This window comes from Periplaneta americana, chromosome 11, assembly GCF_040183065.1.
Source record: "Periplaneta americana isolate PAMFEO1 chromosome 11, P.americana_PAMFEO1_priV1, whole genome shotgun sequence".
NCBI lineage: Eukaryota > Metazoa > Arthropoda > Insecta > Blattodea > Blattidae > Periplaneta > Periplaneta americana.
The window spans coordinates 25,351,985-25,424,073 of record NC_091127.1 but is presented as its reverse complement, the minus strand read 5'-3'; positions in this window follow the sequence as shown (position 1 = coordinate 25,424,073).

Below are 72,089 nucleotides of genomic sequence, written 5' to 3'. Positions count from 1 at the left end.
TAGTATCCTGAGAGCTCCAGTTATTCCCGAAAAGTAGTTTTCCAAAATGGTGGTGTCAGAAATCCTGACGAGAATGAGCAGAAGACGAACGCAGTAGCCATCCGGCTAGCAATCAGTGCGACCTAAGTGACGGTCGCACAACATAATAATACATGCAGCAGCTAACATATGCATTCCGCTCATACAATTACATTGTACTCGCAAAATCAGAGCACATTCCCGATTTCATTACTGCTCTGTGTAACGTTAAATAGTCGTTGGTGTAGCTCTCGGACCAGAGCTTCAAACAACACATAACAGAAGCATGTACGCCTAGGACGGACTAAGGAGGAAGGCACTTGCGCGCGCATCATATTCTCGCTATTTCTACGTCTTTCCTGTAGCTCCGAGAAACGAGCAAGCGTTGCGATACTTGCGGTGTGCAACGTGCGGATGGTATTACGCCTATACAGTATTCCAAAAATCAAAATAAATACACATTCTACGAAAATATTGGGCTTGCGCAGCAAGCATAGCATGCCCTGAGAAATCGCCCCTGCTGACTTTATAATTAAATTATTTCACCTTCCAATAGATAATTAATTTGCCTGCTGATCTGGAGCTGCGCACAGGCTTCGGTTGGATTCCCGTTCGGTCTGATTCCCTGGTTGGTTTTTACGAGGTTTTCCCCAGATGTGGGGCGGATGCCGGGCGGTCTATGGCGAGTCCTCAGCCTTACCTCACCTCACTTAATCTCGCCAAAAAATTTATCATCTTGTAAAATTTTGACTTGTTCCACATCTTAAAGCTTCAATGCAAATATAAGATCTATGGAATACAATAAATGAAAAGAAAAAAAAATGAAAAGAAATGTTGATTAATATACACCGTCTTTTATAAGTCCCTGAAACATTAAAAAAATTCACCACAAATAAACTATGCGACAGATAACAAATTTTATGCTCGACCATGCCGAAATGCAGTAATTATACACCTGGTAGCAGTCCTTCAATGCATGTCATTAAAGTACACCTACTCATTAAAGTACAGGTCTTCAGCCAATGATAACTCAGCTTACATGTGTTCAGCCAATGACAAGTCAGCTTTGTACCGTTATAAAACCGCAAGTATCGATTATTCTCGGATATACAATCGAAAGAAAATTAGCGAAAAGTCACGGAGGCTGGAAATCCAATACTGTCGCAGAAGGTTATGTTCTGTTACTATAATAATTAGCGTTAATTGTAAATAATATTCAAATAAATTCAATTTGTCATCTCGTTTTTCAATGTCGAATTCAATAATCAAGGTTATAATATTATAATATTATCATGTTTAACGGGACTACGTCAAGGTCAGTGACATTATTGTTCCTCGGAAAAAATCAATACTTTCGCGTCTGCGCACATCTCACAATTCACGACCTAGAACAAGGTCACTTCCGATCTTGTCAGATACAAATAAAATGTATACATCTGAATACCGGTAATTTCAAGTTAGAAATATGGTCGAGCATAAAAAGTCGTATGAAACTCGCCTATAATGGTAATTAAGAAGCTCGTATGAAAATTATGAAACTCGCTTGCGCTCGTTTCATAAATATCCATACTCTATTCTTAATTACTATCATTATAGGCTCGTTGCATAATGTACTATTATTATACTGAAATAGAGGCAAACTCATCAAGTATTTTTTTACATATTTCATAGATGTTCAATCTTTTCACATCTGCTGATACTTCAGACATCCACGTGATAACTGATAATCCATAATAACCTTCGTGCGTGTCAGTATATCACAGTCGACCAGAGCCATAGCAATGGTGATAGTCTACTGTTCAAGATTAGTGGTGGCAGGGATACAAATACAGTCTTATTCTTCACAAACTCCAAAAAAGTCACGGGGTTAAATCCGGGGACCGAGGTGGCCGCGGAATTAACGCGTCATCTTGGTGCATTCTATCCTTTATGGTATATTTTGATTGAGATACCTTCGCACGAGTTTGTGGTACTGAGCCAAACAACAACCTTGTTGAAAGATGTAATCATTACCCCTATCTTCGTTCACCTGTCCATAAAAAATCCATCAAACAACAGATAATAGAAGGATTGAAGCCAGAGCATGGGGAAATTGTGTTTGCGTTAATTGATAATGATATTTTTTATAAATTTAATATTTGTTCCGAGTTAATTAATTTGAAACACAAGTAATCCTGTAAATGTAAATTCTATTATGAGTTAATTCTTTCGGAGCGGACTGTACAAGCAGCCGCTACAGTAACTAGTCGTTCGTGCACACAGGCATTTTGTAAATACAGAGCTCTACGTACTATGCAGCGTAGCTTATAACCAATACTTTTTTCAGCCCTAATGATGAATCACAAAATTTCAAGATCTCACTACTACGAGTAATGTAGTGACAATCTAAATCCGTCTCAATTACGACCTCTAGTGGCATTTTGTAATTTCTCTGAGGCTCGCAGCCGGACTCGGCGCTGCTGAGTTGTCTCTTACAGTACAAAGTCTGATGACAATCTATTACGAGTGATCGTGTAACATTTGTACAGTCACTGATTCTGTTTCACGCCTCGTCTGTAAGAGCCGGATATTACGATTTCATTGTCTTGCCGGTCGGTTTGTTTTCTGACAGCGAGGCACGCTCTGTCGGCCGTTTCACGAGGCAATATCAGCCCGTGTAAACAGCAGCACCTGTTTGACACAGCTTCCCTTTGTGTGGGTGATGGCATAACAGATCAATTGGATTATTGCAACCCTGGATTTACCAACCCTGGTAAACAATAGGAACGAGGTAACACTTATTAAGCACTACCACTGACATTGCTACTGCTAGTTCAGCTACCGCTATCACTACTATTCTGCTGTTGATAGTCTACTGTTTTAATACTTCTCCTACCAGAGCGCTACTATTGCTTTTACTACTACTACAGAGTGATTTATATAGAATTGACACATTTCTTTCATTAATTGTTTCAAAACGAATTTTGCTAGCGACAACTTATTATACCTAAAATGTAGAGGAATTTTGGGAGATTATTTACCTCTATAGCAAATGTTGAAAATGTCCTCCATCCTGCATAAGGCACAACTCAACACGTCGTTCCATGTTACTGGCCACTCGTTGGAGGACTCTGTTGTCAATAGCTTAAATCTCCTGTGTGATGTTGTGCTTCAGATCGTCCAATGTCTGGGGACGTGTGGCGTAAACCCTATCTTTTAAGTAACCCCATAGAAAGAAGTCCGGCGTTGTCAAATCCGGAGATCTCGGTGGCCGCAGGTTCCTGGAAATTATTCGGTCGTCACATAACCGGATAAATGGAACCATGCTTCATCTGTGAACCATGTGATGGACAATATGACAGGATTTTGCACAATGAACGTCTGAAACCAACGACAATAATTCAATCTTTTATCCTTATCTGGTTCCTGTAGCTGATGAACAACTGTAACCCTATATGGCTTTAGGCTCTCTGACACATTGAGTAGGTGTACCCTGTCTCCTGCGACAAACGTCTTAATGATTTTTTGGGTGACTGCTCCAGTCGTGCTCTTACGTCAACAACAACCGTGGGAAGCCTAGATGAACGATGCTTGCCCTTTTCACTCACCAGAGATCCAGTTGTTTCCAATTTGTTTACCAGTCCCAGTATTGTGTTTCTTTTGGAAGGATTGCGAACACCAAATTCTCTCTGGTATACCCTTTGAGTAGCTGTAATTGAATTCGTAATCCAGTATTCCTTCACAAGGAAGAGTCGTTGATTTAATGTGTACTGCATTTTCACGTTGACACAAAATGTCGAAAACAGCTGCCAACAATAGGAATAAAACATTAACATCTGCGCATCTAGTGCTGCCAACAATAGGAATAAAACATAAACATCTGCGCATCTAGTGACAAGGAATCGAAACTCCAGAACATTCTGCTTAATTTGGTGCTAAAATTGGGTCATTGAATGAATTTCCAACGGAATAATTAAAGAAAGAAATGTGTCAGCTCTATATAAATCACTCTGTAGATCTGCAGAAGCCTATTTCATGAACCTACAATTTTGTACTATACAGTAAAACGTTGGAAAGTAAAAGAGGGACAAGAAACAATGTCATTGAACATTAAACATTAAATTGAATTCAAACGCAAACTTACTAGGCACTTGGTCAGTAATTGAGACTCGTTCAGACATGGTTTCTTGTAAATAGTTCTCTTAATCTATCACAAAATATCTCAATATATGGTAATTTCATCACTATAGAATTTTGTTATTCTAGGTTTAATTTGTAATTCAGTAAATACAAAAATATTCTTTGTTCTTAACCTCTATGATAAATTATCTAGCTTTCATTACTCAGGTAATCTTGTCGTACCGGTACTTTAATTGACTGTCAACTCTGGAATTGAATATCATGTCTTGTCATTGCAGTGTACAAGTTCGTTTCTACAAATACGTATTTCATTATGATATTTATGCTCGACCATGCCGAAATGTAGTAATTATACACCTGGTAGCAGACCTTTAATGCATGTCATTAAAGTACACCTACTCATTAAAGGTCAGGTCTTTCAGCCAATGACGTCTCAGGTTACAACTGTTCAGCCAATGACAGGTCAGCTTTCTACCGTTATAAAACCGCAAGTATAGATTATTCTCGGATATGCAATCGAAAGAGAATTAGCGAAATGTCACGGAGGCTGGAAATCCAATACTGTCGCAGAAGGTTATGTTCTGTTACTATAATAATTAGCGTTAATTGTAAATAATATTCAAATAAATTCAATTTGCCATCTCGTTTTTCAATGTCTAATTTAATTTCAATGTTATCTCTGTAGGTTCTTATGGCCTAGCAAGGTTAATGTGGACATCTGTTCCTCGGAAAAAAATCAATACTTTCGCGTCTGCGCACATCTCACAACATACGGGACATTGGTCAAGGTCATATACAAAGAAAATTAATATCAAGTTAGAAATATGGTAGAGCATAAAAAGTCGTATGAAACTCTCCTATAATGGTAATTAAGAAGCTCGTATGAAAATTATGAAACTCGCTTGCGCTCGTTTCATAAATATCCATACTCGCTTCTTAATTACCTTCATTATAGGCTCGATGCATAATGTACTATTATGCAATTTTCCCTCTAGGTTTTCAACAGAAATTTTTACGTTTTTTTGTTGAAAATTCATAGTAATAACCAGGCTTCGAGGCTTTGGACCCGATACAATAAGTTTACTGTGCATGCACTATAGGTTGTTGACTCGCTGCAGGTAGATATAGATGTGCTGACGTAACAACGTTGCTATTTAGAGTAGAGTAGAGTAGAGTAGAGTAGAGTAGAGTAGAGTACGGTAGTATGGGGAAACACACACACATGTACATTCTGAAAGTAAATATACGTTACACAATGATAATGTCAAAAGAATGTGAAAAGCATTTATTCTAATGCCGCGTACATGTGGAGACCTGGTTTCTCGTTCCTAAGTCTCCACATGTACGCGGCGCCCCCCCTTCATCCGGACATCGGGCACGGTATCAAGGTCACTCTTTCGGACCTTATGAGGGCCAGTATTTAATATGAATACTCCCCTTCATACAGTTCTCAACCGGATTGGACAACGTAGGACCAATCAGATGCCAGAAGGAGAACCTACGACCTATCACCGCAAATACTCCCCCCATCGAGACTACTATATATATATATACGAGCTGGCAGACTTCCTACACCCCCCCCCCCCAGGCCAAGCCTCTCGAGCCCCCCAGCTGTGCGGCTCGTTGTAACAATATTTACGAATATATAATATCGCAGCCCGAAGAGGGCATTTAAGACCCTAAAGCGGGCAGCCCCTGTAGGGGCTAATACAAACTTCGTTCGTTCGTTCGTTCGTTCGTTCGACTATTTCCTTACATCTCTCCCCCCTCTTCGTAATTGAGCCATCATATAGCCAAATGGCTGGTCTCAAAATTGAGACGATTCAACAAGGCTCATGACAACAATCACCTCCTACATAATAGCCAAATTGGCTAGTCTCTTATATATGAGACGACTCATCCTGCCTAAGGTATTCCGTGGTTTTCCTAAGGCGTAAGACAAATGTCGGGATGAGCTCTATAAGAAATGGGCCACAGACCTATATGCCCTTCCCCATATATATTCCCCTTTATTATAAACGACGTATGCCCTAGTTCAGAACCTATAAATTGTCTATTAAATATACGAGGTCACTCAATTAGTCGCAATTTGAAAGGACAGGGAACCTCTCAAATTGCAGATTTAGATTCCACGGCGCTTCTTCCGACGGCCTTCACATGCTTTGTCATCGAACAACAGATGACAGCGTCTCGCCATCCTAACGGCAAACACCAACCATCTCCTCCTCGCCCCGTTCCGTGATCATTTGATCAAATCTCAATCCCCCTTGCGTATGTGGTAGCTAAGAGGTTACCTCCAATTTCGGCTTCCCCTTCAAAATTTTCTAGAGCTCCTTCACTGGAGCAGCGTAACCCGGAGTGAGACTAGTGGCCAACAGGCTTGGAGCTCACATATTTAGTTTTGTACAGCCCCCAACCCCTTGCAAGGACGCATTTTGCGTACCTTTTAAATTTGTCCTCCCAAATCTCTTTCGACTTTTCGATTTTTTCGAGACTATTTCCTTATCCAACAACTGCTCTGAAGATGACCACAACACAATGGTCGAAACGTCAGCCAATAACACCAAGACAACGCGGTAGAAGCCCTGAAGCTTATCCACACACCATGTACACCAGCCGCGGAAGCCTACGCGAACACTTAACCCTTAACCTATGTTCCTCTCTCAAAGTGAGAGTCCAAGATAGCAAACCGTAAAGAACTTAGGTCGGGCTCACATCAAATGCAGCATTTTGTCTCGCAACGATGCTTTGCGAAATAAAACGATGGATTTCAATGAAATTGGTATAGAAAGGGAATTTTTTCGAGACAGTTTGACTCTCACCGCCGTACTTTTTAGATTTTCTACTAGTTATGAGATTCAAAGAGACGAAGACATTGTGTTATTGGTTGTTATGAAGAGTTTTTTTGTGCAGTTAATGAGTTGCGAAAAAGATGGGAAGTGAAGAAGTAAATTTAACTCTTTTTTTGAGGCAATTTACTCAATTATTGGACGAGAAATCAGAAAGAGGTTATTGGGTTCATCCAATCAACAGAAAAAAGAAACATCGATAGTTCCGTTATTTCTAAGTTAGAAAGGACACCGATAAGTTTTACAACTACTACTGCAGATCAAAGTATAACTATGTTCGATTACCTCTTGGGACTTGTTGAAGACAAGATTAGAAAAAAAAGAATACGATGCTCGGAGTCCGGTAACTTCAAACACTATGACAGCTCCACAATCTACAACGCACTATCAGAGACTTTAGGAAATTAAATGACAATATTCTTTCTACCCTCGAGTATGCACATGCGCAGTTTGAAATGTCTCCAAATATATTTGTTGCGAGACATGAGTCATCTCATCATATTCATTTGTTGCAACGCGATGCAAAGAGCTACGAAATACTATAACAACCAGTGAGGGACACTTAATTTGATGTTATGGAAACAAAATGTTTCATTAGTAAGCAGCGGATTCTTATGTAATTAAATATTCTCTTTGCGTGTGATAAAACACAATTAACAAAGTTAAACATTCCGAACATGAAGTTTCAAGTTTAAAACCCGAATTTTATTTCACATAAAAACACATATTTTCACAAAAAAATTATGTAAATACATATTTTCAGGAAATGTATTATAAATACATAAATCTTGGAGAATTTTTAATTAAATAATTTTTTACAAGAACTTGTAAATATTTTAAAACTAAATCAATTATATCACTCAGATGTACGTTATCTTTTTAAGAATTCTTGGTTGCTTCGTGTTTCTAAGCGCTGTGTGGTGTATCCGTGATCCATTTTTGTAACAGTAGCGCCACAAGTTCTGAGAACTGCTAGGCAGCATATCAATGTTATTATATGAGAATAAATTAACATGGACAAGGAGAGATATTGCAACACATAATTAGGAATGTTTATTGTTGCTGAAGATGATTTCATTCCACGCTTTGTTTGTGAAACACAACAGATAAGAGCTCGGGTATGAACATTATTTAATTTAAACAAATCTCTCGCCTCTTTCTCATTTCTATCTTGTTGTGATTCCCCGTTATCGGGTTTCGTCAATCGATATCCTTCAAGATATACTGAAAGATGGTTGTTTAAAAAACGATTTGGCTTTCCTATTAGCAAATCTAAGCTTTTTGTGTAACACCATAAAAAAAAACTCGAAACATCCAAAAATCTGTTGTTTGAAACAGGGAGGTGCGTGCTCTGGAAATTAAACTAGACTCGCTACCAGGTTCAGAAGTACAAGTACTAAGGGACAAATTCCAGAATGTGTTTGGGAAAAACAGTGGATATAAAAAATGTGTAAAGTTGCTCAAGTATTGGACGGTGTGCCTGTAGGTGAAATTGCCGATGTTTGTGTTTGTGACATTCCTCTCTTTAAATATTCTGACGTCCTGTGGTATGGAAAGATCGTTTTCACAGTATAAGTCGTTGTTCAGAGATGATCCACAGGCATTTGGGATGGAGAATTTGGAGATGACCTTTGTTGTTCACTGCAATTCTCGGCCACCTACTAGCTACTCAAGTGTGATTGGTGAGTACCTAGTAACAGTTTTTTTCAAGTTACGTAAGGTATTTTTGTCATATTAAAAAAAAGTTTTTTTATTTTTAGCAAATATTTTCGTACATTTAGCACATAAAAAATAAATATATTTAAATTTTTAGCACATAAAAGTCCGCTCCCTATTCATTAGCAGACAAAATGTTGCATTTGGTGTGCGACCGGCCTTATTGTAGAAGTTTAAAAGGGTACCGAATAAATAGAAAACCATAGTACGTAAACGGTATGGAACAGCTGGCAGCATTGAAAACCGAATCACAAAATAACTTGGTAGTCCGCTGTGATGACGTTGCATTATCACCAGGCACAGGGAACAGCTGTGAACGTTCACCTAAGTTGCGTGTACATCGTTGGATAGTTGATGTCAAAATTATGCGCACTAAAAATGCAGGTACGCAATTACTTATTAATCGCTGAATAAAATTATTATTAATCTTCGCTTTATTCACAGAGAAATCTTAAAAAATAACTTAATATAATGTTCAGTATCAATAGATTCCGGCGAAATAAACATATCATTATTTTTTTCCTACAATAGAGATAAGTTTCCGAGTGCAAATAAGAAATGACGTTTAGTGTGGAAAAAAAAATCATTATTTCATTATCATCAAGGTGACATTAGTGACATTCACTTCTGAAATGATGATTTCAACCAGTCACATGTATTGACAATAACACCTCAACCCGAGACTTCAAAAATCCAAAATCAAATTTATTTATTTATTTAGCTAATAATCGTAACTTAAAATATAATATAAACAGAAAAAACTTTAGCTCACACCTGAAAGAGTAGAACTTGTGCTCAGGGGCGGATTCCTCATTTGAAATTAAGAAGTATATAATACAATTTTTCATTTTTTTATAAAATCCATACATAACTTTTTTAATTTAATACTAGAACTATTAGAATTGACAAGATTAGTATATTTAAATATAAATTTGTTATATATTCTTGGGTCTAAATTACTAATAATAATAATCCGTGGCGCTAGAGCTCGTGAAGGGCCTAGACCGACCAGCCGGCTGCTGGCCTCACGCCCACATGTCGAAGCAGAGGTGGACGATCATCCAACCAGAATGGAGGTATCGTGTGGTTAGCACGATGATCCCCCCAGCCGTTATAGCTGGCATTCGCAACCGGATTTCGCTACATATCGTAGCTCCCCCAGGTGCATCACGATGCTGGGTGAGCACCGGTCCCATACACTGGCCGAAATTTCATGAGAAAATTTCTTCCCCCATGAGGACTCGAACCAGCGCGCATTCCGTAACGCGAGTCCTAGGCGGGATGCCTTAGACCGCGACGCCACGGCGCGGGACGGTCTAAATTACTACTATGATTAAATATTGTAGCAGTGTTGCATTTTGGTTAAAACATCTTTAAAGAATTCATACCTTTTGTTTGATAAATATGAGAATACAATTCAAAATTATTTCGAGTTTTATGTATGAATTTTATTAATACAATATAATAAATTTGTCTTATTTTAAGAACATTGACACAGTTATTTCGATGAAGTTTCTAGGTCATCACAAATAAAAATATCACCCCCCTCCCCAAAAAGTGGTTCTTCATTCATATGAATGCATATTATTTCACAACTACTGAGACAAGCCATAAACCTGGTACAGAAAGTAGGATATTTTAATTAGATAAAATAGTAAGTGTGTAATTAAGAAATAATGAGAATATTCCATGTGAGTTAGGACTAGGAACGTATAGCAATGCAGAAAATGAGGCAGAAGAAAGAAGCACTAGTGACTGTTTTGATGCCGATGTTGACGAGTTCGGAAAGTGGACGAAATGAAGATGCGCGGCTAAATGTCAATGAACAATATTGTGCACTAAATATAGTGTATAGTTGTTATGTTTATTTAATTTTCAATATCATACGCGTGGAAGAAATATTCTTCTTGCACTTTGATTAATAATTTAGGAACTAAGAAAGAACAAAGAAATGGATCGAATTTGCACAAATGACTGAACTTTGAAAATAATTAATGGGAAACTATGGATTTGCGTGAGAAACACAATATGGCATAAATGCAGAAAGAGAACCATGACAAATGAGTCGTTTACTTATAATCTATTTTGCGAACTGAATTAAGCGTCATTAAGATATGATCCAGAAATGCTTTTATAACGGATGAGGCCCACTTTCATTTGTGTGTTTATGTGAAAACACAAAATTTGCTTATATGGAATGATGAAGATCCACATTTCATGAGGTTTCACTGCAAGATATTAATGTCGGAGTTTGGCATGCTGTGAATAAATCGGTATTTGATCATTGATTGTCGATATAAGACATGGCACCGACATATCATTTCAATTCGGAGAAGAAAGATAAACATAAACATCTGTCGGCTAGGGGTGAGAAACATGGATTTCGTGGTTTGTTGAGACATAAATAGCTGACAATGGTATTGAGTTCTAGACGACTTCAAACGGAGTTTCACAATCGCCAGGAATCATCCCAACACAAAAATCACACTGTGACAATATCGCTATTATATCACAGCGATTTTTCAGAGCTGTCACAGTTCGGAGCTATGACGACAAAACGCTGTGACACATCAACTATAATTTTATCAACAATAATCTCACTAGAGGTTTTGATTTTATCGATAAATCTATGAGTGGAACACGACACGATTTATCTACAGAAAATCGAAACTCGAGTGGGATTTAATTGACTATTTCGTTTATATGACGTCATTCCATTTTCGGCGAATGAAGTGTAATTAAATTTTGAATTCCAACCAATCACAGTCATACATCGCGATAATTTCTGCAGCTCGATTTATCACTATCAATTTATCGCATGGTCGTTCTTTTGTTTAGTCAGTGTCGTCAACTGTTTCCACGTAAATCGATGAGCATGAATCCATTGTATTAAATAAAGAGCGAAATTCTACTTCCATATCTACATCTTTATCTTTTAATTCCATGTCCGCTGTATCTAAAAAAATGACACTCCTTCATAACAATTTCTCATTTAATTAATGTATTAATAATGTTATTTGTAATTATACGAGTATTATAAAATGTTTAAATTAAATTATGATTTCAGCAGATAATGAAAGTGTATTTTTGTTATAATAAGAAAAAAGCACAGTACGTGTAATTAACATTGTTAAACCTGTATTTCGCTTTTCTCAATTGGTATTACTGAATAACATTCAATTTATTTATTACAGTAATCGTTATTCATCTGTTTCGACTTCACAATGTCTGAATAGATTAAATATTAATGAATATACAATTATTAACATTTTGTGAGCAAATTTTAGGGCTATATTATTTAAGTTTTTATTTTATTCACGAAATAGTCCTAATAAATGTCACTCGAGGGCTGAGATTACTATAGACTATTACACGATTTGAAGAAAGTATATATAAAGATTGGAAGAAATAAAGTAGCTACTCCAAAAAAATATTAATTGACTTACGAAAATCCTAAACTGTCTTCAAATGTATTTTTGTACCATCTCATCATTACAAATATAACGCTAGATGGCAGTAGTTCGTTACGATTAGCTGTTCTCTTGTTACCAGTTGTGGCAACTATACAATCTTCATTAAACTCTGTAGTCAAGGAGGTTTGTTGATTCAGTTTCATTTTTACTAAAAGTTTCATTCCACTTCAATTATCAATATACAGGATGTTTCCGGGCTAGTGTTACAAACTTTCAGGGATGCTGGGGAAGAGCACATGTATCAATTTGAGATGAGGAACCCTGGCCCGGAAATGACTGAGTCGAAAGTTACAAGCAAAAATAGTTGTGTGGAAATGAAATAATTTTATTCCTCTGTACACCTTATTTATGTGTATTTCTCTGTACATCTTACACATACTGTATTCATCTGACGTTGTTTACATTGTCTACTTACAGTATTCCATTCAGTGCGCTGTCTGACGGATGGAGACAGGAAACTACACTAAAGCAATGCAGATAGAGTAATGTGTAACTAACATGGTCGGTCCTGATATGCACGTCTGTAGACAGCAGTGTATGTGTACAAGTTGCAGTGTCCAGCCGATCAGTCCTAGTGAAATGGAGAAGTACACGAGAGCAGAATAAGCAGACCTGATTTTCGAACACGGATGAGACAATGGGAACAGTAGACAAGCTCACAGATTGTATCGGAGCAAGTACCCACGTAGGAGACATCCGGCCCATACCATCTTTCCACAACTGTTCCAGAGGTTAAGGGAAGGAGGGCGAAATCACAATTCCATTTCCACACAACTATTTTTGCTTATAACTTTCGACTCAGTCATTTCCGGAGCAGGTTCCTTATCTCAAATTGATACATGTGCCCTTCCCTATCATCCCTGAAAGTTAGTAACACCAGCCCGGAAACTCCCTGTATATTATTAGGCTAAATAATCTCTGATGCGTGACTATCCATAATCTCATACAACAGAAGCTATAACTTAACCTAAATAATATAAAAAGGATAAATGATAGAAAAGTTTTAATTAAGGATAATGAAATAAACATTAATCATTTTAAAAGTTACAATTCTTGCAAGTACAATTTGATAAACAAAGAAACAAAATATACTATAGTCGCGACGCTGTTATTCCCGGTGTGACTCCTCCTCTTTGCTTACGTCTTAGGAAGTGAAGGCTCTATAAAGTCTAGTTATGTAGTATCGTTGGCCATTTTTGTTCTTTCGTTGTCGAGCTACCAGACGAGAAATCTATTTGCCACGCCGTTAAAAATTATCATGTCGTAGCTCCTATGACAATAAATCAAACGCACTGTAATTCAGCAAATAATTGAGCGGCAAATAATGTCCTCGTGTGCTTTTTGCGAACGCCAACGAAAGAGCTAACATGGCGGGTCCACACCTGTGGAGTAACGGTCAGCGCGTCTGGCCGCGAAACCAGGTGGCCCGGGTTCGATTCCCGGTCGGGGCAGTTACCTGGTTGATTTTTTTTCAGGGGTTTTCCCTCAACCCAATATGAGCAAATGCTGGGTAATTTTCGGTGCTGGACCCCGGACTCATTTCACCGGCATTATCACCTTCATCTCATTCAGACTCTAAATAACCAAAGATGTTGATAAAGCGTCGTAAAATAACCTGAACAGACGAAAATGGCGGGCAATTATATTAAATATTTAGCGAGCCTTAGGAATTGCATAACGTCATCATCAGCGAATCACAAGACGCACACGTTTAAATGTAGCTGACCTGCAACGTGATTAGCTGCCGGAAATAACAGCGACGGGACTATAGTGAGGTGATGAAAGAAACAAATGCTAAGATGATAAAAACCAAATGCTAGGGAGGTGATAAAATTTGTAGGAAAAGCAGTCATGACTGTTTGAAACACGACGTTCCGTACCGTTTTATTGGTCAAAAATAGTATGACGTAGTAAAAGTGTAATAGTCTCGAATAATTTCAAGGGAAAAATTGTCCCGGGGCCGGGTATCGATCCCGGGACCTCTGGTTCAACGTACCAGCGCTCTGCCAACTGAGCTACCCGGGAACTCCAACCGACACAGTCTCAACTTTTCCCTTTATATCCACACAACTCGCGTGGGCTGACGAAACGCCAGAGACCCGCATCGAGTGCACACACACTCTGTGTGACTTGAAATTGTGATTTTCTGTTAACGTACACAGTGACGTATATATTATGCAAATCTAATCTTTCAGGTAAAGCTTTCTGTAAAGCAGATTTGAATAATTTCAAGGGAAAAATTGTTCCGGGGCCGGGTATCGATCCCGGGACCTCTGAGCTACTTGTGTGGATATAAAGGGAAAAGTTGAGACGATGTCGGGTGGAGTTCCCGGGTAGCTCAGTTGGCAGAGCGCTGGTACGTTCAACCAGAGGTCCCGGGATCGATACCCGGCCCCGGAACAATTTTTCCCTTGAAATTATTCAAATCTGCTTTACAGGAAGCTTTACCTGAAAGATTAGATTTGTAATAGTCTCCTCTAAAAACTCATCGATCTTGGCTAAGTTCGAATACTCCATCCTGGAATAGAATGGAAAATAAGGTAACCACTCAACATCCACGGAGATATTTGTAACTTCTAGCTGTTGGCACCAAAAGAGATTTAAAAGGATAAAAGTGAAATGACTGTACCGTAATGAGGTCGCGACATTCGCCAATCTATTTTTAGCTCTTGCTACAGTTGCAACCACTTGAGGCCGTAATGAACGCAGAGACTATCGCGTATGCCTGCACTTTCCCTCACTCCGGCATGCAGGACTCAACAATTGCCAGATTTAATGAGTTTTCTGAGTTTCTGTTTCCACGCAGCAGTGGCATTCATGAAGTAGCACAGAAAAGAGATGAACTCTGGCGCGCTGCATGTGCATTCCCTAATTAATACATCACATTTATTGTCGACACGTCAAAATATATGGCACTAGACACTTGGAAATGGAACATAAGTCAGATGAAGATAATGCAAGTGTGCCACGTTTCCTTAACGACAGAATATGTTTTATTACGATGTCCTAAATATGCAGTTCCTCGGGTTCAGCATTCATTACTCCCTACGATACGTGCGGGTCTTAGTAATGAATTTAATTGTGTGAGCGCAGCTTTAAAGTCCTTATGAACCACAGGTCTTCACAAGGTGATGTGAATATTAGATAGACTGGACCTTACGTCTTGTCTTTTAGAAATTTAAACTAGATATCACAAACGCGGTGACGTACGTAGAATTTTGTCAAGGGGGGTATTTGTATTTTAAATTTTGTTTAATAATAATAATAATAATAATAATAATAATAATAATAATAATAATAATAATAATTTACTTAATGGCTTTTAAGGAACCCGGAGGTTCATTGCCGCCCTCACATAAGTCCGCCATTGGTCCCTATCCTGAGCAAGATTAATCCATTCTCTATCATCATATCCCACCTCCCTCAAATCCATATTAATATTATCTTCCCATCTACGTCTCGGCCTCCCTAAAGGTCTTTTTCCCTCTGGCCTCCCAACTAACACTCTATATGCATTTCTGGATTCGCCCATATGTGCTACATGCCCTGCCCATCTCAAATGTCTGGATTTAATGTTCCTAATTATGTCAGGTGAAGAATACATTGCGTGCAGTTCTGTGTTGTATAACTTTCTCCATTCTCTTGTAACTTCATCCCTCTTAGCCCCAAATATTTTCCTAAGTACCTTATTCTCAAACACCTTTAACCTATGTTCCTCTCTCAAAGTGAGAGTCCAAGTTTCACAACCATACAGAATAACCGGTAATATAACTGTTTTATAAATTCTAACGTTCAGATTTTTCGACAGCAGACTGGATGATAAAAGTTTCTCAACCGAATAATAACAGGCATTTCCCATATTTATTCTGTGTTTAATGTCCTCCCGAGTATCATTTATATTTGTTACTGTTGCTCCCTGATATTTGAACTTCTCCTCCTCCTCCTCAAAAATATAAATTTCCAATAATAATAATAATAATAATAATAATAATAATAATAATAATAATAATAATAATAATTAATAATGATCATCATCATCATCATCTGAGTTTCCCCAGAGAGATGTGAATCTAGTACCAGGAAGAACGTTCGAAACACCGTACAGGTTGTTTCCGATCTCTGATAACGTATTTGAATGACGTCATGTGCATCAGAAACCACACCGACAGCTGAATTGCGGCGAGAGGTGACAGACCAGTAGTGAGTGATTTCATAATCAGAGTGCACGGTGTATCACAGTAGCAATGCCCAAGAAAATCGAGGCTTTTTTGGGAGGGATACATAACAACTCTTTCCGATGCCAAGTACAGTTACGTGAAAATCATAGGAGCCTGCAAAACACGTGGTTTCGTTATTTCCAAGAAAGAATTTCAGAGTGGAAAAAGCAAGCAAATCCACCCCACGTCACAAGTCGCCGCATCCCACGAGATGATACAAATTAATTCCATTCGAGCTTTACCAATCTTATTAAGTACACAGAAGATGCCTTTCTTGGAAATAACGAAACCTCGTTTATTGCAGGCTTCTTTTATTTTCACTTAACTGTGCTTGGCATTGGAAAGGGTCGTAATATACCTCTCCCAAAAAGGCTAGATTTTTTTTTGGGAATTTCTGCTGTGAGTCGCCGTGCACTCTGAATATGAGATCACTCACTACTGATCTGTCACCTCGCGCCACAGTTCAGCTGTCGTGTGACTCCTGACGCACATGATGTTGTTAAAATTCGTTATCAGAGATCGAAAACAACCCTGTACATGCTGCAGTTGCGAATAAACATTTGCCAATGTGAAATTTTCACTAACCTCACAAGAATCACTATGCAACTTTTTGCAAAAAAATTGTAAAATTGAGTTTTGAGCCGCTTAGACGTATCAAAGAACCCGGAACGATAATGTGAAGTTTACATTAAAAATATGAACTAACAAATGCCCAAAACGTTGAACGAACTCTAACGAACGGGTGTATACAGCTCTTAAAATGAGTTTAAAAACGACAATGCACAACCTTTTTAATTTCGGAATATGTATTATATGACTTTCTTGTGCTAAATTCTATCGTACCTGGTTTACATGTTTCGACCTATTATGGATCATCCTCAGAACTGATCGTTGTTGGTCTTGGTGCCTCTCGTTTTGTTTCCTGTGAGGGTGTGTTTGTGTGGTGTAATGTGGAGTCAAAGAGTGTGTGTGTTCTGAAATAATTGAGTTGTGTGTTGAGAATTTCATTGGGGTGTGTTTTTGTGTGTCTACATATTTCATATTGTTCTAGTGTGTTTAGTTTCTGGCTTTTTGGTTGGATGTGTAGTATTTCCATGTCTGTGTTGATGTCTCTGTAGGTGTGGTTAGCATTTGTGATGTGTTCTGCACATGTGGAGGTGTTTTGTAACCACATCTACAAAGGCATCAACACAGACATGGAAATACTACACATCCAACCAAGAAGCCAGAAACTAAACATACTAGAGAAATATGAAGTATACAGACACACAAAAACACACCCCAATGAAATTCTCAACACACAACTCAATTTCAGAACACACACATTCTTTGACTCCATATTACACCACACAAACACACCCTCACAGGAAACAAAACAAGAGGTGTCAAGACCAACAACGACCAGTTCTGAGGATGACCCGTAATAGGTCGAAATATGTAAACCAGGTACGATAGAATTTTACACAAAAAAGTCATATAATACATATTCCGAAGTGATACAGTATTAAAAGTTGTGTAATCAAGATGTATATAATAAGGTCGGTACTAGGCGATAGGTCTCTCTATAATAAAGATGACATTGTTATAATTCGAACGTGCCGCAGCACCAAGCACAGGGATTATATTGAAGGAGAGATAGAAGGACTATGCCTTATGTCGATATAGATTTTGTTACTCTTACAGAGAAATATTAGAGAAAGAAAAACGATTATGGATAAAAAGTACACAAATCTAAATAAATTGACTTTTTTCAGGAAGTTCAAAGAGAAGAGTGAAACACGGTAACACCTACTCAATATGTCCCTTTTAAAAAATGAAAACGGATAATAAAGTATATTAATATGTAAGCGAATATGCTTCTCTTATTTAGATATATTGGAATTCCAACTAGACGTGACCCCATCTTTCCCGTAGCTTAGTTAGCACTGTTCTATGTGCGTTTGATCTGTAACAAAACACAGCCACGTTTTATTCTTGTAACCTTGTTACAGGAGTTGTGGTCTGAAAAGCACGCCAACTTGTTGATGCAAGGTCCGGTTGATTGCTCGCCCTTTGCTGTTCTATTTCCAGCTTTCCCAGAATAGATTTCAAGTTCGACAACAACGAAACACGTCTTCATTGTGGATTATAATATTCATGAAAGAAACTTGTTCACATCGCTGTTATGATAGCATACTCAAAGTGATGGCGGGAAGATGGGAGATATGGCACTGTAATAAATGCAGTGTTGGAATTACAGTTGTAATTTTTATACTACAGTTCTAATGACGACAGTAAAGTAATTTTGTCAGCACAGTTGCTTTTTGATAGTATACTTGCACCTTTGAATATAGTAGTAATTTTGGTAGCGTAGTTGTTTTTAAATCACAGTGAAGGCAGTAGCCTATACTTGAAGTTTTTATAGTACAATTACAGCGACGGTGAAGTTACAATTTTGTCAACACAGTCCTGTTTTGACAGTATCCTTGCACTTTTGTAGTACAGTAGTAGTGCTGGTAGCACAGTTATTCTTTTACAATCACAGTGAAGACAGTAGTCTATAGTTGAAGTTTTTGCAGTACAATTACAGCGACGGTCAAGTTACAATTTTGTCAGCATAGTCCTGTTTTGACAGTATCCTTGCACTTTTGTAGTACAGTAGTAGTTTCTGGTAGCACAGTTATTCTTTTACAATCACAGTGAAGACAGTAGTCTATAGTTGAAGTTTTTGCAGTACAATTACAGCGACGGTCAAGTTACAATTTTGTCAGCACAGTCCTGTTTTGACAGTATCCTTGCACTTTTGTAGTACAGTAGTAGTTCTGGTAGCACAGTTATTCTTTTACAATCACAGTGAAGACAGTAGTCTATAGTTGAAGTTTTTGCAGTACAATTACAGCGACGGTAAAGTTACAATTTTGTCAGCACAGTTGCTGTTTCGACAGTATCCTTGCATTTTTATAGCACAGTAGTAGTTCTGGTAGCACAGTTATTCTTTTACAATCACAGTGGCGACAGTAACCTATAGTTGAAGTTTTTATAGCACAGTTATAGCGACGACGGTAAAGTTGCAATTTTATCAGCACAGTTGCTGTTTCGACAGTATCCTTGCACTTTTGTAGCACAGAAGTAGTTCTGGTACCACAGTTGTTATTTTACAATCACAGTGATGGCAGTAACCTACAATTGAAGTTTCTGTAGCACAGTTACATTGACGATGGTAAAGTTGCAATTTTAGTCAGCACAGTTCCTGTTTCGACAGTATCCTTGCACTTTTGTAGCATAGTAGTAGTTCTGGTAGCACAGTTGTTCTTTTACAATCACAGTGACAATAGTAACCTATAGTTGACATTTTTATAGCACAGTTACAGCGACGACGGTAAAGTTGCAATTTTTTTAGCACAGTTGCTGTTTCGACAGTATCCTTTCACTTTTGTAGCATAGTAGTAGTTCTGGGAGCACAGTTGTTCTTTTACAATCACAGTGACGACAGTAACCTACAATTGAAGTTTTTGTAGCACAGTTACATTGACGAAAGTAAAGTTGCAATTTTGTCAGCACAGTTGCTATTTCGACAGCATCCTTTCACTTTTGCAGCAGAGTAGTAGTTCTGGCAGCACAGTTGTTCTTTTACAATTACAGTGACGGGAGTACCCTACAGTTGAAGTTTTTTTAGCACAGTTACAGCGACGACGGTAAAGTTGCAATTTTAGTCAGCACAGTTGCTGTTTCGACAATATCCTTGGACTTTTGTAGCACAGTGGTAGTTCTGGGAGCACAGTTGTTCTTTTTAAATCACAGTGACGAGAGTAACCTACAGTTGAAGGTTTTGTAGCCCAGTTACATTGACGACGGGAAAGTTGCAATTTTGTCAGCACAGTTGCTGTTTCGACAGTATCCTCCACTTTTGCAGCACAGTAGTAGTTCTGGCAGCACAGTTGTTCTTTTACAATCACAGTGACAGGAGTAACCTACAGTTGAAATTTCTGTAGCACAGTCACATTGACGACGGTAAAGTTTCAATTTTGTCAGCACAGTTGCTGTTTGGACAGTATCCTTGCACTTTTGTAGTACAGTAATAGTTCTGGTAGCAGAGTTGTTCTTTTACAATCACAGTGACAACAGTAACCTATAGTTGAAGTTTTTATAGCATAGTTATAGCGACGACGGTAAAGTTTCAATTTTTAGCACAGTTGCTGTTTCGACAGTATCCTTACAATTTTGCGATACAGTAGTAGTTCTGGTGGTACAGATCTTTTGCAATGATTGTGACGACAGTAACCTATAGTTGATATTTTTAGCACAGTTGCAGCTTCGGATTCAAAATCACAGAGATGTAAGTATAATTGCAATATTGATAATACAGTAACATCTTTGGTAGTACATTGCTATTGTGAATAATAGGACGAAAAGGAAGTGCTGTGGAGTTCCCGCCTCGATCTCCGATTTAACCCCTCCAGATTTCTACCTATGGAGAACACTAAAGGACACAGTTTCGCCACAAAACTCCAAACACTGGAGGAACTGGGAGTTCAGATTGAACATGCCTGTAAAGATATTCCATTAGCAACAATCCAGTTGGTATGTCGCGCTGTTGTACGTCGTTGTTGAGAGTTACTGTGGCGAAAGGGGGCCATTTTGAACATGTACGGGCTTAAGGAATACAAAACCGCTCAAATCGTATTTATGTCTCATCTCGTTGCTGAGAAATAGTGTTTCAAAATGTATATACAGTAGAGAGTCTCGTTTAGGCGCAGTGAAAACGTAAACAAAGTGCAGGTAACGTGTGGGGGGGGGGACGAGCCGTATGATAAACACGAGGGATGCACAAGGTTTTAGTTACAACATTTATGGCGGAGCATTAATTGAAATTATATTTTCCAAAAACACACAAAACAAAAGAACACAAATTGGATAACGTTATCATATACACATTTTAACAAGCAAGAAATTTGTAAAGTTGAAATAATTCAATATAACAAATAACATTTTGCTACTTATATGATGTTGCTTTCAAGCAGCATTTTTACGGTCATGAATTTCATTCTCTGTATGACTAACATAATATCATCGTCTTCTGTGGCCGAATTAACAAAACTACAGTATATCGATCTGAAGTCACAACACTATTTCCTAAACATAATTATCCCTTCTCAAAGTTCAGTTTATTCAGGTACAGTACAGAAGTACAGTACAGTTAACTGTGAATGCTCACATTTATATACATTTATTTTAACAATATCTCCGTTCTCGTTCTTGTTGTCGTTTCCGTTCCCGGTTTATTGTGAACCAGCCTTAAGGCACCGTATTGAAGTATAAAGTTGTGCTCAAGAAATGAAAGCGTGCAATAGAATGAGTTGATTTTGAGGCAGGTTGTGCTATGAAATTTGACCCCATCTATTGTCTCTGAGAACGCTACAATACGATCACTGATAACTAGGGAACGGAATTTGGAGTAGTAAAAGCTAGTATTGGCATCTACACAGTCATTTGTTTACAACCCTTTATATCAAGTCCTCCCCTCCATGACATACTCGCAGGTCTCTACACGTCAACAACAGGTGAACGGGACAGTTGTCGCATAAGAACGTCAACATGCAGGTTTGCAGTTCAGCGTAGTGAAGTGCAGGTACAATGCCGAAAGTGAAACCAACTAACAATACAAAATTGAAAGACTATATTTGTAAAACCTCCAGATCAAGTATCAAAATTCAGGAAACAATTCCCTAAATTGTCGCTTCCCCCATGTCCAGTTCCTACGAGATGGGGGTCATAGTTAGGAGCTTGCAATTATTACGCACGTCACCTCCAATCTGTGAAGAAAGTGGTCCAGTCTTTCGATACCGATGACGCGGCTGCGATTCAAATACGCCAGGAACTGCTAAATGATGAAACAATCGAGAAAGAAGTCACGGATATTAAGTCAAATTTTGGATATTTACCGGATGCCATTATTCAATTAGGAAAGTCAGGAGTAGAACTAGTTGAGCAAATAAATATTATGAGGACTATTGTAAATAAACTGAGTGCAGTAGAAGGTGACGTAGGAAAACGTGTTGGTGAAAAAATGAACAACGTTTTGATTAAAAATGATGGGTACGATATTCTTAGTCGGATTTCAGTTGTACTAACAAAGACGTGTCCCAATGACGTCATTCAACATGTGAATTTAATTGACGTATCTTGTTTCAAGTACTCTCTAATTGTCTCTGCAGATGGAGAGCGGAGTTTTTCCATGTTACAAAATTTCCTTCCTTGCAACAGAGCAAAGTTGTATTTTGAAAATTTGAACATAATATTTACAATTTATTATAACAAGGCATAGCATTAATTGAAAATGCCATTTCGTTTGGATCTACATATTCAGAGGCGAGTTCCATACAGAAGACAACTGTCTATCAACATTAATATGTCCACTGACACGCGAAGATGCAGAGGTTCATATTTAATTATGTATATTTGTAATGTTGTTTATTGGTGTCTTGTGCGTTGCGAAGAAAAGCACATGTAGTTCATAAAGAAATGCAGATTATGTATGTAGGTCACTATATGTCATTAAACTATTCCATTTGTTTATTCTGAAATATATTTACAGACGTTGCGTGTAAGTTTGTATGAAGTGGACTGTACTCTTCCATGCGCCGTGACGCAGCTCGCTTGACAGTCACTGAGCTACGGATATCTATACTACGTTTCACCATTCTTTATAATACTCCAAATCCCTTTCCCTGCTGATAACAGATGTTACACGACAAGACAACAGGCGTACGTGACAACACGTCCTGGAGTACAACATTGTTACCATTTTATAAAAAAAAAGAGAAGTTACAGAAGTAACACAAAGAACGTGGCTTTACAACATCAACGCTTTTATTGAACATATCTATGTAGTACAATTTATGAGTTCGATTAATAAAGAACACGACCCAACTCACGCCACAGTAAATCAGACAGATTTGAGAGCGAAGGAAATAGTGATAAACTGTGAGTAGATAAAAATAATAAACAGGATGCGACAATTTAAATTCAAGACAGACTGGTTGGCTGACTTTTCGCGGGTCAGATCCGATATTGTCCCAAGAATTTAAGCTTATACGGTGATTATTCCAATTCGACAATTGACTTGTGTAACATTCGTAGAGCTAGGTGTCAAACCAGATGACTACCTGATAAGTAGAAACCGTATTCTGTGCCAGGGCATACGGAGATAAGATTAGTTGTACATAGACTATATTGGCGTGACGTCGTATTTGGCGCGTGGCACAGGTACTATCAGGGAACACTTACATCTTGTTTGTACTCCAGTTGACTTTATATTCATGATTCAAAACTAGACCTCGGAGGGTGTTGAAAATGCACTGTAGTGTGAAGATTGATATTACTATGGCTTTTCATACAATTTAAATTATTTGTTCAGTTGTTTGATTTTTTTTATTATCCAATTTAACAAACCCTATTTCACCCTGAGGTATATTAGGGTTATAGTTGGCATCAAAATACATATTTTATAACCAATAAACAATAGTAAAGTGATAACATAAAAGAGTGGTCACAGTTACAATTTACATGAATTATGTAGAAGCATGCACATTAGTGAAAGAATGGCTCCTGTTACAGATTAATGAGATATTTGAGGAATAATCAATATAAAAGGTATACAAGAATGTCTAACCGTTTCAGAGTAAATCACGATCTTAAAAAGATAATCAATAGTAGATTTATAAAACAAAGTTTCACTTTCACTTTCAAATTAATACTTAATTCATGAACAATGAAACAGTTAAGAGTAATAAAGAGATATTACAAGCAATGATTTACGGTTACAAGTTACATACATGATTCAGGTACCGGTACAATTACAATAATTAAAATATAACACAAGTAATGACTTAAAACTAACGGATACCGAAATTCTTGAATGGCAATACATAATGGTAGGGACAATACAAAAGATTTAAAAACAAATGTAAACAGCAGAGTAAAGGAATAGTAGAAAAAAATGACAAGATTACAAATTAAACACATTCTTTTTAAAGCAATAGGTAACAACAAAGAGATACTAATAACAATACATTGACTGTAGTTACAGATTAAACACATTAATTTAAAAACAAACATGCAAAGGATTAATAGCTGTTTTCAGACATCATTCAAAGGGACCATGACTGTAATTATTTGACTTATTTGATTTATTTTTACAGAGTTGAGGTCATAAGGTCTTTTCTGCCACTCAACCAGTATAAAAAATACATAACAAATATAAATAACATGAATACAGAAAACATTGGATTAATAATAATAATAATAATAATAATAATAATAATAATAATAATAACAATAATAATTTTTGGTTGGCTATTTAACGATGCTGTATCAACTACTAGGTTATTTAGCGTCGATGATATTGGTGACAGCGAAGTGGAATATAGCGAGATGAGACCGAGGATTCGCCATAGATTACCTGGCATTCACCTTACGGTTGGGGAAAACCTCGGAAAAAACCCAACCAGGTAATCAGCCCAAGCGGGGATCGAACCCGCGCTCGAGCGCAACTTCAGAAAGGCAGGCAGGCAAGCGCCTTAACCGACTGAGCTACGCCGGTGGCTAATAATAATAATAATAATAATAATAATAATAATAATAATAATAATAATAATAATAATAGCAATAGCAAAATGTATATATGTTTAATTACATGTAATTCACAGAGTTAAACAATTACTCCTCTGCTCCGAAATATGGTCTAGAAAGATGTCATTAATTCTGTTTCAAAATATGATATACATTTGTTAAAGTTCTCAGAACTACAGGGACATCATTTTACTTTTACTAACATTTTTAATATTAACCTGGCTATACCTTTGGATTAGTGATTGAGACCCGGAAACGCCGTTTGCTACCTCCTTCCACGACTGGAGTTCGATGATACTGGCGTAAAATACAAACAAATCACTTTACTAGGTACAGGAGGGAAGAAAATTAGTTCATCCATTTACGTAAAGTAGGAAATATCGCGATTTTGAGTCTGATAATTTTCATTAGGTTTTGTTTAATCAAAATACAGTACAGTATTAACAATAAGTGTTTTTACTCACGAACTGAGTTATCCATTCGGACGTGTTCATTATGCAGTGTATATTATACTGTCTACAGCACATTAGCGTACGATATAGAGAATAAAGTTAAAATGAAAATTAATCATAATATGGATATTTAAACACAATTTTGAAAATGGTGGCCGTTCATTTCGATACAGGCTTCAGTTCTTTTGTGCCTATTCTCGCACTATAGACTATTGCATCTAATTCCAATTACCAGTTTCGCCCTTCATACTTAGTAACTCATGTTGAAATAATTCTGTACCTACGCTGTGAAAGAGTACCTTACGTACTGGTAAATTCAGTCTTCACTTCTGCCCGACCCGCACAGATAAAATTACTCAGACATGCTATCTACTGTCCGTCCAAGTGGTTATGTCGCAGGATCGTAGAAAGGGGGGGGGAATCACGTGATAGTTAATTACTTAACGAGGCCCTTTTATTTAAGTTATTTTAAACAGTTGCATAATATTACGTAGACGTCCAATTAATTCCTAACAGAAATTAATGTTTTCAGAAAAGAGCTAAGAAAGTCCAGCCACTAGTCTTTACAGTAAAGCGAGTAAAAGCAGGTTGGGGAAATCGGGATGCGACGTAGTCAAACCGACGTCATTACCTGTGCGAAAATATGATTCAATATTGGAAGTTTTCGTCACTGAAAAACGCGAACATATTTCTGAAACGTACTGTAATCACTCAGTATTGCTGCCTTGGTTCTGTGTAGACAGAACTTAGTTAGTAGAAGGGGTGTGAGTGAAGTACATTCAAGAACTCAGGTACAATAAAAGTTGAAGTAAAAATAAAATGATGTCCCTGTATAATGTAACTTTAATACATCTTCTAGATACTTATTTGATTGATAAATTAACATAAGAAAAACATAACAATTAGGTACATTTCATTCTGTGTGATATCAAATTAATAAAGAATAAAACAAAAATTGTTTTGAGAGAGGCAAATTAACATAAAAACTGCATTAAATTTTAACCAGTTTTTATACGACTGTTGTGCCTTAGATATTCTATTCAAAATTGACTGGGTTGGTGTTACGTTTTCTGCAACAGGAACACCACAACATGTGCCCATTTGATTTCTGTTCATAATGAACTATTTAAATATTATAGTTTGATGCACTACAGAAGATTAGAAGCAGTCACAACTGCACTGTCTGGTAGTCCCTTCACTACTGAACAGAATACCACACCAAGAAACATTTCGTGCGCGCATGCGCAATAATCAAACTTGTTTTGCTTGTTACTATACCATATTTTGGAACGGAGGGAGTACAATTTAGCGTTAAATAAGACAATTTGTATCGAAAGAATTGATTATATTTAAAAATAAATATTCTAAAAAAAGTAATATTTGAAGAAAGATCATATTCTAGAGAAGAAAAGCAGTCTTTCTGACAATCGGCTTTAGAAAGTAGTCATTGTCTGACAGTCCTTTAAACTATGTACAGTAAAATGCGTTATTTTTACTATAAGGAGATTTGTTATATTTTTTATTTTCCAATGCGTGCACACAGTTTCTAATCGTACTTACAACTCACTTTAATAAAATTAATAGAAACAATTTCAACTTAAGTAAAGAGATGGTAATACCCTGTTTGCTTTACGGAAGCTTGTCTCGGGCAAAGACAGAAAAAGCATAGAAATGTAAGTTGCAGACATAAAATAAAAAAATTCTTAACATCCTATGTTACAGTTAAAAAGGAATCAGAAACTAAGAATATAAAGACCTTCAGAGGCAATTTGAATGCTCTGTACGAATGTAAGAACTGATGGTGGAAAATGATTATGTCGCATACGAAGAATGGACGCAAAGTGACATCTGGAACGGGTTACATTACAAACGGAATTTACTTACTTACTTACAAATGGCTTTTAAGGAACTCGAAGGTTCATTGCCGCCCTCACATAAGCCCGCCATCGGTCCCTATCCTGTGCAAGATTAATCCAGTCTCTATCATCACACCCCACCTCCCTCAAATCCATTTTAATATTATCCTCCCATCTACGTCTCGGCCTCCCTAAAGGTCTTTTTCCCTCCGGTCTCCCAACTAACACTCTATATGCATTTCTGGATTCGCCCATACATGCTACATATCCTGCCCATCTCAAACGTCTGGATTTTATGTTCCTAATTATGTCAGGTGGCGAATACAATGCGTGCAGTTCTGTGTTGTGTAACTTTCTCCATTCTCCTGGAACTTCATCCCGCTTAGCCCCAAATATTTTCCTAAGCACCTTATTCTCAAACACCCTTAACCTATGTTCCTCTCTCAGAGTGAGAGTCCAAGTTTCACAACCATACAGAAGAACCGGTAATATAACTGTTTTATAAATTCTAACTTTCAGATTTTTGGACAGCAGACTGGATGATAAGAGCTTCTCAACCGAATAATAACAGGCATTTCCCATATTTATTCTGCGTTTAATTTCCTCCCGAGTGTCATTTATATTTGTTACTGTTGCTCCAAGATATTTGAATTTTTCCACCTCTTCGAAGGATAAATCTCCAATAATATTTCCATTTCGTACAATATTCTGGTGACGAGACATAATCATATACTTTGTCTTTTCGGGATTACAAACGGAATTAAAGAAGAAATATGAAAAATGCCAATAAGATAGAATTGAATAACTTGAGTCTCTTCAGCCTTGAAAACTGCAATGTTTGAAGAAAAGCAAAGGAGGAATAACAAGTAGTGCTTTATCAATATAGAGGAAAACATATGCGGATAATTTCTCTTTTAACGCCACGCCGTCTTATTCATTAGAAATCTCACAAAGACAATATGTGTGTCTTCTTTCTAAGTCACAGCTTATGTAATTCGACATTGCTTTCTTTTCATTTTTATCTTTTGTTTTATGTCTGTTTCCATTTTACTCGAGTCCCTCTTTCTTTAAATAAATTCATTTTATTTCGTTCTTTCTATCTCTTTCTCCTTTAGCTATATTGTTAATTTACTTCCGTTATTTATTTTATTTCCTTCAAAGATCCATTTCTTTTTTATTTTCTCATTATCGTTCTTCTCTACTCATTCTTTCACTGTTTCTTTCCTTCTTCTCTCTATCTTCCTTTTCTTAACAGTAAGGTTACTTTTCTTCATTTGCCTTTTTTGTGTCTCTTTTCTATACTTTATTTCCCTTTTTTCTCTCTAAGTTTCTTTTCTATTCTTTCTTTTGCTATTTGTTATCCTTCCTTATCTTTATTTTCTTTTTTCTGTATTTCACTATTTTTTTCTTTCTTTGCCTTCTTTCTACAGTATCTTTTTACTTACATTTCTTTCTTTAGCATATTTCTATCTTCTTTATGTTATTTCTTTCTTTCTTTTCTTCCTTTGCCTTCTCTCTGCCTTTCTTGCTTTTCCACCCTTTTTTATTTATTTTCTTACTTTCACTGTTTCTTCTCTTCATTTGCCTTTTTTCTATCTTTCTTTATTCCACTGTCTCTTCCTTTCTTTGCTTCCTTTCTATCTTTTTCTTTCTTTGACTTATTTCTATATTTTAAAAATTTGTTTCCTTTGTTTGTCTTCTGTCCGTTCTGAATCTACCTTCTTTACCCTATTTCTTTCCTTTTCTCGTTCTTTCTTTGTCTTCCTTTTCGTCACTGTAATCCTATTGTGTTTCCTTTTCTTGTCTTCTGCACTTTCTTTTTGTTCACTAACTTCAAAGAACGTTTTTCTGTATTTCACTATTTCGTTTCTTTCTTTGCCTTCTTTCTACAGTATCTTTTTCTCTGCTTCAGTTTCTTTTCTTTTACTTTCATTCCTTTCTTAGTCATATTTCTTTCTTCTTTATGTTCTTTCTTTCTTTCTTTCCTTCCTTTGCCTTCTCTCTGTCTTTCTTGCTTTTCCACCCTTTTTTATTTATTTTCTTACTTTCACTGTTTCTTCTCTTCATTTGCCTTTTTTCTATCTTTCTTTATTCCACTGTCCCTCCCTTTCTTTGCTTCCTTTCTATCTTTTTCTTTCTTTGACTTATTTCTATATTTTTAAAATTTGTTTCCTTTGTTTGTCTTCTGTCCGTTCTGAATCTACTTTCTTTACCCTATTTCTTTCCTTTTCACGTTCTTTCTTTGTCTTCCTTTTCGTCACTGTAATCCTTTTGTGTTTCCTTTTCTTGTCTTCTGCACTTTCTTTTTGTTCACTAACTTCAAAGAACTTTTTTCTGTATTTCACTATTTCGTTTCTTTCTTTGCTTTCTTTCTACAGTATCTTTTTCTCTGCTTCAGTTTCTTTTCTTTTACTTTCATTCCTTTCTTTGGCATATTTCTATCTTCTTTATCTTTTTCTTTCTTTGTTTCTTGTCTTCCTTTCCCTTCTCTCTGTCTTTCTTGCCTTTTCCACTCTTTATATTTATGTTCTTACTTTTACTGTTTCTTATCTTCATTTTCCTTCTTTCTGTCGTTCTTTATTCCACTGTCTCTTTCATTTCTTTGCTTCCTTTCTATCTTTTTCTTTCGTTGATATATTTCTATATTTTTTTAAAATTTGTTTTCTTTGTTTGTCTTCTGTCCGTTCTGAATCTACTTTCTTTACCTTATTTCTTTCTTTTTCCCGTTCCTTCTTCGTCTTCCTTTATCGTCATTGTAATCCTTTTGTCGTTTCCTTTTCTTGTCTTCTGCACTTTCTTCTTGTTCACTGTCTTCAAAGAACTTTTTCGAGAACACAATATGACGAAACTCTAGTAAAGTGGGTCAGCACTGCTATAGAAGATACAACTTTGAGAACAGCTTATTCCCTAGCCGGGGTTGGAACCCACGGCTCTATCTTCATGTAGTGAGTCTCAGTCGACGCAGCCGATGCTATTCAACAGCTTGTTTGAAGTGCTCCGTTACTGGGAGTATTTAACGGGGCTGCGCCATCTGTCTATGGCAGGTGAGAAGGGAAAGTTTCAGAGACTCAGCCTTACCAACTTTAAAGACGCCCTTTGAGACAAGTTTCCATAGCCTGGAGCTTTTTTGTAATCCGTCGGTGTTCCTGATTGCCATTCTTCTCTGTGAATGGAGATCAATTAGGTTTGGGAACAAAGAGAAGGCACAGGAAAGCAATTAAACTGGTTTCAAAACTTTGTGAGACGAAAGTCAGAGCGAGATATGATTGCGACGCCTTGACTGCCTTTTTAACTACTAATATTTTTTCAGCTTGTGTTAATGTGCATAAATTGGACATTATGCAAATTATTTTACTCTTGTCTGTAAATGAAATGCTTCAGAAGTCTACAAGTTTTTAGATTCTAATGTAAGATTTTACAAACATTTATTGCTACATTCATTCTAATTAGTTCCTCTTGAAAATATCAACACTCTGTACTGACTGCTGCTTTTACGAATCCTTCGCTGCTTGCTTTTGCTTTTGTAAGATTCGTAATTAGAATTACTAATGATAACATTTATTTCTGAGTTTTCTTTTCCAGCGAAATAAAAATAGGCTATGAAAACAACTCTCTTAAAATCAACGGGCAGCCACGGGCGTATCTTAGTCGACTAACAAGCAAACATTCTGATAGGTACAGATAAAATAGTAATATACGTTACAGGAGCGGTATGTTGACGTTTTCATGTTCGAGGAAAAGATTGAAAAAGCGAAACGTAGTTGAGCTTTTTTAACTTCCGAGAACATGAAAACAAACATTCCGCTCGTGTATCGTGCATTATTTTGTGCGAACATCGTTTATTACATACCTGAAAGACGAATTTCTAATTAGTTGCAATGAAATCTCCATGTTGGTTTCTGTTTAATGACGGCAACTTCGGAAAACCAAAATATCTTTCTTCAACATTGTTGCTATAAAATGTTTTCTGTGTTTACTATACTCCATCAGGCCGTGATATACGTCTGTCTTTTTTTTTTACCCCAGTCTATAAATGCGAACTTAAAACAAACGGTAAGGTTATGTAATGATTTACTTTTCATTTTAATATTTTAACAATATTATTTATATAACATATTGCAGTAATAACATCGGCATCTGGAATCTTGTTGATTTTTTCACGGCTTCCTTAATGTTACTTGTCTCAGGAATGCAATAAGTTTCGTGGAGTAGTAGACTTTACTTAATTTTTGCAAATATTTAAAAACAATAATTAACATTGCAATTTAGGTGAAATTGCAGTGGTAAGTTTCCAATTTATAATTATTACTATGTTAAACGTCTCTAAAAATAATATGTTAAAAGCCTAAAGCAGTAAAATGAATGTCGCGCTTAAGCGGTAAGAAGAGGGAAATTGTTATGTGTGTTACGTTGGGAATACTGAATGTGGTATTTCACACTTACCGCGTATTGGTTCTTTGCGGAAAACAAGCAAATACGCATGATTTCGCACAAAAGTTATTTTTTTTCTTTCACTATGTTAATAATGTCAACAGAAGTGCTTATACAAATTTTGGACACTCGACCGCAATTACGAGGGCCGTAAAAAATATGTTCGCCAGGGGCCGTTAACAAAAAGAAAACACAATTTCATTGAAAAAATTTATTGAAACAGACACAGAAATTGTTGAGCTATTTTTCAGGCATATTCCCCACCGCAATTGAGACATTTTATCATATGGGATCGATAGAGAGGTGCAGATGCTGTGAAATGCTAGTTCCGATCCCAAGCGGCTGACTTCTACGACACAAGGATACAAAAATTGATCCCATAGTATTACAAATGTCTCAATTCCAGTGGGGATATGTTGACAAAAAGTGCAAAAATTGTATGTTTCAAGAAATATTTCCATGCAGTTGTGTTTCTTTTCTGTAAACGGCCCCAGAAAACTTATTTTTACGGCTCTCGTAATAATGCTTGAATGCCAAAATTTGTACAAACATTTGTTTTGACATTATTAACATGGTGGAATAAAAAAAAATTTCTCCCCCCCTCTCCCCATTAGAATGTTTGCTTGTTAGTGTTATTTTCTGGAGCTCTGAAATTAACTGTGTTTGCCCGAAATGGCTAATTAATGTTCCGGGGAATACTACATAAAATAAATGATAAGGATAAAATAACTAGAGAATTTAAAAGGGGATAAAACCGTCTAATTTATGTAAAGGTGTGTGATTATTTGTAGAAATATATTTTCACTGTTTCTTTACTTGGTTATTAATTGGCAACTCTGTTTCAATTACTTGGATTATTTAACGGTGATGGCATTTGTCATAGCAAGATGGTATTTGGCCAGATGAGGACGAGAATTCGACATAGATTACCTAACATTCGCCTTACCATTAGGGAAAGTTTAGAAGAACAAAACTAGGTAATCAACCCAAACGGGAATCGAACCCACACCCGAGCGCAACCTCGGATCAGTAGGAAAATGCGCTATCGCCTGAGCTACAAGGGTAGCTTATTTCTGTTGTTGTCATGAATTTATGGACTTCTCTTATCTTTACTGCAGATATATTTTTGCGCTGAAAGTGAATAAATCTCATGTTATCAATTACCCCTAAATAACCTGATGTCATTTGGTTTAATGGTTAAGTTTCCCTCTTCAGTATTACAGAACAGTAAGAGGAAATGTTAATGGATGTTTTGATTCAGCGCCATCCTGTTAACAACTTTTATCTTGTATTAAAATCTCTCGGATTACATAACATACAAATGACATAAAAAGGAATCTGTTATCATTTACATTTTCCTTAGCATAGTTTGAACATTCTCTATTGGTAATAATAGCTTTTGTTATAGCAGTAACTGCACTTCATGACTAGGGTTATTACACTGTGTATAATTTAAGAAGAAAACAATAGATGAAATACTAGGCGGTTCAATAAGTAATGCGCATTATTTTTTTTGTCATTCAAACTTTGCTTTATTACAAATCCAAATATATCACATTATTCCCCAATTATATATTTAAGGGCTTAATGTATATTCAAGCTTTTAGTGGTTATAAAAGCATATTCAGTTATGTTTTTAGCAACCTGGTGTTCGAAACAAGATGATAAATACAGAAAATAGGAAAAATGGAATACAGAAGAAACGCAGACATTTAATAACCTATTTTATTTATGGCAATCTGACAACATGCACTGTTAACTCTGTGTAATGTATAATATTGTGGCGTCATGATGGATGGAAGTTGAGATTAAAAAAAAACATAAAACAAGAAGCCGCCTTATCTTATTTTTTTTTTACAAGAACAAGAACAATTTACAATATTTATTTACATATTATAAAAGATAAATTAAGAAACTGTTATGCCGGTATATGTAAAATACAAATATAAATTAAGGAATTTATCCCCGTACGAGCAAACGTTCGTGATCGGAAGTAAACTGACCTGTAGACATTCACTCACTCACTCACTCACTCACTCACTCACTCACTCACTCACTCACTCACTCACTCACTCACTCACTTATTTATTTATTTATTTATTTATTCTGGTGTGGTTAAGGCCATCAGGCCTTCTCTTCCACACCACCAGAAATACAAGCAGAAAGAAGACAAAATAAACAAATTAATATAAACAATAAAATAGCACAGATTACAAAAACAAGAACCTATATGATAAAGAACAATCATAATTGAAAATGTTTATAGCCAATATTCATACGTATAATATTATAACACTAATATTTATCAATTAATTATCTAATCCTATGTTAAGTTCCCTCAATAATTTCTTTAATTTTCAGTTTAAATTTAATCATAGTTATGTTAACTAAAACAGCGTACTGAGAAATTAATTTGTTGTATAGTTTTAAGCCATAGTTGAAGCCATGTTTCATATAGTAGCCTCGTTTAATTATTAGGCAGCGGCATTCCTTTTAAGATTTGTAGGTCTTTATTGCATGCACCGATAATAAAATGAAAATGCGACGTTGTCACGTCTTGTTTGTTGCTGCTATATATTAATATAACATGGAACAAGACACACTGCTAAAATTTGCAACTTTGATTTATATATACACTCCGCGTGGAGTATTAGAGCGGTCTTCAAAAGACTTGACGACAATGGACAGCGCGACATAATTAAAATTATTGAAACTACAAAGCTTCCGTCCATACACTCCGCGTGGAGTATTAGAGCGGCCTTCAAAAGACTTGACGACAATGGACAGCGCGACATAATTAAAATTATTGAAACTACAAAGCTTCCGTCCATACACTCCGCGTGGAGTATTAGAGCGGCCTTCAAAAGACTTGACGACAATGGACAGCGCGACATAATTAAAATTATTGAAACTACAAAGCTTCCGTCCATACACTCCGCGTGGAGTATTAGAGCGGCCTTCAAAAGACTTGACGACAATGGACAGCGCGACATAATTAAAATTATTGAAACTACAAAGCTTCCGTCCATACACTCCGCGTGGAGTATTAGAGCGGCCTTCAAAAGACTTGACGACAATGGACAGCGCGACATAATTAAAATTATTGAAACTACAAAGCTTCCGTCCTCTTTGACACCGCTAGCCTACTAATTGAACGTGGCTACTATACCAGCAGCCGTTGAACTTTTGGATCCTGTCTGTTATTATAATTATGCCAATATGTGTTGAAATTTTTCTAATTGTACTTCATAAATTTTGACAGTTGTTAGGAAATGCTGCAATATGATCGACACTGAAGTTACAGGGAGTATTGATAGATTCCTTTGCGCTCGCTAAACTCGAATTTCGCGACCTGTCAACAAGAGGTCTAATATAGTTACGATAATTCAACTTTGTCTTTTACTTGTCGACGTGGCAAATCAGAATATTTCATTTTATTATGGTGAGATGTCAAAGAAACTTCGACAGTGTGTTGAGAGTGCATTGTATTTTAGAACAGCTCAACCGCACGGAAATTATTAGTTTTGAATTAGTTTTATCAGCGTTGCCTGACGAAAAAGTGCCAGATGTATACTGCTTAAGGTATATGTACACCTTTACAAAAAAGAAATTTGTTTTGTATAATTTTGCTCTGTAAAATTTTTATACAATTGAGAATGGTACCAGAAAGGGAATGAAGTGAACAGATCACTTGGAATTATGTCTAAATTGTTTTAAAAAAATTATTTTGTGCGAGATCGTGCGTATTTGCTTGCTTTCCGCACAGAACCAATACGCGGTAAGTGTGAAATACCACATTCAGTATTCCCAACGTAACACACATAACAATTTCCCTCTTCTTACCGCTTAAGCGCCACATTCATTTTACTGCTTTAGGCTTTTAACATATTATTTTTAGATACGTTTAACATAGTAATAATTATAAATTGGAAACTTACCACTGCAATTTCACCTAAATTGTAATGTTAATTATTGTTTTTAAATATTTGCAAAAATTAAGTAAAGTCTACTACTCCACGAAACTTATTGCATTCCTGATACAAATAACATGAAGGAAGCCGTGAAAAAATCAACGAGATTCCAGATGCCGATGTTATTACTGCAATATGTTATATAAATAATATTGTTGAAATATTAAAATGAAAAATAAATCATTACATAACCTTACCGTTAGTTTTAAGTTCGCATTAATAGACTGGGGAGAAAAAAAAGACAGACGTAAATCACGGCCTGCTGGAGTATAGTAAACACAGAAAACATTTTACAGCAACAATGTTAAAGAAAGATATTTTGGTGTTCCGAAGTTGGCGTCATTAAACAGAAACCAACATGGAGATTTCATTGCAACTAATTAGAAATTCGTCTTTCAGGTATGTAATAAACGACCTTCGCACAAAATAATGTACGATACACGAGCGGTATGTTTGTTTTCATGTTCTCGGAAGTTAAAAAAGCTCAACTACATTTCGCTTTTTCAATCTTTTCCTCGACTATGAAAACGTCAACATACCGCTCTTGTAACGTATATTACTACTCTATAATTTTGACATGCAACTTGAAACATGATAGCTCATGCAGTTTTTAAGATAGAGCCACAGTTTTTTCACTTTTTTATAGATAAAACTCTTCTTTAGTGCCTGACATAGACCTATTTTTTATTTTCATTTACATTAATTAAATATTACTATATACTGTATGTAACTTGCACTAATATTTTATGTTGCATAAATCATGTAAAAATCCATAGATAATTATTAATTATATTAATGTATCTTCTTGGTATCACCATATTTGACTGAGATATCATGTTTGAAAGAATTAAATATTCTAAAATTACTATTTACAGGAAATGAGCCACAAACTTTCAGAGCCTAGAAGACTCCATCATCATATGTCACCCCTTAAGAAGCTTCATGTCGGTCAAGTTTCAGCTTCTTTCTGCATCTCAAATACCTCCGCCTTGTTTTAACTTCAGGTGTTGAATATGTTTTTTTTATTTTTGTCCCTATTTCCATGGATGCAACAAATCCTGCGATGGTGTTTGTCCCAGGGTTTATGCCCATCCTCCTCAGAATTGTAATTTCTACTTTTGGACTCTTATTAAAATCACGTAAAACATCATTGACACACAAATTTACAGTTTTATGACTAACAGTAAAATATTATAAATTACTTCATTATGTAAAAAGGTTTTTTCAATCTAATTATCATGTCCAGATATCTATGCATCTATTTCGGGTCTAGAAAGAAGTTTATTTTACAAGCAATGCTGGACGAGGGGATTGACTGCTACGAAGGTCACTCCAAAAAGTAGCCTAAGTGACCGTGGCTGATGACGCAGCATTTTGGAAAATGGGACTTGTCTGAAAAACCATAAGGCATAAATCGAAAATTCTTATATCAAATTAAAGGGGAGAAAATTCTCTATTAAAATAGTTATATTTTGAAAATTCTAATTTTTCATCATTTTTTGCGTTTTGTGGGTGTACAATATACCTTAAGTGATTGAAGGACACGCAACTTTAACAGCTAATAGTTTCTTAATATTCTTATGTATAGCAGAAAAACCATCAATAATATTTATTTATATGAACCGAATAATTGAAGAATGGAAGCAAACTCGCCATGGATATATACAAAATAACAGACACTTTAAATTGGATTCAATTCCCTTTGCAGACGATTTGGTACTATCAACACTTTCAGAAGACGACCTCCAAAGGTCAATATATAATTTGCAGCAAGTAGCAGCCACATAAAATATGGAAATTTCAACAGATAAAACAAAAATTATGGTATTCTGTGGGAAATACCCAATACAAAATAAAATTTGTCTCGATAATAAAATATTAGAAAGATGTAATAGTTTCCCATATTTAGGTTACAATCTTTCCATTTTTGAAGAATTGGACATATCACAGAGAATTAATAAAAACGCAAGAGCTATGGGCATTATAAATAGTGTGATGAAACCATCCTTGGTTCAGAAACACACCCGCATACGGCTCTACAACACATTGGCACGACCGATGCTCAGCTATGGCAGCGAAGCATGGACACTGAGGAAAGCAGATAAAAGCAGAATAACGGCTTGTGAAATGAGATTCATGCGAAGAACAGCGAGCTATAGCCTACTAAATGGGATCTGAAAAGAAATTGTGACATTTTAAAGGAACTAAAAACTCAACCAGTTTTAGATTACATTGTTCAATATCAGGCTAATTGGAAACATCATTTGGAAAGAATGAGTAATAGTAGACTCCCAAAGGCAATTTATAATTATGTACCACATGGCCAAAGATCTGTGGGTCGTCCTGCTAAGAGATGGCGTGAAAATTTTATGTGAGACCGTAACAGGCCTTGTGACCTAACACTTGTCAGAGAGAAGAAGAAGGCCATCAATAATAGTAAATTGCTTAAAATAAAATAGTTTCTTTTTGAATTTTAACATTACGTATTTTTTTATTTTAGTGCATATATCCTGGTTTTTAAGTGCATGCATATTTTGCAATTTTTAGCGCGTATGTGGTGGCGGCGGCGGCGATGATGATGATGATGATGATGATGATGATGATGATGTGATGAATGATAACGACGAACAAGTGAATTAGTTGTGTAAAGAATTAGTTGGACATTGTGTTTCTGTTCTTATAGCAGACGTCGTAATGCGTCGGATCTTTAATCTGCACGGAAAGTAGGCCTGGTGGTCTGTGCAGCCCGCAACGCTTCCATCGATCCGTCTGGTCTCAGGTGCAGCGTGCGATTAAGCGTTCTACATGTTGAAATTGCTCTGAAATCAGGTTTTAAAACCGATGGTCTTCTAGGTCAAGATCGATCCTCAGACCACTAGACAATCTGACACACAAACACAAATTTTTAATACCAGGAATTATCAAGCATTACTAGCACTTCTGTTCTTACACTGTTTCAATAACCTGCTTGCACAGATGCGTGCACGAATGTAAACCTATTCGATGATGGTGGCTTTATCAAAGGATGATACGACTTTTGGATCACTGATTTTGACATTTCCGGATAGAAGTTCATGATACAAAGCAAAGTTATACAACGTTCAAATGTTGCCGGGTGACAGCCAAAGTTGTGGTTTCCGTTTCTCTACTTGAAGTGCCTTCCTTCCCACAATTCCGCCAGGTAGATTCTGTAGGTAAATTCTCAAATGCAGGAATGGTAATGAAGAAATCCCTTACTGGAAAACCTTGTAATTGATAAGCTTTCTACTTTCTTTTTGCTATATTCTCCACTAAGGATTATACAACAAGAGGTTTCAAAGTTTACGGTACCGATAAGTATACGAGCATCGTCACTTGGTTGAACTTTTTTCCAGTTATAAGGCAAATATCATATAATCCCATGGAGAATCATCAGCCTCATCTCGTCAAATACTATTTCGCTATCACCAATTCCATCGATGCTAAGTAACTTAGTGGTTGATAGAGCGTCGTTAAATAATAAACAGAAAAATAAAATCGGGTTGGCCTAGGTAGCGTAGTCGGTATAGCGCTGGCCTTCTGTGTTCGAGGTTGCGGGTTCGATCCCGGCCCAGGTCGATGGCATTTATAGCTCGCGCAAGAAACGATTACCGAAAACCAATGGTGGCGTTGCTGTCTGTTTTGACGTGTGTTTGTAGGCACGCCGAGGGGGGAGAGGTGCGGGCCGATGGAAGTACTGTCTCTTCCAAGAAGATGAAAAAATGAGGACATTGCTGTGGAAATAAAGAACGTAGCAAGAGAAAAATTCGAAGCTAATTAAACGCGCAACATATGTTTACGAATGAAATAATAATACCGTGCGATACAAGACACGTATTCACATGCAATGGAACAAAGTAAAGTCGTGATGTAACTATCACAACGCAAGACTGATTCTATGGATGTCATTTCTCTTCTGACTGTACTCTTGAATATCATTCAAGTTATCTCGTGACCTTTCCTCTCGCCCGCTCTTCCTTATCGCAGTGTTTGATTCGCATTCCTTCCGTCGGTAATCCGTGGTTGCGAGACCTATAAGTGTGCTTAAATTGACAGGCTCATGTCAGTAGATTTACTGGCATGTAAAAGAACTCCTGCGTGACAAAATTCCAGGACACCGGCGACGCTGATATAACCTCTGCAGTTGCGAGCGTCGTTAAATAAACCATAATTTAATTTAATTTAAAATAAGGGTTTTGCTCTGTTCGTAGCAGTAAGATAAGAGGTGTATTTCAGATCTGACGAGTCCTAGTGACGCCAAGGTACTATTTTTCGAGGCCGGGTGGCGTCAGGGCACGTTTCCGATTTTCATATTATTGTTAGGTTATGAAAAAAAATAGTTATTTTTAGAAAAGTTCATAAAGGTTCTATTTTGGCACGAGTATCATGCAATGTATTTTATAGGATAGCACAAAATTACATTAAATAAATATTTCAAGTTGGATGGGTTATAAGATCACGATATCATGGCCGTCTAAACTCAGAACCATTAAGAAGTAAGTATCCAATGAATGCCAGCCTGTTTTATTCATGATCACAATTTCATGGCCGTCTAAACCCATAATAACCAACAAAGTTATCTCCACATGCTACCATTAACAAAATAGATGTAATTAATGCTCACTCCTGATACAAATTGATTTCAGGAAAATAAGAAACCTATCCCTACTAAACACCAACTAATGAAAATAGACGATTCATAGCCATTGCTCTATGGAGAATGTCCAGAAATGTACCATCTGGAAATCAAACCTAAAAATTAAAAACAATTTGGGAAAAGTTGAATCTTACGATTTTTTGCAATGAGTACTAAATATAACTCCAGAATAATAAGGGCTAAAATGTAGATATGAGTGTTAAATTTATTACTTGTGTTACGTGTAATATTTCAGTAATGAAAGACCGAGGCGATGCATTAATTTCTTACTGAATGAAGTTTATGCATTGAATATTGCATTTTATTTGGAAGTGCGTAAAATGAATAGCTGTGTGTAAAGTGATTACTTACTCTTTTGCTTACTAGTGTTTTAAAAGCTCACTTTAGGCACTGATAACAGAAGGTAAAATGCAACTTTACATAACTATCGTAAAAAAATCGTATTTTAATCATACTTAAACAATTTCATAGTGAAATCTATTCTTCAGACCTAACAACTTCCTTACTTTTAAGATCAGAAATTTGCTTTAATTTTGTTTTCTACAGGGACATCATTTTATTTTTACTAACTTTTTTAATATTAACCTGTCTATACCTTTAGAAAACCGGAAACACCTCTTGCTCCCCCCTCCAAGACTGGAGTTCGATGATACTGGCGTAAAACACAAATCACTCTACTAGGTATAGGAAGGAAGAAAAGTAGTTCATCCATTTACGTAAACTAGGAAATATCGCGATTTTGAGTTTGATAATTTTCATTAGATTTTTCTTTAATCGAAGTACAGTACTGTATTAAGAATAATTGTTTTTACTCACGAAGTGAGTTATCCATGCGAACGTATTCATTATGCAGTGTATATTATACTGTCTACAGCACATTAGCGTACAATATAGAGAAAGAAGTTAAATTGAAAAATAATCATAATATGAATATTTAAACACAATTTTGAAAATGGTGGCCGTTCATTTCGATACAGGCTTCAGTTCGTTTGTGCATATTATCGCACTATAGACTATTGCATCTAATTCAAATTGTCAGTTTCGTCCTTCGTACTAGTAACTCATGTTGAAATAATTCTGTACCTACTCTACGTACTGTAAATTCAATCTTCACTTCTGCCCGACCCGAAAATATAAAATTACTCAGACATGCTATCTACTGTCCGTCCAAGTGGTTATGCCGCAGGATTGTAGAAAGGGAGGAAATCACGTGACAGTTAATTACTTAACGAGGCCCTTTTATTTAAGTTAAATTAAACAGCTGTATAATATTACGTAAACTTCCAATTCCTAAGAGAAATTAATGTTTTCAGAAAAGAGCTAAGACAGCCCAGCTATTACAGAGGGGCGAGCAGAAGCAGGTGGGGGAAATCGGGATGCGACGTAGGCAAACGAACAGTACCTGTGCGAAAATATGATTCAATATTGAAAGCTCTTTCGTCACTGGAAAACGCGAACATATTTCTGGAACGTACTATACTCAGTAACTCAGTACTGCTTACTATCTGCGGTCTTGGTTCTGTGTGGAGTTGGAACTTCCTTAGCAGAAGGGGTGGGAGTGAAGTACATTCAAAAACTGAGGTACAATAAAAATTGAAGTAAAAATAAAATGATGTTCCTGTATATGGCTGTATGCAACCAACAAAATGCCACAGTAGCTTAAGCTTATGCTTCGAAACCCCAGAGCGAGAGCACTTTTTTTTTTAATAGAAATAGACCACTGAGTAGGATGTCTTCACACAGCGATTATTTTCGCATCAGTTTTTATCATAAATGCATAATAGGAGCAATGTGTGGCCCAGTGGTAAGAAATCTCACATCCGTACTAGAGGTTGTAAGTTCGCCTCCCGGTACGGTAAAATTATATCAGGGACTGGAATGCTTTACCTGCAGACTTACTAAAGGCTTTATCAATAACCAAAAATGTGTTTAAAATAGGTTTAAGGACTTTACTAATAGACGGTAGTATATTATACACACTACTTAAAGGGTGTAATTGATATCTTGTTATTCGAAGTGTTCTATCAGTGAGGAAGTGTGTTGTGTCAGTGAAGTGTGTAGTGTCAGTGAAGTCTATTGTGTAAATGAAGTGTGTTGGTGTCAGTGAAGTGGCTGTGCAAAGTATTTGAACAGTGAAATGGTTAGAAGTGTTAGGCCCAATTGTACAAAAAAAACTCCCTGACTAAAGATCAACTTTGATCAAAGATCGAAAAGTGAACCGAGTTCAGACACTTCTTCTATTGTATAAAACTTTTCTGCGATCAAATTACCTTGGTTCAAATGCAATCTAAGTTCACGTGAAAAGGAATTGGCAACATCGCATAAACAGGTGAAATACGTGATGCGCGGACCATGTTATACAGGTTTGTTCAGTGTTGCCAATCTAGCGATTTTAACTCTTTTTGAACAACAATTTCTTTTAACTTTTATATTGCTTAAATAGGGATTTAGTGACCTTTTTAGCACCCCATAATGACAAAATTTAATCTTTCTTTGTTGATAATGAGAAATTTAGCGACTTTACAACTTCTTTTTCGCGACTTTCCGTATTACACTCTGTTGGAGACACTGTTTTTTTTTTGCAATGTAAATAATGGCGGACAATAAGAAGAAGGTTGACTGTTCTCCAAGTTGTTATCATGTTATGGTGTTTGATACTGCTAAACATAATAAAGCTTTATAAAATGATAATTTTCGTTTAGTAATACAGTTAATTGAACATTTATGAATGTACCTATCATATACATTAATAATTAATGGTTGTTTATAAACATAATATAATTATAGGTTATATTATTTGATACTGCTGAACACGATAGAGCCTTATAAAACATAAGAATGTTTGTGTGTATTAAGGCAAGAAATTGTAAGAAATATATATAAATGTACCTAACATATCTATTAATATTAATGATAATGGATATTTTATTTGCACAATCTGTCACTCGTATATTTCAAACAGAAAAGAAATAACTGAACTTGGATCATCTAACTTAATCGGAGAAATTTCTTCAGTCAAAGTTGACTTTAGTTTGAGACAAATTAATCTCAGATTAGACTTTATACAACACAAAATTCCAAGTTCAGCTGAAACAAGGATCAATTTAACCTCTGATCTAAGATTAAATGGTTTATACAATCGGGCCTTAGTGAAATCAGGTAGAATCAATGCAGTGAGTGAGTTGACAGCGAAATAAGTGTAGTGCCGAAAGGTAGTTGTGCAGGTATGAACCTGTCACACTCGTGGGTCTTAGTTCGAACTTAGGGTTAAGATACAAATTAGATTTACTTTAAATGTTATTTTAAGTGACCATGCTTCATTTAATTTAGGATGCTCATTATTATTATTATTATTATTATTATTATTATTATTATTATTATTATTAATTATTGTTTTTTATTAGTTGTGTTTATTATTAACTGTCATTATTGATTGTAATTAATTACCACTGCCACCGGGTATATATCCATTTGCAGTGTGAATAAATACATACATACATACATACATACATACATACATACATACATACATACATAACGAAAATTAATTTACTGTCTTCTACCGTTTGTCTCAAAAGCGTATCCTTTATGGCTTGTCAGCAATTAGATGCGAAATAAATACGATTTTTAAGGTTTTTATTCCTTAAGCTTTGCTGAGAAATAGTGTTTCAAAATGTATATACATCAATTTGGGACACTCTGTATAATCATAACTCGTTGTCAAAACTATCTGTTCCAATATGTCCGCGACTGTATCTGTCTACCTTACCTGTGTGTCCGTCTGTCCATACATTCGTTCAGTCATCTATCTGTCTGTCCCTGTCGCATTCCCTCCCACCATCCAATTGAGGCTGTCTGTCAAAGGTTTTTTCCCCCTAACAATGTTTAACGTTCGCAATTTTTTCGACCTACATTGAAGTATACAGTGCAGTACTTCCGTAACAGGAGGTTATCGGACAGCGTTTTATCGGAACTCACCGTACCGAAAACTGCAGTGTCAAGAAACAAACACCAGTCCTGTAGGAGAGATTGAAAACCTCGAACGTGACTTCCATTCAAGCTAAATCTTGCTCTTCAGCCATCTTGTTAGCTCTGGCGGGCTGCCTGCTGTTTCAGCACGATGATTTCTCTATACAAACTCCGTAAGTTTCCTAATTACGTTTGCTCTTTTATCGGCGACTTGGCGATCGAGATACTTTGATGATGAATCCTTTGCGTCTCATGCCCTTGAATGCATTTCCTCTGATGGAGAATTCGCGTGTGATTAAATTGGACTCTGTCATTCAACCTAAACTTTGTGTTATGGAGGTCACTTGTAATTAACTGATTCAATAAGAAATTCCTCTTTAGTGGCCTTTACAAAGCAAATGTACCGAGAAAAGGAGTTTTTGGTATAATGAGGTGTTTTTTTTATGAGGATGAGGGTAGGGCTGTTCATTTCCCATTCCTTCTCCTTCTTTTGAGAGCGGTAGGTTCTTTCTATGTTCCCTCATGATTAAAGTGGCCGCCAAAACTTTTCAGTCCCTTACGTTTCAAATCGCAAGAGGAGGAGATTCTCTCTTGCTTTGGCTGTTTAAATCCAGTAATACAGATTCATGTCAGTAGGCCTACTACCTTGAAATATGAAATAAACGTACAAAGATCCGGCTGTGATGTTATAAAAATGTTCGGAATATGTATGATAAGACTTTCTTGTGTTATATTCTAACGTATCTTGTTTACATGTTTCGATCTTTTATGGGTGATCCTCAGAACTGGTCGTTGTTGGTCTTGGCGCCTCTTGTTTTGTTTCCTGTGAGGGTGTGTTCGTGTGGTGTAATGTAGAGTCAAAGAGTGTGTGTGTTCTGAAATTGAGTTGTGTGTTGAGAATTTAGTTGGGGTGTGTTTTCGTGTATCTGTATATTTCATATTGTTCTAGTGTGTTTAGTTTCTGGCTTTTTGGTTGGATGTGTAGTATTTCCATGTCTGTGTTGATGTCTCTGTGGGTGTGGTTAGCATTTGTGATGTGTTCTGCATATGTGGAGGTGTTTTTTAATTTTGTTATGGCTATGATGTGTTCTTTGTAACGTTTGACTATAATACCGCCTTTGCTTATCATAAAAGAAATAAATTTTCATTAACGTTTTCGATACATGTGTATCATCTTCAGATGTGAAATGTTAGAATGATATGATGAAAACCTTTCCTATTAGATGGAACTTAATGTGGTAATTTTCGGGTCATATTAGTGTGATTGCTTGGACTTAACTTAGGTTGATCTATGATATACATGCTATGTTAGGTTAAATCACTGCGAGTCATATGATATGATCTAAAATATAAAATAAAACTGTTTAAGAATTGTAACCACTATTAGCGTAGTTATTGAAATGTGCACACTTTGTATAAACACTTTAAAAGTTTAAATCATTTTGAACATGTGTTGGCTGTATTTGCCGATTTAAATCACTGCAAGTCATGTGATATGATCTAAACTTACTTACTTACTTACTTACTTACAAATGGCTTTTAAGGAACCCGAAGGTTCATTGCCGCCCTCACATAAGCCCGCCAGCGGTCCCTATCCTGTGCAAGATTAATCCAGTCTCTATCATCATACCCCACCTCCCTCAAATCCATTTTAATATTATCCTCCCATCTACGTCTCGGCCTCCCTAAAGGTCTTTTTCCCTCCGGTCTCCCAACTAACACTCTATATGCATTTCTGGATTCGCCCATACGTGCTACATGCCCTGCCCATCTCAAACGTCTCGATTTTATGTTCCTAATTATGTCAGGTGAAGAATACAATGCGTACAGTTCTGTGTTGTGTAACTTTCTCCATTCTCCTGTAACTTCATCCCGCTTAGCCCCAAATATTTTCCTTAGCACCTTATTCTCAAACACCCTGAACCTATGTTCCTCTCTCAGAGTGAGAGTCCAAGTTTCACAACCATACAGAAGAACCGGTAGTATAACTGTTTTATAAATTCTAACTTTCAGATTTTTGGACAGCAGACTGGATGATAAGAGCTTCTCAACCGAATAATAACACGCATTTCCCATATTTATTCTGCGTTTAATTTCCTCCCGAGTGTCATTTATATTTGTTACTGTTGCTCCAAGATATTTGAATTTTTCCACCTCTTCGAAGGATAAATCTCCAATTTTTATATTTCCATTTCGTACAATATTCTGGTCACGAGACATAATCATATACTTTGTCTTTTCTGGATTTACTTCCAAACCGATCGCTCTACTGATCTAAACTATATAAAAAATTAAAACTGTTGAAGAATTGTAACCACTATTAGCGTAGTCATTGAAATGTGAACACTTTGTAAAATCACTTTAAAAATTATGATCACGTTGAACATATGTTGGCTGTATTTGCCGATTTAAAGTTCGTTGAATAGGGCAGTTTCTGTTGATCTTGATGTAACGTGTTTGAAATGATCTTCCTGTCTGTCCTATGTATAAGCTGTTGCAGGTGTTACATTTGAGTTTGTAAGGTACGTTAGAATATAACACAAGAAAGTCTCATCATACATATTCCGAAATGATACAGTGTTAAAAGTTGTGTAATCAAGATGTATAAAAATGTTATTCGAAAGTATTTCGAAGTGTACAGCATTTCTGATAAAAACTTACACATACTATATATCATTGTAGCCTACATATTATGCAACAAATAAAATAATCACTTTGTGGCATAAAAGTTTGTCTAATTCCACTGGTCAACAGTGATTTTGTTAAATGTACAATTTCTGCTGTTTCTTATGTACGGTAATGTCATGTGCTGATTCCAAAAAAAGTCAGAATTTTTCTACCGCCCACCATTTCTTTTTGTAATTGTAAAAACATTGATTTATTTTTATTGTTATATACAGTCCTTAACATTCTAATGAAAAGAAAATATTTCAAATATATCATTTCATTGCTTTAACAATTGACCTATAACTTTATATCACTGTTGCCCATGAAGTCAGACTTCATAAAAATCAATTTTATTCATCATAAGACTGCGAGAGTCAGTATTAATTCTCAGTAGAGTTGGAACTCACAATCATAAAACAAGTTTCATAACCCATATTATCTTTGTCCTAATTTTAAGTGTGGCAAAAATGTCTTACAAAGTGAAACAATGCTGTGTAAATCACAAACAATTTTTGTTACGTTTGTGGTTAATTAACTTTGAAAGCACAAAAGTGGGAGTATAAGAGTACAGTGCATCAGTTATTCATAGATTTAAAAAAAGCATATGACTCGGTTAAGAGAGAAGTTTATATGATATTCTTATTGAATTTGGTATTCCCAAGAAACTAGTTCGATTAATTAAAATGTGTCTCAGTGAAACGTACAGCATAGTTCGTATAGGTCAGTTTCTGTCAGATGCGTTTCCAATTCACTATGGACTAAAGCAAGGAGATGCACTATCACCATTACTTTTTAACTTTACTCTAGAGTATGCCATTAGGAAAGTTCAGGATAACAGAGAGGGTTTGGAATTGAACGGGTTACATCAGCTTCTTGTCTATGCGGATGACGTGAATATGTAAGGAGAAAATCCACAAACGATTAGGGAAAACACGCGAATTTTACTGGGAGCAAGTAAAGACATAGGTTTGGAAGTAAATCCCGAAAAGACAAAGTATATGATTATGTCTCGTGACGAGAATATTGTACGAAATGGAAATATAAAAATTGGAAATTTATCTTTTGAAGAGGTGGAGAAGTTCAAATATCTTGGACCAACAGTAACAAATATAAATGATACTCGGGAGGAAATTAAACACAGAATAAATATGGGAAATGCCTGTTATTATTCGGTTGAGAAGCTTTTATCATCCAGTCTGGTGTCAAAAAATCTGAAAGTTAGAATTTATAAAACAGTTATATTACCGGTTGTTCTGTATGGTTGTGAAACTTGGACTCTCACTTTGAGAGAGGAACATAGGTTAAGAGTGTTTGAGAATAAGGTGCTTAGAAAAATATTTGGGCTAAGAGGGATGAAGTTACAGGAGAATGGAGAAAGTTACACAACACAAAACTGCACGGATTGTATTCTTCGCCTGATATAATTATGAAATTAAATCCAGACGTTTGAGATGGGCAGGGCATGTAGCACGTATGGGCAAATCCAGAAATGCATATGGAGTGTTAGTTGGGAGGCCGGAGGGAAAAAGACCTTTAGAGAGGCCGAGACGTAGATGGGAAGATAATATTAAAATGGATTTGAGGGAGGTGGGATATAGTGATGAAGACTGGATTAATCTTGCTGAGGATAGGGACCAATGGCGGCCTTATGTGAAGGCGGCAATGAACCTCCGGGTTCCTTAAAAGCCAGTAAGTAAGTAAGTAAGTAAGTAAGTAAGTAAGTAAGTAAGTAAGTAAGTTAAAAGAGCTTGCGAGTTTTCTTTTGATTCCAAATTGATAAGGACAGGAACTGAGCCCCTGAAATCTGCTGTGCTTTATGTAACTCTATTAGCCTAACTGACTGGCTAAAAGGATCCCATCAAATGCCTTTTCTAGTTCCAATGATATGCCGGAAACCTAAGGATCACTCAACAGATTATTAAACCCCGGAAGAGAAGATTACAGAGAACTTGTCAGCGAGCTGATTCAGAACTATAACGTGATGGGGTGTCATGTATCTCTCAAAATAACTTCTGGGATTCTCATCTAGTTTTTTATTCCTCAAAACCTTCGAGTAGTGAGCGACGAACATGGGGAGCGTTTTCATCAGGATTTTTCTCAAATGGAAAGGCGCTACCAGGAAAAATGGAGCCCAAATATTCTGTCAGATTACTGCTGGACACTCAAAAGAGATGTTTCTCAAGCTAAGTATAGCCTAAAATCTATTGCACTTATTCAGGTAACATGTTACAAGGTATCAATACTAGAACAGTTTGAATTACATTTCATATAATTACTCAAAAACCCTGCGTGATAGAATATTTTTGATAACAGATTTGAAATCAGCACGAAAAATGCAATAAAAACCACCCATTCTTTATCTTAAAAAATATGTTTGATTTTGTTGACCAGTGTTATTAACCATTGTGACATATTTACTTTTGTAAAGTTAAAGAATTTCACTGCAGGAAGTCTTTATCCGCTCTCTGGTTTACAAAGCGACTTATAAGTAGAGTCCTGTGTTGTTTGGACATCTAGATTCTACAAGCAGTCCGCATAGCTCGGAGTATAGCTCGGAGGCCTCCAACCCTAATTACAAGGCTCAGGTGTGCTGTTCAGTGAACATGCCAAAACAGGCGCTTGGAGATCAGTGCTTTAACAGAAGAATTTATTAGGGAAAAAGAGACGTATTTTATCAAAAAGAAGGAAAAATATTTAATCAAAATGAGATTTGTTTTGTTTTTTTAATTGTTAATTCCAACCTCTAATTAGATCTAAAATACCTATATGTAGATGCGCTTTACTGTACATTTTTAGTAGAGCCATTGATGTAGCTGAGTCGGCAGACTCGCTGGCCTGCTGATCCGGAGCTGCGCTCGGGCTTGGGTTGGATCCCCCGTTTGGTCTCATTGATTCGTTTCTTCTGAGGTTTTCCACAGCCGTGGGACTGACGCCGGATGGTCTATGGTGAGTCCTCGGCCTCACTTCATTTCACCCCCTTTGGTTTGATTACCTGGTTGGATTTTTCCGAGGTTTTCCCCAACCATAAGCAAATGCCAGGTAATCTTTTGGCGAAGCCTCGGGCCTCACCTCATCTCACTACATCTCGCCAAAATATTGTAAAAAATTGTAGAAAACTGCAAAATTGTAAAATATTGTAAAAATTGTAAAAAATTTGTAAAAATTGTATTTGTAATTGTAATCTTGTAAAATTTTGACTTGTTCCACATCTTAAAGCTTTATTGCTAATGTAAGCTCTAAATCAAATGAAAAAAAAAATGAAATTACATATACTGTAAGCTGCCTTTGCATAAATACTTTGTTGTTGTTTTATTATTATTATTATTATCATTATTATTATTAGTATTATTATTATTGCACTATAAAATAGTCCTTTTTTAGAGCCGATTTAGAATTTAAATAGGATACATGTAGCAATAGTCCAGCGCCGTGGCATCGCGGTCTAAGGCATCCCGCCTAGGACTCGCGTTACGGAATGCGCGCTGGTTCGAGTCCTCATGGGGGAAGAAATTTTCTCATGAAATTTCGGCCAGTGTATGTGGCCGGTGCCCACCCAGCATTGTGATGCACTTGGGTTGCGAATACCAGCTATAATGGCTGGGGGGGATCATCGTGCTAACCACACGATACCTCCATTCTGGTTCGATGATCGTCCACCTCTGCTTCGGCATGTGGGCGTGAGGCCAGCAGCCGGCTGGTCGGTCTAGGCCCTTCACGGGCTGTAGCGCCACGGATTATTATTATAATTATAATTATTATTATTATTATTATTATTATTATTATTATTATTATTACATGTAGCAATATTAGCCACTTTTGTTCAGCTGGCCAGTGGCAAGACGTTGCTATTCTGTTACATTTGACGAATATCCCAGGACGAATGTTCGATGCAGTATTCTGCAGCCTCATAAGAATGCATGTAGTCACCGTCACATCTAAAGGTCCGAGACAAAACCGTCATGCCCGAGACAGACTGTCCGATGCAGTAGATTATGCTACCGGCCTTAAGATACAAAATTCTCCTCTGGACAAACAGTCTGGGACAAATTAGTTCCGTAGAATTCTTTTGAGACGAATTGTCGTTACTTCTGCAACCATTGAAAATCGAACACATATTTAAAGAAACTATTCTTACTACAGTAAACTGAAGAATCACCTCGTCGAAAAACGCCCGCTGGTCATGAATCATCCTGTATGTGCTCTATCAAACTCAAATCAAATACACATTTCACTTCTGAACGTGACGTGGATTTATCGGCGATAAGTCTATGTTAAAAGCAAATCACTCTCTGAAAGAAGAATAATGGAAAAAATATCTCCATCTTCAAAGAAAATAAATACCCTAGAAGCTTGAAATGAAGATGTCTGAAATATTTAGCATAATAAAGAATAAATGTGACGAGAACTTTGCACTCTTACAAAAATGTTGACTGTGTGAAAAGAGTATCGCCACTGATTTACGCCTTTGTTGATGAATGTGATTCTAGTGCCTTACAATCTCGACACGACGCCCTCGATGTTTTATTGTGCTTTTTGTTGTCGCAATAGATAGGGTATAAAACATTTTGTCATATAAAAGACTTCAATTTCCAGTGCGACCGAAAGTAGGAAATTTCATATTCTGTTTAAGAGATTGTCGCGTAGGGGTGAGAGAGCGACTCGTTGTTAATGGAATATGAACCTAAAGGACGAAACGTTTCTGATACGATACGCTATGTGCTTCAACAAGGAATATGTTTTCCTTGTACAGCGTGCAAAACACAACCAAGTAAATACATGGCTAGACGATAACAATCCAGGCATGTTCCTACAAATTCCGCTTTAATACTAGATATAAAACGTTGATTCTCCTTACAATTATCTTTTTATATATTATTTTAATGTACCGAAGTACATATGATATTTCCATGCAGATATTCTGCGTCATCATACGATGAAAGAGTAATGGAACGGAGAAAAATTCTCTCCGGCGCCGGGATTTGAACTCGGGTTTTCAGCTTTACGTGCTGATGCTTTATCCACTAAGCCACACCGGATACAACTCCGACGCCGGTTAGAATCGTCTCAGATTAAGCTCCAACTCTTGGGTTCCCTCTAGTGGCCGCCCTCTGCACTACGTCATAGATGTCTATGAACGCAGGACCGAAGTCCACACATGTGCTGAGGTGCACTCGAAGTGAGTGACTAGTTGGCCGGGATCCGACGGAATAAGCGCCGTCTTAAATCACGAAGTGATTTACGCATATCATATATATTATTTTAATGTACCGAAGTACATATGATATTTCCATGCAGATATTCTGCGTCATCATACGATGAAAGAGTAATGGAACGGATTAGTGGATAAAGCATCAGCACGTAGAGCTGAAAACCCGGGTTCAAATCCCGGCGCCGGAGAGAATTTTTCTCCGTTCCATTACTCTTTCATCGAATTATCTTTTTGTTATTCCTCTTTTGCAAATCTAATTGACGTGTTGTTTCCGACAAGTCAAGGTAAATGAAGAATGCTTATTATAAAATTTCCGTCATTAACTTATCTTGTAGTTTGTAAATAATAAGGAAAAAATGTTTAGGCTTAATTTAGTTTTAATTGTTTTAACATATTTGTACAAAACATCACGTTAATAAAATTATTGGTCAACGTCAACTACTTGGTGTGATTGAAGTGTTTAATGTGAGTTTCTTCAATAAGAAGGACGTGAAGATACAAAAGCGTTTGTCGAAAAATAAAATAAAATTGTAATATATGAGTGATTGAATTACATATCATTTACAAACTACAAGATAAGTTAAAAACGGAACCTTTATAATAAATTTATTATTTTTCGTCCTCTACTTTCATTAAGCTTTTTATACAATAGTTTGTTTATATAATACAGGATGATCCGTTTAACTATGGATAAAATTAAAACATTGTAAAACATTTACTACTGAACTTTATTTGTTGAAACTTTGTACATAGAACACTGAAAGATGGGAGATTCCTCAGAGCTCAACATGACCCTCATTGATCATCACGACCCTGCACAACTCATAAAGGTGATGCAATGCATCCCATGTCCGTTGTAACGTAAGAGGGGTGATTTGTTGAAAACCTTGAGTAACTTTACTCTCAGATCATCAATGTTCCAGGGTTTCTGTGAATAGACAATGTCTTTAACAAAAGCCCACACGAAGAAGTCAGGAGGGGTTAGATCTGGGGAGTTTGGGGGCCAAGTCAAGAGATAGCTGTTTCTCGTATTGGGTTTCGCCTGCAACCTCCTGCATGTATTTTTAACACAGAACCTGTTTCTACAAACGTTCGATACCACAACATTATGGAATCGTATTTAGGTACATTACGCACACCGTACTCAAGTCGAAATTCCCTTTGAACTCTTTTAACACTCTCAAATTTAGCATACCAAAGAACACACTGTGCCCGCTGTTGATTTGTAGTAGCCATTTTAATCATCTACGATTTTCATTTGTCCTTTCAGATCATACATTGCTGATTGTCATATATGGAAACTCGCATGTTTTAATCATAATATAACCAGCAAGAAATTTGTCATATATGGAAACTCGCATGTTTTAATCATAATATAACCAGCAAGAAATTTTTCCTGCTATCACAATAGCTTTATAATAGGCCTAATAAATTAATATTATCCATACCCAAACGGATCAGACTGTATTTTTTCTTTTCAGTAATGCGTTAAATGTTATTTTACATAATTTTAAGCAGGCTAGAATATTAATAGTTACAATTTTTATCAATATCATTATACAATCTGAAAAATATTAGAAAGAAACTTGAAATTCTAGTAACTAGAAAATTATGCATGACAGAGTAAATGTAAATACAGATTCGAATTCAGCCCAAACATTTATATAATAATCACAACTGTTAATTGCATTTTTTCTGTAGAACAGTGTTTATTGTTATATATTGTTAATAATAATAATAATTATTATTATTATTATTAATTGCTGCTTAATGTGACTTTATTTAATATTTATTTCATACATGTACCAAAAGTGAATTTGAAACGAAATTATAAGAAGATACCTAGTGTGGAATCCATAAAAATTAAAAATCCTCTTTTTATTCGGCTGTATAGTAATAATTCTCATTTAAGTATGTTTTCTGAACGATAAACGAAAATATTATTGGCAATATTTATATTAAAAGAACTGAAGTATTGCATCTTCACTAAACGCTTGGAACTAGGAGTAAATATTATCACCTTCATGAAACCGTTTTCATAACTATACGAAGTCTAATGATTACATAAGTAAGCAGTCTATTCCTTTTTAATAATGGATCATGTTTATTTACAAATGTATGTTACTTAAAAATGGTTTCAAACATTGTTACACACAGTAGTATTTTCTCATTCAGAATAATATTCAAGTCATTTCTAGCGCAAAGGAAATTGAAAAGTCAGTGAATGCAGTTGTAGACTCTCTCTTGCTGGAAGAATAATATGTTTTATTGAACAGATAGTACGAAATGAAAAGCAAATGTGATTTCCATCTCAGACCGCCCAATACCTAAAACATCTCCACCACTGCGAATGAAGTTGTAGGGAGAGAAACAAATTTCCAAGAAGATTGTCTCCGGTATCAGAATTTAGAACCAGGAAGTTATCGCTTTCTGAGTGCATCTATTTCCTCATACAGGGAATTACAAAGTTCCGAGGAAGTATTTTGCATTTAAAATTGTGGTAAACTAAAATAAGAGTAGAAAAAAATGTATAGCGGAATAACATTATTAACTACGCATGAGAATAAAGGAAAATACTTATATGTATACGTTATAGTCCTAAATGTCTAAATCTATTACAAACTAGCCGTACCCGTGCGCTCCGCTGCACCCGTTAGAAATAAATATAAAGTAATTACATAATTAAAATAGGACATTTGATCCAGGGAACATTCGTGTTTGATAGAAGGATAAATCGTTTAATATGTTATTTAATTTAAATTGTATTTAAAATATTAAAATGCGATCATTTTGATCCAGAGAACACTCATTTGGTGCAATGACAATTCCTTTAACATGTTTCTTAATTGTCATTACCAATTATTTTTAGAAAAGCGAAAATTAACAGAAAAATTTTGGCTACAGATTTATTATTATATTATATTATATTATATTATGTAAAAAGTGTGTTGATAACGGATGCACTCGAATTAGAAAGTTTTTAATTTGTTGTGGGAGCTCTTGAATCTCAGGAGGAACAGCTTTTACAACAGCGCAACATAATCTGCTTGGCTCATTACCCAATTTTTTTTTTGCATTGCATTTATTGCATATATATTTTCTGTATTTTAACACGATTCAATTGAGCATAGTTAAAATTTGAATTATAAAATAATGGATTGCTAAGCTAACGTACTATTACTGCATACTAAATCAATACACTCTCGTTGTTCGTTAATTCTCTGAGATAAAAATGAATATGTTCATAAACATTATTTTCAGAAATACAGGAAATGAATATACAGAATAACCTATTAAGTTTTCTGTGCATAAGAAGCTATTTTAATCTTACCTGTCCTCAATTCACTCACAAGTTACTGTAATAACATTATAGCATTATGTCCATCCAGAGAAGCTACACTTTCCAATGATGAAATAATAATTAATTATAGAAATCGGTTAATTTAGCTTCCGATATTACTTCATAATACACAGAAACATTGTCTGTAAGCTATCTTTCATAGTTTTCGATTGTTGTGTCCAAGGCCCCTTATAGACGAAGTCATTTGAGTAGTTTAATATCAAAGACGGACATCTGTCGTCTCCATAGTTTTGATCTAGAGGCACCTTTTTGTTTCACAGTGTTCTTTGTAGTCTTTTAAAACAATTTATTTTTATGAATGTAGTGTTAGAGTTTGTATATAGTTTCACCATAACCGAAAAAAGCATGAAAAAACATACAAGAATCCACATTATATAAATTTCATCTGAAGGGCAGATGTCCGCCTTTGATATTAAGTTACTCATTTGTTTTTTATTTCAATACACCGCCTTAGATGGCAGTTATTTTAATTTTAAAACTCATTTATCTCATTAAATATCAGTCCTATCAAACTTTTTCAAAGATTAAAACTTATCAGAAATCATTTTTAAAGAAACGTTTGTTATGTAATATTTTTCACAAAAATAAATAATAAGCGAGATATTTCGATTTATTTAATTCAGGCCCCCTTATAACCCCCCTTTTAAATAATGTATTTTGAATGACATATAGCCTAAAATCTAAGTTACAACGAACTTAATTTATATTCCAATGTTCATCGAAATCCGTTCAGCCATTATCGCGTGAAAAGGTAACAAACATACAGACAGACAGACAGACAAACAAAAATTTCAAAAAAGCGATTTTCGGTGTCAGGGTGGTTAATTGTATATGTTAGGACCAATTATTTTTGGAAAATCGAAAATTACCAGAAACATTTCGGCTACAGATTTATTATTAGTATAGATAATATAATTACGTTGCCATAGGCACGAAGTCAAAGAATTTACGTCACCATTTGTTTGTTGTGTTATTGTAAATTTATTATCGCTTGAGATACTTTACTTGTACAATGAAACATCTTTACCCTGGACACGTATGGTTCAGTAAAAAAATTGTCCAACCTATCGGGGCCTCCAAAGTAGAGGGAAGTAGAAATTTCTTAGCATTGAATGGAAAGGAAATTACTGTACATAATGTTAAGGAACTACAGTATTCGACCACTTAGTCATTTAATTCGTCATTAAGGTTCTTACGTATTCTTAATTTTTAATTTTCCTTCAAAAGTTTTATTTTTATGTCATCTTAAAAGCTTGAACTCTCTAGTTTTTTAAAATATATCAGTTTTGTCTCTATGTTGTTTGGTTAATTAATTAGCTGAGCTTTTACTGACCGGAAACAACCTTTCTTTAAACCGGAAGTGCACTTCTGGAAGTGTCAATCTGTTACATTCTGTCAATTTTATCTATTTTTCATGTAATAACAATTAGAATTTGACGGTAGAGTTTGACTATTATTTTCATACAGTCACGAAGCTGTATGTTTGGTTTTACAATTTTTCATACCCTCAGGATATAGATGATTTTTCTTCATGTTCAATTTTACAGCATTTTATAATACTAATGTTAGCACAAAGTGTCCCGCGCCGTGGCGTCGCGGTCCAAGGCATCCCGCCTAGGACTCGCGTTACGGAATGCGCGCTGGTTCGAGTCCTCATGGGGGAAGAAATTTTCTAATGAAATTTCGGCCAGTGCATGGGACTGATGCCCACCCAACATCGTGATGCACTTGGGGGGCTACGATAGGTAACGAAAATCCAGTTTCGCAAACCAGCTACAACGGCTGGGGGATCACCGTGCTAACCACACGATACCTCCATTCTGGTTGGATGATCGTTCACCTCTTCTTCGGCATGTGGACGTGAGGCTAGCAGCCGGCTGGTCGGTCTTGGCCCTGCAAAGGGCTGTAGCGTCATGGATTTACTTTACTTTACTTTTAATGTTCGCACAAAGTGCACTTAGATTTGAGACATTTTCCTGATTCTTGCACCAAAATGAAACTGATTAATGTAGCTAAGTGCCAAACTACAAACAGTGGCCTACTGCTTAAGAACGTTAATTTAAAATTCTAAGATTTAAAATTTTTATTTTCATATTCTAAATTTTCAAACAACTAAATGCCTTTTTCATTAATGGGAAAAACTGTTTTCATAGCTTATTCTGTGTTTTTTTAGGAGTAAGACAGTGATAGAAATTTTGTTCTAAAATAAAAACTATGGAAGAATGACTAAAACAAACAAATTTTAGCTTTCTCTTTAAACAATTGCCTTCTTGCACTCATGGTGCATATAATATATATATATATATATATATATATATATATATATATATATATATATAATTTTATTCATTTATCCAAACGATAACAGCTCCCTGTATTAACAGGCTGCCACAAAGACAGAGCATATTGAGCAATAGGCAGTTGAAAGTATAAATAACATACATATGTTTAAGTTTAGTGGAGTCTTAGAGATGGTTGCGGAGTATAAATATTGATCCTCTCAGAGCTGCAAGAACGATGTCATCAATTGCCTTCCTCTGTAGGCCGAAACGTTACCAGGTCTGGAAGAAGAAACCGGGAATAGTTCCGCGCGCTCCAACCATAAGGCCTATTACTTCAATTTGTTGTAGACCGTATTTGTCCATGAAATGTGGAACGGTACGTACATAGATGTCGTTTTTTTCCCTATTTACATCTTCAGGTTGGCTCTTTTGTTTTTCAAATCTAACGGTGGGATCGATGATGTAGCCATTGTTGTTATTTGGTGGATGGCGATCATATCTATTCTTCTTGTACTGCCATTGTCTGCCAGTCCGTGAACTTCTTCGAACACTTGAAAATTTATTGATCTAAACTGTTCGGCGATCATCGAACGAATTCTATGGTGTCGTGAGTTACGGAGTACTTCACCGTGCGGACAAGAGCCCAGGACATGTGCAAGTGTTTCTGGCTGTCTGTGGCAACGCCGACAGAGGATGTTGTCCCGAGTCCTGCCCGGGAGGGAACGTACGGAAGACACGTGTGCAGTCATTTTAATAGTTATAGTTATATAATACTGTTATGCTTATCACCAAACACAAATTAAATTTAATAATAATTGTGTATCACAGTATATTAAACCGTTTTTCAAATCGATCAAAGCTCGATTAATATATCGATTAAATTTAAATCTTTAATCGATTACAATAATATTTGATCGATCGACAGCACTAATAAATAAATATCTACTATTAAGAATATATCAATTTTCAGCGCATATTTTCAAATGTCTTTCGGATTAGAACAATCGAAATACAATTAATTTCAATAACTGCCAAAGCGATCTCGCGTGTACCACTGCTTTGGAACACTGAGAATGTGCAGTGCGTTCTATCTGGCGAGGCCATTTTTTTCTTTCTGGAACTGTACATTTCGCACGGTGTGTGGGGAAACTCTCTCTGAGCTTCATGAAAGCTTTCGAATGCGAAAGGAATCGATGCACTTGCTTCTCACCCTCCCTCTCCATATTCCTAATACAGGCGAATATCACGGCAATGAGCTTAGCTTCAGCGTACTGGTTGGAAAATTAAATGTAGATATGCTTAAAGTTTTATAAGGTATTACATTAACTATAATGGGTATAACATTTTCCAGAGATCGTTCATTTGTTGTTCTGCAAGAACTAAGGGCATAGGGGAGTAGTGGGTACAGTGAGACACAAAATATTAAGACACATGTATGCAAGTGATAATTAAAGTATTTTTAAAATCAAGTGCAACAGAAATAGGCATTAAAACATGGAGTATAATAATACATAAACAAAAATGTTAATAGATAAAGGACATAATATACAATACGTGTTTGTCAAAAAAAAATGCAAATGTCTCACTGTTCCCATTCAGGAGGGTACAGTGAGACACTACAGTGTCTATTAACTGACATTGAAATAATGTACATTTATTTCAAAAGGAAGGAAAGTCTGCTGTCCCTTTATCTTGACATGTTCTGTAAGCTTATTTAGAATTATTTTGATGTCTGACTTCGAAACCATTGAAACATCTGGAACATTTGGAAAAGTGAATTTTTCATGACATTTCAACTGTTGCGAAAAAATGAAATGAACTTTTGGTGACAACAAAGCTTGTAATTATAAGAATTTAATGTAATTCTTTATTATTTTTTAACATTTTCTTAAATGTTGTGAATAATTTTTTACTTATGAAACCATTAAAATGAAATGTATCCATTATTTTAAGCTACAGTTCCTAAATTGGTTACTAGTACGTTCATTTTTAATGTTAGTTACTGGTAAATGTAATATAATTGCAGTTTGTTTTTGCAAATCATTGGTACATGACAACAGTGAGACGTCTCAGTGTACCCTTCAATGGCATGTCTCACTGTTCCCTTTACGCATAGTTCATTTAAAAATGACTCCGTCACTTCAAAATTAAAACAGGCATTTCCCATATTTATTCTGTGTTTAATTTCGTCCCGAGTATCATTTATATTTGTTACTGTTGCTCCAAGATATTTGAACTTCTCCACCTCTTCAAAAATAAATTTCCAATTTTTATATTTCCATTTCGTACAATATTTTGGTCACGAGACATAATCGTATACTTAGTCTTTTCTGGATTTATTTCCAAACCTATCTCTCTGTTCAGTTTAGTTATATAAAATATTTTACAATATCATTAATATAGAGTAAATACAGACAGCACATTATAATCTATACAAATATATAAAAATACAAAAGTACTTGTGCATTAAACTTCTATTTTAAACTTAATTAGGTTAAGAAAAGAGAAAACAATTAAATAAGTAATCTAATTTGATTACCTGATATTCGTCTTGTAGTTCGGAAAAGCCCCAATCAAGTCAAGTTGGGATTCGAACCCATGCTCAAGAGTGACCTCGAAGCATAACCTCGCTGACTCCTAGAACAACCCGGTAGCTTTACTCATGGTCATAACAGTGAAGTTGAAATTAATTTTTTCGTGTCAGAGGAAAACTTTTTTTGAAATAAACTTAGTAAATTAAAAGAAAATAATTAATTAGAGAATTTTTAGCCAGGCAGATATTGAACACTGTAAGTAACATTTTAATTAAAATATTATTTATTCATAGGCTCTAGTAATTGGGTTTTCCAACCGCGATGTACTCAGCTTTAAATTTCAGAGAAAGTTAGTCGAATGGGTTCGAGTAGGCCTACTGCCTACGTCATGGATTTTATTCTTGATGTGGTATGGAGACATCGTGAGACACCGGGAGTCCCTTAATATGTTTGTCTAAAGTTAGGTCGAAAATAATCCAAAGAAGTGTTTGAAGTAAACTCTGCAATAGGAATGCAGAAATTCTACCTACTACCAATTAATCTAAGATGTAAAATCCAAATATAGTTAAATATAGAAAAAAGTATTAAAAGTCTGCCTCGATAGCGTAGTCGGTATAGCTGTGCTCGAGGTTGCGGGTTCGATCCCGGCCCAGGTCGATGGCATTTAAGTGTGCTTAAATGCGAAAGGCTCATGTCAGTAGAGTTACTGGCATGTAAAAGAACTGATGAAAGATGAGTGGAACAGAGAAAAATTCTCTCCGGCACCGGGATTTGAACCCGGGTTTTCAGCTCTACGTGCTGATGCTCTATCCATCTATGACGCATCCATGTATATACATCTCTAACGCAGTGCATGAGGGTAGGTCACTAGATGGAACTCAAGATGTGGAACTTAAACTGAGAGGATTCAATCCGACATCGGGATGGGAATCCGGTGTGGCTTAGTGGATAGAGCGTCAGCATGTAGAGCTGAAAACCCGGGTTCAAATCCCGGTGTCGGAGAGAATTTTTCTCCGTTCCACTCATCTTTCATCATATGATGACGCAGAATTTCTGCATGGAAATATCATATGTACATCGTAATAATATATGTAAAAGAACTCCTGTGGGACAAAATTCCGGCACTCCGGCGACGCTGATATAACCTCTGCAGTTGCGAGCGTCGTTAAATAAACCATAATTTGAATTTGAAGTATTCAAGGTATAGGCTTAAAATACACGCAACAGTTCTACTCCACCCTCAATCTATGAAGTGTAACTTACTTACTTACAGGCTTTTAAGGAACCCGGAGGTTCATTGCCGCCCTCACATAAGCCCGCCATTGGTCCCTGTCCTGAGCAAGACCAATCCAGTCTCTATCATCATATCCCCCTCCCTCAAATCCATTTTAATATTATCCTCCCATCTACGTCTCGGTCTCCCCAAAGGTCTTTATGTAAGTGAAGTGTAACATTTGACTTTTATGAAGAGAGTCGCCGCGTCGCTGCTGATAATAATAATAATAATAATAATAATAATAATAATAATAATAATAATAATAATAATATATTTAAAATAATCAAAATGATATGCGTATCTGCAGCGAATAAAGAATAAAAGATTTCCAGAAAATGTATTGATATTTAAATAGTAGAAAGAAAAAGGAGACAATTATGATAAAATAAGTTGTGAATTAATGCTAGATCCACATCACATCGACAGAATTTCTTGACTGTATAAAATCAGATGTTAACAGTGACATTGAAACTTAATGTCCACATAATACATGAAGATAAAATAATTGATATTACAATCTATGAAATGTAGAAGGTATCGGAAGGTTAAGGTTTCCACCATTGCAGAAAATCTGCATTAATAGCAGTAGGTATTTCAGTTCTATGTGTCTACCACCTGTACCACCAAGGAAATACCCCTGATAATCATTTATTTATGCTTTAAGGACAGGTTTTTCACTGTAAACCCAGCATTCTCCAGTCTTTCCTATTTTCTAGGTTCCTCTTTGTTTCCTCATATGATCCATATATCTTAATGTTGTCTATCATCTGATATCTTCTTCTGCCCCGAACTCTTTTTCCGTTCACCATTCCTTCCAGTGTATCCTTCAAAAGGCAGTTTTTTCCTCAACCAGTTACCCAGCGAATTTCTTTTCCTCTTTCTAATCAGTTTCAGCATCATTCTTTCTTCATCCACTCTATCCAACACAGCTTCCTTTCTTATTCTGTCTGTCCGCTTCACATGTTCCATCCTTCTCCAAATCCATATTTCAAATTCTTCTAGTCGCTTCTCTTTACTTCGTCGTAATGTCCATGTTTCTGCCACATACAATGCTACACTTCACACGAAGCATTTCATTAGTCTCTTCGGGCCGTATTCATAGACATTCTTAGCGCGGGCTTCCGGTAGATGATCAGCGAACTAACGTTTTTCGTATTCATAAACCAGTGTTAGCGATATTATATGATATGAATCCTGTACAAGTAACCAGTCGATAGCCAGGGCTAGTTTAGCACGATCGTAGCGCGGGCTAGCGAAATGTCTATGAATAGCACCCTAGAAGTTTAGTGGTTGAGTGAAATCCATGGTGGTCGGAATAATTACTCAACGAGAATCGAACCCCCGACCTTCCAGCTTGCAGCATAGCGCCTTAACCGTGACGCTACCGATCGTTCCACGTAAGGATTATCCTCTTTATTGAGTTCTGCAGATAATAAATCATAAGAGTGGAAATATCAGTCGCGAGTCCAAAATGGTTTTGCTGGCAGTCTTGCTTCAGTCTTGTGTGCTTCAGGGAAGAAATATCAGCCGTCGAAGTAGCTGAGAGCCTGCCAAGATGTTGAAGCTAAGGGTGTATTATCTCTCCCTTACAAACGGCACTGATAAAAGAGGAGAGACACGTCTGTTCTTCGAAATAAATCTTCTAAACGCGTTACGAAACTCTAACGCCGCTGACCAACGGTCGGAGAAGTAACACATTGAGAGTACTGGTTTTCACGGTATACAGCGTGAACCGTAAGTAATGTCATTAATCTCAAGAGGTTATTCTTTGAGATATTTCAAACCAACAAATTTCATGCAGTTTTGCTCGTTTTTACTTCCTTTTCGAGATAATATAGCGTGTTTTGGGAATGGTATTGATTTAATTCTCAATATGATCAGTCAATTTACTCGTAAAGAGAGCAGTGTATTAAGATGACTATTACACTTTTACTACATCATACTACTTTTGACCAATAAAACGGTACGAAAGGACGCCTTTCAATCAATCATGGCTGCTTATCTCACAGTTTTATTGCGTCCCTAGCATTTTTTTAATTTCATCGCTTCCCTAGCATTTGTTTATTTTTATCACTACACTAGAATTTGTTTCTTTGTTTGCCAACATGTTAAACTGCACTGGTCTGGACGTCAAAAAAGCAGAAAATTACAAACCACTCCAGTCGATGCACAGCAGTTTCAAATATGACTCGCATTGGCATTCAAGAACAAGCATTAATAAAGATCACTGGTCATAGCTATGAATCTTCCCTGAAACCCTATTTAGAAATAATGAAGAGCACCATTCGGAAATCCTGAATAAGTAGAGGAATAAACCATGTACACAACGAGTTCCACTTCTTTTACGCACACGTCCAATATAACATCAACTGAACCACCAACCATTAAAACATTCAAATTTAAAATTTGTACTTTCAATAATTATTGTTCCTGTTAAAATTATTCATGTTTATTTTTTATTTCATCGTCCTTAATTAAAACTTTTCTTGTTTATTTCATCATCCATAATTAACACTTTTCTAACACTTGTTGTTTATATTATTTAGGTTATGTTATAGCTTTTGCTATAAGATATTATGGATAGTCACGTATCAGAGATTGTTCAATATTAAGATTTATTGAAAATCATCTGTCAAGTGACGTGGATTACTGGGATCGGGATAATTGAAGTGGAATGCAACTGTTTTAATAAAAATGAAACTGAATCAACAAAGCCTTCTCGACCAGTAACCGTCCACAGAGTTCAAACAAGATTTCATAGTTGACACAACTGATAACAAGAAAACGGCTAATCATAACACACTACTGCCATCTAGCTTAATATTTGTAATGTTGAGATGGTACATTAATACAATTTAAGACAGTTGTATTTTCGTAAGTCAATTAATATTTTATTGAATTGGAGTACTTCGTTACTTTTCATCTTTATACACTTTCTTCTAATCGTCTAATAGTCAATTAAATCTCACTCGAGTTTTGATTTTCTCTAGATAAATCAAAACCTGTAGTGGCAGAGAAAGAAAGACACCTTTCAGCTTTCCCAATAACGGGACTGCCTCATTGGACAAAGCATAACAAGCACACAGAGTGAAAACAAAAACAGACCACAAAAGAGAAATGTGGAGAACGAACAAGAAAGGGAAATTAAGTACAGGAAGGATAAGAGTATACATATAACAGGCCTAAACATAATAAACAACCGGATTAGACGTTCAAACAAAAGTTCTTCCTCTTTAGGAAACAAAGTACAGGTGGTATTTTAAAATGGCAAGTGATCCTCTGATAGCAGTTGATAAATTAATTAAATAATTTTAGTTTTGTTGAACAGAAATTTGATCCGAACAAAATGCAACGTTTCGTTCTGAAAATAAATATTAAAATTTGTCCGTATTAAATTTCTGCACATTTAAAAAACAAATTAAAGTTATTTCTATTACCTATTGTCATAATAGACTGTTATCATAAATTGACTGAACGTATTTAGAATTAAATCAGCGGCTTTCCCAAAACACGTTATAAATGTTTTATATAAAACAATTGTTATCTCTAGAAGGAGGTAAAAACGAATAAAATTATATTGAACTATTTTGTTTTAAATATCTCAAAGAATAACCTCCAGAAATTAATGACGTTGCTTACGGTTCACTCTATGTTACTGGCATGTGAAGGATTTTCCACACTCCTTGAAGCTGATCAATGTTGATGCTACAGGTAAAAATGTCTAATTCATTAAGTGTATTTACAATAATGATGGTAGTTCAGAAAGTTTTGTTTCAACGATTGAAGTTCACAATGGAAAAAAAAATTAGTGGTATTTCATCGCTTAAATTCTAACTTCATTTTATGAATTATAATTATTATTTTATGCTCGACTAATTATACACCTGGTAGCAGTCCTTTAATGCATGTCATTAAAGTACACCTATTCATTAAAGTTCAGGTTTTCGATTATTCTCGGATATGCAATCGAAAGAGAACGAGGGAAACGTCACGGAGCCTGGAAATCCAATACTGTCGCAGAAGCTTATGTTCTGTTACTATAATAATTAGCGTTAATTGTAAATAATATTCAAATAAATTCAATTTGTCATCTCGTTTTTCAATTCTAAATCAATTTCCAGGTTATATCAAAATTACTTCATGTTACATTACATCAAGGTCAATGACATTATTGTTCCTCGGAAAAAATCAATACTTTCGCGTCTGCGCACATCTCACAATTCACGAGCTATGAACAAGGTCACTTCCGATCTTCTGTCAGATACAAATAAAATGAATACTTCTGAATAATTTTAAGTTAGAAATATGGTCGAGCATAAAAAGTCGTATGAAACTTGCCTATAATGGTAATTAAGACGCTCGTATGAAAATTATGAAACTCGCTTGCGCTCGTTTCATAAACAAACATACTCGCGTCTTAATTACTATCATTATAGACTCGTTGCATAATGTACTATTTTAATACGAGATAAATATAAAACAGTTTTATAAGTTTCAATATTCATAAAACATTAATAATTTTTTTGTAGGCTTACACCTCCCTATAATATGTGAATGTGGGTAATAGACTTTTAAGTTTTGTTACTGACTGTATACAGTACCATCAATGATCTCTTGAAGCACAACAGCAATGAACCTAAAATAGCACCAGCATTTTCAATTAATGGAAGGGGGCATTCAGGTGGAAAGCCCTCATGGCATAGCCTCGCAGCCGCACATAACAGCGTTGGGGATACTTTCACTTTAACATACTTCAAAGCCATGATTCTGGCTTCAAATCCCGACTAATGAATGCATAATTATTGTTGGTCCTATTTATTCTGGTCCTAACTACTCACTATGTCGCTTCATACAATATTTCTGCGGTCACCCATCAGTATCTAAAACCATACACTATGACGCTGCACATTCTGTCTCATGTGTTTATTTTTTATTGTTTATTGTTAATAAAATAACGTGTACAAAAATATATTCTTAATTCTTCCCAGAAGGAGTAAAAACTCATGCTCAGGGAGTTACCTAACACATACTTAACACATACAATAGTAACATGCGTTACAAGAGCGGTATGTTGAAGTTTTCATGTTCGAGGAAAAGTTTGAAAAGCGAAACGTAGTTGAGCTTTTTTTAATTTCCGAGAATTGAAAGAAAACATACCGCTCGTATATCGTACATTATTTTGTGCGAAGATAGTTTATTACATACCTGAAAGAGGAATTTCTAATCAGTTATAATGAAATCTCCATCTTGGTTTCTGTTCAATGACGGCAAATTTGCAAAACAAAAATATCTATCTTCAACATTGTTGCTTTAAAATGTTTTCTGTGTTTACTATACTCCAGCAGGGCGTTATATACGTCTGACTTCCCCCCCCCCCAGTCTATAAATGCGAACTTAAAACAAACGGTAAGGTTATGGAATCTTGTTGATTTTTTCACAGCTTCCTTAATGTTACTTGCATCACGAATGCAATAACTTTAGTGGAGTTGTAGAGTTTACTTAATTTTTGCAAATATTTAAAAACAATAATTAACAGTGCAATTTAGGTGAAATTGCAGTGGTAAGTTTCCAATTTATAATTATTACTATATTGAACGTCTCTAAAAATAATATGTTAAAAGCCTAAAGCAGTAAAACCAATATGTCACTTAAGCGGTAAGAAGGGAGAAATTGTTATGTGTGTTAGGTTGGGAATACTGAATGTGGAATTTTAGACTTTCCGCGGATTGGTTTTGTGCTGAAACCAAGCAAATACGCACGATCTCGCACAAATATTATTTCACACAAGTGGGTCAAGAAAAAAAAAATATAGGAATAAATTAACTTTAAAAAATACCATTTTAACAATTTGACTCATACAAATACATATACATATTAAATCAATATATATTTCTTCGGAGTATGTATGATAAGACTTTCTTGTGTTAAATTCTAACGTACCTTGTTTACATGTTTCGATCTATTTTTGGGTCATCCTCAGAACTCGTCGTTGTTGGTCTCAGCGTCTCTTGTTTTGTTGATATCGAGAGGCAAGAGATTGAGCTCTAATGTTCGGAAAAGTCCTCACTACATCTACAATCAGAGCTCATGCTTAACTGGGGAGGTGTGACTACATAAACTCTTGTAACAAAGACAGCAGAGCAGGTTTAGCGTGGCTAAGATTGGGGGCATGGAAGGGTAATAAAATTGTCAACGAAGAAGGGGCGCGTCTTTGTCCGCTTTGTAAAGAAAAGGACTCCTAGAAACATATTTTATTACAGTGTGTCGAAATGGAACATGTACGGAGAAAATATCCACCATCCTCGATGCTAAGTCAGAATAGGAGTTCGCTTGCATGTCTTGACCTCATGGGGAATAGAGAATGGGAACAAAAGACTGGATTGTTCCTCTTGAAGGCGAGAAAGATTAGAACTTCAACTGTTGAAGTTGGTGACGCGAACTGAGGAAGGGATAATAGTATCCACCCAACTGTACACTTTTATGTCTTTTAGGTTAGGATATATTATATAATGTGTTTTATTGTGCCATTTCCATTTTAATATGTGTGTTCTTTTAGAGAGTAGTTGGATGTAATCATAGGTGGGGGGAAACCTACAAAGTAGGACTTGTTTTAGGTACAAAGCACGTACGGTCAGAAGACCCGTTCATTGGATTTTAGAGAAAATTATGATAATATAAAATTTGTATGTATAATATTACTCAATAAATCCATCTATCTTGTTTCCTGTGAGGGTGTGTTCGTGTGGTGTAGTGTAGAGTCAAAGAGTGTGTGTGTTCTGAAATTGAGTTGTGTATTGAGAATTTCGTTGGGGTGTGTTTTTGTGTGTCTGTATATTTCATATTGTTCTAGTGTGTTGAGTTTCTGACTTTTTGGTTGGATGTGCAGTATTTCCATGTCTGTGTTGATGTCTCTGTGGGTGTGGTTAGCATTTGTTATGTATTATGCATATGTGGAGGTGTTTTGTAATTTTGTTATGGCTGTGATGTGTTCTTTGTATCGTGTTTGAAATGATCTGCCTGTCTGTCCTATGTAGAAGTTGTTGCAGGTGTTACATTTGAGTTTGTATACGCCTGTGTGGTTGTATTTGTTTGTTTGTGTGTTGAGGTGTTTTTGTAGAGAGTTCTGAGGATGACCCATAAATAGGTGGAAACATGTAAACAAGGTACGTTAGAATTTAACACAAGAAAGTCTTATCTTACATATTCCGAAGTGATACAGTGTTAAAAGTTGTATAATCAAGATGTACAATATATATTCTTTAAAAATTAAATTTCTAACGCTATTTTTAAAATTTCTGATCTAAAATTTTTCCAAACTTTGGGTATTTTTCAATTATTTTATTATATAATCTTGGACCAAGAGAGCCAGATCTTCGCTAAAACACATTAATATAGTCAATGGTAGTTCTTTCACACAAATAATTTAGACGATAGGATAAAAAAAAAACAAAATAATATTCAATAGCTCCCTCTTTTCTCTTATATTGTGTAACACTCTCTAATATGTCTCCGGCAGGTATAAAATATAACTTAAGCGCAGCGTAAAACACAAAAATTTATTTTTCCACTATAAATAATTTAAAACTCCTACTTAATACATAATCAGTTTGAAATGTTTCAATTAACGCGGATTATCTATAGAAATTAAGGCAATTAGCTAAATTGGTAGAGTGAATAGGGTTCGTTAGGATTGGCACCACTGTAAATTACCCATAATTCCCGTTGCTTCGCAAGCACACACCTCGTCTCACGAAGGCCGTCGATTTATGCGACTTTCAGTTGTTCCGTGTGTTGTCACGGACACCTTAATGGCCTGTGAAATGTTATTTACACTGATTAATCGCTATCTTTGTTGCAAAATGGACTGAAAGCATTTCAGCGAAGTAGGGGTAGGGGGTAAAGTGACCCAGATAATTGCCTCAAACCCTTTCAACCCCATGCAAGTTCCCGCATCAGCATTAACCCAGCTGATCAATAATGAATGCCATTTATGTACGCTCATATCGTCCTGCTGACGTAATCCGAAAAAATGGTGAGTGAAAGTTTAGGCGAGTTATGAAAGTTTTTCATTGAATTGCTTGGGCAGTTTTTGCTCAAATATTTTTTTCACGACTTTTGTGAGGACCCGAGCCATATACACATTGCAGTCGCAACGGACTACTTGTTGAGTGTAACATTTTCCACGTCATAAAGGGACTCTTAATGTTAGTTATAGCAGATAATTAATAAATGCATGTAAGCTTAGCTTTTAGTATTTTATGGGCCATTTAATGTCTTCATTTAGTTGTTTTGTAGCTGCCGATTATATTTTATAGTTGAAATCGAGGTAACCAGTTGATCATCAAGAGGATTACATTTAAAGCAGTGAAATAATACTAACTGGCTTTTTTATTTATTTATTTTAGTAGGTTATTTTACGACGCTTTATCAACAGCTTAGGTTATTTAGCGTCTGAATGAGATGAAGGTGATAATGCCGGTGAAATGAGTCCGGGGTCCAACACCGAAAGTTACTCAGCATTTGCTCATATTGGGTTGAGGGGAAAACCCCGGAAAAACCTCAACCAGGTAACTTGTCCGGACCGGAAATCGAACCCGGGCCACCTGGTTTCGCGGCTAGACACGCTAACCATTACTCCACAGGTGTGGACAGCTGGCTTTGGTGTCATAGTTACAAAGATATTTCTGATTCAGATTCTGGCTGATATGTACATCTATTATCAGTAGAAACGAGAATTCCATGTAAATGCATGTTTTTATAGGGATATAGGACATAGCTCAAACTTAGTACTGATCCATTTCATTATTTTCCGGTTCCAAATATGTGTACTTTTTCCGTGCATATTTGCATGTTTTGGCCTCCTTGGGGATAAAAACATAGACAATGTAAATTTTAAGTAATTTTAGCAAAATCATGCATGTAATATACATTATATTAATTTAAATGCATGTTTTAATGGTTTTGAGTAGACACCTCGGTTTCTCGATTTTTATGACCCTCATTTTAGCTTCAGGAATCAGGACTGAAAAAGGAAAAGGAAAAAAGGAACAAAGTAACAGAAAAAGGTTCACTCAAGTTTGCACCCACAATTTCTTGCGATGTAGAGATGTCATTCTCTGCCTATAAAAAACATATTGACTGACAAGAGCAGGAACCTTAGTTGTTAACTGTGCAAAAAAGAAAAGTCGAGTCAAATAAGAAATTTGGTACAAAAATGAAAGTGCATATTTTAATGTATTTTTCGCTTAAACGTGCATGTTTCATAGTTCGATAGTGCATGAATGCATGCATATTTTGGGATTTTATAGTGCATGAAATTCCCGTCTCTAATTATCAGACAGTATATCTCACTTGACGATATGTGTCAATGGGACAATAATATTGTTTATATACATCTGAAGTCTGATTACTGTAATACGACGAAGAGTAAAAAAGTAACCTTAATATTTGCTTTATTAATTAAATATGTACAATAAGACTACAAACACTTCATCACTTTTCAACTTAGTGTAACAGGAAAATTTGCATTGAACGTAGTGGGGACTATATTGAAAAGTGATGACGTGTTAGTAGTCTTATTATACATATTCAGTTAATAAAACAATTATTAAGGTCACTTTTTGACTCTCCCTCATATGTTAGCTGTGTTTTACTAGTCAACGATGTATGAAATGGCAGGGGAAAGGAACTAGTCAATCTATCCCATTATCTCCTGGCTTAGTTGCCTCATGTGTGGTATGTACATCTAATATCAGGCAGTACATCTCACATGAAGATATGGATCAGAGGAACAACAATTGTAGCCACCGGCGTGGCTCAGTCGGTTAAGGCGCTTGCCTGCCGGTCTGAAGTTGCGCTCGGGCGCGGGTTCGATCCCCGTTTGGGCTGATTACCTGGTTGAGTTTTTTCCGAGGTTTTCCCCAACCGTAAGGTGAATGCCAGGTAATCTATGGCGAATCCTCGGCCTCATCTCGCCAAATACCATTTCCTATCACCAATCCCATCGACGCTAAATAAGCTCGTAGATTATACAGCGTCGTTAAATAACCAACTAAGAAAACAATTGTTTATGTGCATCTGAAGTCTAATTGGTGTACCATGTTACTAGTCAGCGATGTATGCAATGGCGGGGAAAAGGAACTAGCCAACCTATCTCATTATCTCCTGGCTCAATTGCCACATGAGTGATATGTACAGTACATCCATACCTCTTCATAGAAGATCTTGTTATTCCTCATCTTTTACAATATCCACCTCGCGTCAATGGAATTCCTTGTCACAAAATATCAGGGGCTGCAAGACAACAAACACCTTTAAGAACAGCTTAAAAGATAACCTTATTAGCATTTCACTCCAATCATACTGATTTAAAATATTACTGACTACACTGTTGCTTTGTTCTTT